Here is a 72,089-nt window from a genome sequence, read left to right on the forward strand (position 1 = left end):
GTTTGAAGTGACAGAGGAAATCTGGATAATTGTATGATTGATTCTCTTGTGTTCTTCCTCCACTTCACCAAGCAGGCTTTATTTAGGAACTGAAGAGGGAGAGAAATCTTGAGATACAAGATGCTTGAGCCTGCAGAGACTCACATGTGAGCTCAACGCACACTTATAAATGCGCGCACGCACACACATAAACCTACCAACTATTCTTGGAGTGTGGCTGCGCATTGTTGTATGTGTGTGCATCAATGAGTCAACTGACTCTTTCTATGCCCTTTGTCTCTCTGCCACTTCCACCTCAGAAAGCCAAGGAAGATCACATTAAGTGGGGCTGCTGTTGCGTAGCTGCATTTGGCTGAGTGCTGAGGGAGATATGGGGCAAGGCATTACTCTAAGTCAGTCCCCACAGGCTTCAGCCGATCCAGAAACAACAAGGCCGGTGTAATTCATGGAGCCAGACATCTTCCCTTCAGTGGTTCAGGGCCTGATATAAGCTCATGTTCTCATTTGGAGCAGGACGTTGTCACATAGGCCTGTTGACCACGATGTGTGACTATATATCAGAGTTTGCAATTAAACTTAACACTCATGCTTTTTGACATGCTTTTCCATTCGTGATTCAACCAATTTGTACGTTTGACATAAATGATATAAAATATAATGTTTGGCATATAAATATCCCAAACTGTTGAGATATATTTCCACAGCTGAAAAAGAAAATGTCTATGTGTTATTGTAAGGAGAGGGAGGAAATGAGTGAATAAAGATACAGGTGAACTGGCACACTGCAGAGTAGTGGAAAACTCCTGTTGTGGAGTGTGATGCAAACTGAAAAACAACCTCTATCCCTAAAGTAATTTGATTTACCTTCTGCCAGCAAGGCTTAGTGTTAATTAATTCCCAAGAAGGTAGCAATACAGTTCTCCAATACTGCTGTACCTGTGTTGTGACAATCCAGGTTTTAAGAAGAAATAAAAAGAAGGAATAAAAAAGAACATGAGTTTTAATAATGCATATGTACTCTGTTAAGGGACAGTGTGTAATGTATCTGTTGTGAAAGAGTCTGATATCTAACAACAATGAGGAACTCCTCATTTCTTACATCTTCAACAATGACTTGAGATCAAATGAGCTTATAGACCAAACAAAGTACAACTAACTTAACCATTTAATGTTCACAAAAAAAGTTTTTCTTTCATTTTCTTGGGAAAAGAATAGTAAAAATCACCGTTTTATTTTTGACATGATTGAGACAGCAGTAAATAATCATGTAGAATAGTTAGATGGTCAAAACTAGAAACAACAATGACATAGAAATATTACATAACCAAACCAAATGGCAGGGATGTAAAAAACATTCAATAGGATTCACGGTAGTCACTAAAAGATTTGCTCCAATAAACCATTAGGTGGGGAGTTAAGGGGTTAAATGTTAGCTTTTGAAGTTTCAATACCAGTAAATTGTGTTTAAAGAGTGGAGATATTTGCTATTCACTTGCATCACTGCAGCAGCTCAGTAGACAAGAAAAGAACAATGCAGTTATAGGATCTATGCTCTGAGAAAGATATTTGTGAAAAGAGAGATCATGTCTTGACAGGAAATTACCAGTACATTTTCCTGTTAACTGTACAGATGCTGCTTTGAATCTAAAAATGGACAACTCTGGACTGCTACAATGTCTGGGCGGCTGTAGCTCAGGAGGAAGAACAGTCGTCTTTCAACTCAGACGTTCCAGGCTTCCCCTGACTGTGTGTCGAAGTGTCCCTGGGCAAAACACTGAACCCTAAGTTGCCCCCCCCGATGTGCCTATCAGGGTATATATGTATGTCGCTTTGGATAAAAGCGTCTGCTAAATTACTGTAGAATAGAATAGAATATGCCCTGTTGCATTCATGGAATGATTCCACATTGAACAAAGAGAATAGGTGAACCAAGTTAAATGAATAGCTTTAAATAGTAACAAGTGATAACAATACTTAATTCATAGTAAGCTTTCTAACCAGTAATAGTCTCTCTCTGTGCTGCCCTCCGCACGTATGGTGCCAACTTTAACATTCAGACACATAAAAACACTCCAACAACACTGTCTTAATGTAAACACAACACAAACAGTAAATCACATCACCCACATTTAGAGGGTAACAAAAAAATGTTCTATTCCTTCTTAATATAAATTTTCCATCAGCATTTGTGGTTTTCGCACAATTGGTAATGTGGGTCTGTGAAACTGGAGAAAGATGTATGCCACAATGAGACTAAAGCTAAGTTAAGCTAAATTTAACTTCGAAGGTAGAATACTAATGTCACATGACAAGCGCCAAAACACACGACTCCAGGTATGTTGAGTTTTGAAAAAAGCCCGACAGAAACATAACATGTGCATTTATCGCTGCTAATCATTAAACAATGCTGAAAAAGTGATAGAAACAACACTTGGTTTAGTGTTAAAACGCTGTTTACACAAAACGAGGAACAACAATTCATCTCTACCAAACTGTTAATTTTTAAGTAACATTGGGTTGAAGGGGGCTGCTTCATCACTGCAAAAATCCAAATGAAATAAAGTCTGGTGTCCAGTGAGCCCTTGAGATTGCATCTGGTCTCTGCAGTTTTTCTACATTTGGCACTGGTTTTTACACGTTTCTTATACCCTGTTGTAATACTCTTTTTTTTCATACAAATAGAAAATATATTCTCAAATTATGCCTTAATCAGTCTTAAGTTGTTGTCTTTTGGTGCCTCAAGGTTTAGACAAACCCAGAACAGGATGTGAAAATGAATTCCACATTTGCCTCTGTGGCTGATGACTTTTAGCAACAGTAAATTAATTCATTCTGTATTCTTGACAGATTAAAACTGTCTTCACTGCCATGAACAAAGAGGTACTTTAGATACGCATTTCTGATTTGTACACACACACACACACACACACACACACACACACACACACACACACAATGTTAATATTAGAATCAGTCTAGAATTGCTGTCAGCATTTGCTGCCTTGAGAGTTGAAAGCTGCTTTTACATATTTCATTTGATATGCAAATGATTTTTTATAAGTTTATGTCTTAAATGTCTGAAATGTTTATTGTTATCTCGCATGGGGGGAAGATTCAAATGCGACTTATTTAGTCTGGTTGAGTTAATGAAAAATGAAAATATGTTTTCACAGATTACATTTAAAACAAGCTTTTTAACTAAATTTAGGGGTGTTTTTGGAGTAATAGTCTCAATGTAGAAAGCTTGACTTAAGATAAATGAAGGTGAACACTACAGAATTATCCCGGTCAAAGGTACTTTGGTATTTGTAGTAGTATTGGACATGAAGAGAAAGATGAAGCATTATATTGTTATGAATAAATGAATGGTGATTTTTAAACTATGTGTGTCTCTGTGTGAAGTTTTCCAGTCCTATTTTAGTGTTCATATTAAGCGCTTCCAGCTGAAAGAAAAACGAGTTACCTTTGTGATATAGCCAATGTTGGCACATGGCCAAGACAGATTTTGTTGCAAAGATTGTTTTAATTGTTGACTCAGATTCCTCACGGTTTTGGAAAGCAGACACATGAATCAAGTGAAAGCGAGTCATGCAGTTTCATTGGGAAGCTTTGGAAGGACTGGATTAAAATTTCTTATAAATAACAAGCAGCATAAAAAGTCAGTAAAAATCATGTGAGCATAACATCAGTTAAACTGTGCAACTGTGAGATTTTTAAGAGTATCACATTATTATGTTACACTAAAAAAAAAAAACACAGTGGGTTTGACAGTGCTCACTGTATTCTGAATCACAACCATTCCCACATTTAGCTGCAAAAGCTCAAAGCATGCACACTGGACCATTATGGGTCAACACAAAGAGATGTTGGGTTGTTGTTCTGGCAGAACAAGTTTGACATGACATCATTAGCCTGCAAACTAGTTAACTGTGAAAGTGAATGTTTAACATGCGTTGGCAGAGTGTGTCCTGGCTGCATTTATTCAAAGGGATCTCTGAACATCTTGGCCTTATGCTGGGCTAATCACAGCATTCAGCTAATATGGGTAGATTTAATGCGATAAGACGCAACAGAGGAACACTCTTGAGAAATGTCACACCACACTATGTCACTGCTTTGCTGCTTTGATAAGTTGTGGGTCTCTCCAGCAAAGTCCGAAGGCAATTGCTCTTTACTTGACAATTGCAATCCCTTGGATAAAAAATGTACTTGGACACACAGACTAGGACACACAGACTGGACCAGATAAGGCTAATGGCCTTGCTCAAAGTGATTTCTTTGATTTTGAGGGGTGGGGGAGACATGGCAGTGACAAGCATGAGACTGATTAGGGTGGCCTCCACCAGAAACTACTGCCTACAGACTTGTTAGTGCTAGATTGTGGGCTCTGCACCAGGGACACTGGTGAGTTAATGTGTGCAAGATTGAACACTCCTACATTCACAAGAGAAGGCTTCCAGTTGTGTGTAAAACTTGTTGAAGATCAGAAATAGTTTGTATCGGACTCTTGGTGCATTGGCGCCAAAATCAGACAGTAACAATGATTTTACTGCCCCTATGTGGAGGATGTGATTTTTAATGACCAGATAGTATGTTTGTTGTATGTTGATATGTCCTGGTGTTGTTATGAAGCCATTGTGACATAACCTCTGTGAACCAAATGAGAACTGCATCCTGCAAACTGTGCTGTTTCAACACTAACATATCAACATGTCAGTTAAGACAAAAAAGCCAAGAATTGTAAAGATGTTCTAAACGTGGCAAATAGCCAAACAAAAGATTGTCTGTTCAGTTATCAAATAGCAGTATAAATACAAATCATGCTATGTTATGGTTTAGTTTCTGAGAGGTCCTATTTCACAAATTTTAAGACGAAACCACGGTGTTGCAGTTTTCTGTTCTGACAAACCACCATGTTGTTATGGTCAGAATCTCTGCAAAGCCGAATGCTGGCTTTGGTTTCCTAAAGACAGTTTTTTTTTACTTTATTGTGCAGGATAGCTGTGCCAGGTATCAGCCCAAATGTCATGTTCTAAGATCAGACAGTGTTTTTTGCATTAGAAGGTCACAAGATCCAGACCCAGTCACAAATATCTTGGTTTATCCTTAGGTGCACTTGTTTCAAACTTAGTACCATGAAGTTAAACTTGGGTTGGACATACAAGAGTTGCTGTTATCTGCAGTGGAAGTAGTACTTAAATATGAATCAGCCTTTCCAAAGACTGTACAGTGAATGAGCCCAATGGGTGATGACTAGCCTCTGGAAATGATGGATTTATTATAAATTCACTTGGCTCCATTTTCATGCTGGGATGCTGTCTTATTTCGTCTTCAAGGTCTGTACCCCAATTAATGGCTGCTGTTTCTTTAGGCTTGCACATCCGCCTCACTGTTCACATAGCTTGTCAGACAGCACTGGTAACCACAGTGGCATTGATATAAAAAGTTTCCTGCTCTTGATATCTAACAGGCAGGGGATTGATGTTTCTGCCACCTGTGTGCTGTCACTGTGTCCACATTACCAACAGCACATGCGTGTGTGGCCCTCAGTGATACTGCTGGAGAGACAACTCACATTCTGTCTTATGGTGGTATGAATGTGAAGTGGAGAAATTACAAAGTCTGCATGGTAATGATCACAACCCTCAGTTACAAAGGGACAAATAGCCTTTCTGTGAATGTGCAAAATCAGAGATAGGGGTGACAAGTCTGAAAGTGTGAACTTGTTTTCACACACTGGTGCACCCAACACGAGTATCTGTGCCTGACATCTGTCTCCGTCCACTGGACTTAAAGAGCAGGTTTATCTTTCCTGTTTGGATCTATTTCTATACTGCTGGACATCACCCAGTTGGCTGGAATATTAGTGACTGTTTGGGTTCCCATATCTAAAATGTTGCTTCAGTTCTGAGCGGGAGATCGAGGCTGCTATGCCATGCATTTGCAGCGTGCATACGTAGCCAAATGGAACTGAGGACCACCCATTGCTTCAGTGAAAGATCACTGAGGCATTAACAGTGCAAAAACAACAACAAATAAAGTATAAAATGAATATTATTAAAGTATTAAAATTCTTCTCAAGTTTACACAAATACTAGTACAAAACTGGTCCAGAATAGTCCAGCAACAACAGCAGCATCAGTATCAAAATGTGGACTCATTGAGGAACTGCAATAGTTGCATGCTGTGCAGTTTGGCCCCTGGACAAGACAGAGCTGTTTGTTTTTTGTTGAAGAGTAGTAATTCAGGATTCTGTGCATTAGTGTAGGTGTGGTGTTTACCTATGTTTATGCGTGAAATGAAAATTCTTCCGGAAATGTTACTTTTGGGATAATTGTTCTTTAAATCAGCTGGATGCTGTACACTCTCAAGGTCTGTTAGTTTCTTTACTTTCTAGAAACATCAGACAGCCGCTATTTAATTTAGCTTTTATTAAACTTTAAAACAAATATCCTGTCTTAACACTGCTCATCTGTCCAGACTGAAGGTTATAATTAGGGACTGTCTAACTGACATGAATTTAGGACATAAACAGTTGCCATATAATGTTTTCGGTGAAACAAGGAAAAGTTAGACTGAAACGATGTTTCTGGCAATCCATCCAAGATGAACAATCATTTGATTATGAATATTTTGAATTATTTAGATCTTTATAATCAAAAAGCTATCTAGTAATTGGTTTAGTGTCTTGCTAACCTCACCAATCCATGTTGTTGTTATTGCTAATTTTTCTTCACAAACACTGTGTGCATAGCATGCTGACATGGTCTAGCACGCTAACAGTTACTCCCTTTACATAATTATTCTGAAGGGTGATTCATGATGAGAGGTATTTCAGGGGATTTCTTGTGTATGATTTTGCCTTTGCCAACCGCCACTATTTCTCTTCTTTCCCCTGTGTCTATCAGGAAAATGCCCCAAGACTCATCCTGCTCTCACTATCACAAATAGGCCATGAGGCTTCATGCTGTTGCTCAGATTACTGTAAAATGAACTGAGCCACAGCCAGTGGGTGGGGATGGTGGGCGTTGGGGGTACTTTAAAGATCTCCTTCAAGGTCTGGACCTCAGGTAACTCTGTAGTTTTACCCTTAAGAAAAAGGGCACACACCCTGAGAGAGAATCCTGTTTAGCCTCCGCCATGACCCGTCCTTGCACCATCAAAGAGGCTCATCCAGCTCTGCTTTCACTCTACTGCAACCAAGAAGCTCAATCAGACAGTGCACTACTGGCTTTTCCTAAGGGTCTTATGCAGTACATCACCAACAAAGCTAAGTAGATGTAAAGGCTGTTTTTACACTGCCAGTCCACAGATGCAACGCTGCAGGCATACACAGACAGACAGCCATAGACAGACTGCAATCATTTACAGCAACTTTGAAGCGAGTACCATTGTATAATGATGTATTATTTAAGAATGACAAGATAATTGGAGAACAGAAATCCCTTGGCATCTCTGAATGGTAGAAGAGTCCAGATAAGGCATAAGAATGAGAATAAATTGCAGGGCTTTGTACTCATTATTTTCTTGGCAGATATACAAATTAGCTTACAATTTTCAATATGATTTTAGGCTATTAGGAGATTATACAATTGAAGATGGATGAACTGTATGAAAAGTATCACATGCACATATTTTAACTATTACAAACCCCAATTGCGAAAAAAAAAAAAAAGTTAGGGTGTCGTGTAAGATGCTAATTAAAACAGAATGTAATGATTTGTGAATCTCTCGAGAGAATGTTTTTTATATTAAAGCAGAGACAATGTCAGTTGTTGAAAATGAGACATTTTACTGTATTTTACTATTTCATGAAAGCCCATATAAAATTTAAGATCCAAAACGTTGGTATGGGAGCAAGAAAAGGCTGGAAAAGTAAGTGGTTATAAAAATAAAAACAACTGGAGTGACATGAAGATTGATTAATTAGTTAACTGGGAACAGGCCAATAATATAATTTTGCTTTTGAGAGTCTTTCAGGAGTAAAAGTAGTTCAACACTTTGAGTAGTTCATAATCTACTACAAATAATACCATCAAGTGACTCCAAAAATCTGGAGTCTGTTTGGTGACTGTTTTTGGACAAATTAAAATTTGAATCAAAATATAAATTATTTTTGGAAATCACTGTCACCACATCCTCTACACCATGAGAGACCATCTGTCTTTCTTTCAAACACCAGCATCTTCTATGTTATGGGGGTGTATCACTGCTTAAGGAACTAGCAAGTTGCACATTTGAAAAGGCACTAGCACTGAAAGGTATCTTTAGAGCAACATTTGCCCCCATCTGGACAACATCTTTTTGAAGGTATGCGTTGCATATTTCACCAAGTCAATGCTAAACTGCTCACTGGATCTGGTACTACAGCAGGGCTTTGGCCTTCATTGGTCATGTTACATGAGCTTTTCAATGAGGATTGTGATATGAGGCGAAAATACGACAAAAGAACATAAAATACACATGGGCAGCTGAGTCCACTGTAACAGAATGTGTGTTTTATTTCAACAAATAACTTTATTCCTGTGACCCAGTGTCCATATAGGCTACTGCTTTGAACAGGGAAGAAAGAGCATTTCCTATGAATGGCGGTCTGATCTTCTGGGGCCATTGTGTTTTACCTACATATAGATTTGGACAAGGACACTGCCTTCCATCAGCAACCTCTTGGGAGGTTGGTGATTTAAGATGAACTATATCTCCACTTTTGGGATTTACAAACTCCTTGAGTTTATAGGACAAAGTGCAGATCGAGCATTGCCTGTACAGTAAGGCTGCTGTTGTGAGAAGTGCTACAACAGTGCTGTGCATCATGTGACACTGGTATAATTGACCCAATTTTTGTTTTTCTCTGGCAAGAAAAACAAAGAAAAATTAAAACCGCAAGCGGTGATATAGGCCCTCGCACCATGGCGCCGCTCGGCATAATGCCACCGCCTCCCCTGCCAACATCCTTCCCATGCCTCTCTCAACCTAAAGTGCAGCCAGACTGCACTTCAGGCCATTTAGGCCTTATGAAGGGTCACTTCCTGTCACCAAGGGGCGGGGCTAACTTATCATCTAATTATTGACATGCAGAAATGTGAAGGATATGACTGGCATCATCTGTAGTAATTTTGGTGCAGGTTGGTCGTTTTTTGTGGGAGTTATGTCAGTTTTCCTTTTCATTGCATCACATCTACTTTGCTGCCCCGCCTCTCCTAAATGATATCCCCTATTAAAAGAAATAGCACAACTTTTAATCACACATGCCTCTTGAGCATCCTGACTCATTTGGGTTAAAGTTGGATAAAATTCTTAGAAGGAATTTCTCAAAATGCATGGCAAAGCAAATGACAGAAATGACCCCAAAAATGGCACCTTTTTCAACATGGCCGACTTCCTGTTTGATTTAGCCCATATGTCCAAGAGACTTTTTTGAAGGGGCTGGGAGGGTCTACAAGTGTCCCGAATCATATCCATGTCAGTCGATGTAGTGGGCGGGGCTGATTAATTAAAATATTGTAGGGGGCGCTATGGAGCCATTTACTATCTTCTCCACTATATTTTAATTTTACTCTATTAAGGGCATAACTTTCATGACTCATGGCAAGTATGGTGAAGATCAACAATTTCATGGCTTTGTTACAGGTACTTCCTGGTTCATGATATCAGACACATGTTGTTGCCAAGGGGTGGGGCTAATTCATAGTCATATCATTGCATTGTAGATTTTGTTCATCATGGGACTGGCATCAAATGTGGCGATTCCTGTGCTGATATGTTGTTTTATGTGGGAGTTTTAGCAATAAGTCTTTGTTAATAAGACATAAAACTTTGAGGGCCCGCCCCTCCTAAACTAAATCTTCTATTAGAAGAAATAACACAACTTTAAATCACACATGCCTCCTGAGCATCCTGTGCAAGTTGGGTGTCAGTTGGACAATATCCCTAGGAGGAGTTGTTTAAAATGCATGGCAAAGAAATGACCCCAAAAATGGCACCTTTTTCAAAATGGCCGACTTCCTGTTGAATTTAGCCCATATGTCCAAGAGACTTTTTTGAAGGTACTGGAAGGTTCTCCAACTGTGCTGAATTTTATCCATGTCGGTCCATGTAGTGGGCGGGGCTGATTGATTGAAATTTTGTAGGGGGCGCTATGGAGACATGCTCCATTTATTCCATAATGTTTCAATGGGGCTTAGTTCAGGGCCTTACTGTCATCAGTCATGGCAAGTTTGGTGGCGGTCCAAGGTTCCATGGCTTGGTCACAGGTACTTCCTGTTTCATGGCGTTGGACCGCCATTCGCCATGTCCCGTTTAGCGTAGCGACTTGAGGTTTTTATTGTGGCATCATGAAAGGGTTTGACATGTTTTGGAGGAGGCTCAAGTGTTTTGGACCATTTGCTTAGAAGCATGACCCTCAAACGTGGAAAAAACCACTTCCTGTTGTAAGTGGGCGGGGCTTAGGTCTAGACCAGCAATGGTCACATTAATCTGTTCAGGACTGATCCCTTATTAATCCCTATAAGTTTTAGGGTGATCAGATCAAAATTGACAATTTTATAGTGATTTATGATGTCACGCCGCCGCATGGAACTTTGCCATGGCGTCACGGGCATGCCGTGCAGCGTAGAGCAACGTCCTTTACCAGATCTCTTCACCAACATGTTTTGTGATGCCTGAGTGAATTTGGGCCACTGCATCTTATAATTATTTCCATAAGTGTAATGAACAACAAAGTTTACAAATGTGTATGAAGTCAGCAGCGAGGCTGCAACACATAAAACATGAACAGGAATTATTGACCTTCTATTGTGGAATCTAAACTTCACATCTTTTGTATATAGTTGTGTCTTCTGTTTGTGGATCATAGACTTTTCTCTGTGGGATTTGTGCTGTGTTTATACACTGTTAGATCTGTATTTATTACAGTCATAAATTGTAATAAACTTTTATCTTGTTCCTGTATGATCACATCCTACTGCAGTTATTTAGATGACTTGAATGTATTGAATAAATGGGGAAAAGCATTTAAATTTCTTTATTTTAAAAACGCTTCAAAGTGTACAAAGTAGCTCAAATTACTTAATTAGTAACACAAAGTTATAAGTAAGAAACAATACAATCAACGAACATGTAAACAATAGATTCCACAGAAATGCTATTAAATTGTGGTTTACTAGAAAAAAAAAAAAAGAATCAAACACCAAAAATAAAACCAATGTTGTGTCTGTGCAGATCAGGAAACTGCTCTTCAGTAGCCATGCAGCAACTGGGAATCAAGCCTTGTTTCCTTCTGAGGAGCTGGGATGTGAGTCTTCTTAGGTCCTTCACATTTATGTCATCAAGACGTCTCTGCAAAATTATACAAAAGATTGGTTAGATAAATAGAGCCACATTTTACTAACTGATGGAAAACAAAGTGAAAAGTGAAAGATCAGATTTTTTAGTGAAGGTCTGTGTCTACCAACTTTGTTCAGAGACTAAGTTAATATATTACTGTAATATCTAAAACTAATGTCTGGATGCCAAAGCAACAAGTAACATATGGAAGACAGAGCAGTAGGTAACAAGCTCAAATATAAAATTACATTTATGTTACAACAACAAATAATACATAAAACAGTTACCATTGACGAGGCTGAAGTTAGCTTCCGATCCGCAGCTTATGGCTGCAATATGTGTAAAGGGCAATTACACTGAATTTTTTGGAAACACCACCACATTAGACCAGGTACTGACAAAAAACTGGTATAGTATGTGGAATATTTTAGCCCACATTTGAAGAGTCTAAGTGTTTTAGTTTTTTGTCAGGACCTGATGTAATGTGGTCCAGATGCCAAAAAAGTCATGAAATGACCCTTATTTGCATTTTCACAAATAGAATAAAGATTTCACAAATCAGACACTATGTTTTATTGAATCTGCATAGTATGTGGAATATTTTAACCCAGGTTTTAAGAGTCCAAGTGTTGTAGTTTTTTGTCAGGACCTGGTCTAATGTGGTGTTTCCGAAAAATTCAGTGGAATTGCCCTTTACACATATTGCGAATCGGAAGCTAACTTCAGCCTCGTTTACCATTGTTGGTTATTGGAATACTGTGGAATTCCTGTAATAAATGTTTTTTATCAGTAATATCTTGAGACAAAACAGTGAACATGAAACTGCATTTTACCTGTACTACAGCTAGCCAGTCACATCTCTGGAAGCTGCAGCTCGTCTTCCTCAGACTGACCCGCTTGTCCTCGGACCGTCCACCAGCCCTGCCTCGGCCTTCCTGGCAACCTTAACATGTCATATTCATCACTGAAAACAAGTGTGTACACGGATCATCGCTGTAACAACATTCAAACATGTAAATTCTGCATTATGTCAGTGTCTGACTGCCTGTGTTAGGCTGATTCAGTCTAACATCAGCTGAATATATGCAGAAATATTAATAAAGTTAGAATTAGCCTAACAACTATAGCTAGCTTAGCACGTAGCTTAGCCTCTTCTTAGTACCACCGTTTATTCCATACGCGATATTGTCATTTTTACGTACTACTTTGCAAAAAAAACACCATAAGAGAGTATCATTTTCAGCATGACGAAGAGCCTGTTGTGTTAACAGTTACTTACCGGTTCATGTGTAGCTGAAATACTGGATGGAAATAAACTTTGAGTCTTGTGGACGGTGACGGTTCCGCTGTATTTAGAGGATGGGAGGGGTGAGGAGCAAGTTTAGCTCACTACTTCCGCCCTGTGGTGGTTTGTAGAGGTAGCAGTTGTGTGGTTTTGCTCACTACATGGCGTTTGCCACCTAGTGTTGGAAAGAATCGCTTTGAAATCTTACATACTCTGGCTTCAATACATTGAAAAAAATAATCTAAAAGTGGATCAAATATGCCACAGTGTTTAATGAAATTGAAAAAAAAAAATCCCACCAGTTTTCCATAAATGGATGTTACATTATTTTTACTTTATTCAAAACAAGAATTAGCTGCTCATTCTCAGAACCAAAGCCTCAGATTTTTTCTTTTTCATGTAATCCCCCACAGTACAGACAAAGACCAACAGGGAGGAATAATACATAAATGCTTCAAGTTTAGTTTTAATTCATTATGCTTATTAACATGCCTGTGACATTTGTTAAAAACTGTTATCATTTACATAAATATAGTTTTCAGTAACTTATTGTTGTAAGTATTAGCCGCACTGGATGTTTTAATCAATCCATCAACAGAGCTGATCCAATACCACTCTATCCAAGAATCTGAACAAATGTCTATAAATCAAAGAGCAATCAGTCTGCTTCTAAACAATAAAACACATATGAAACTGATTCACATAATTAATAATTCCTTCAGATGGACCTGCATGTTCATCTGTACATACATGTCTATAAATATGGTTGGTTGTTTTTTGTGGGAGTTATGTCAGTTTTCCTTTTCATTGCATCACATCTGCTTCGCTGCCCCGCCTCTCCTAAACGATATCCCCTATTAAAAGAAATAACACAACTTTTAATCAGATATGCAGCTTGAGCATCCTGACTCATTTGGGTTACAGTTGGAGAAAATTCTTTGGAGGACCTTCTCAAAATGCATGGCAAAGAAAATGACAGAAATGACCCCAAAAATGGCACCTTTTTCAACATGGCCGACTTCCTGTTTGATTTAGCCCATATGTCCAAGAGACTTTTTTGAAGGTACGGGAAGGGGCTACAAGTGTGCTGAATTTGATCCATGTCGATCAATGTAGTGGGCGGGGCTGATTGATTGAAATATTGGAGGGGGCGCTATGGAGCCATTTACTATCTTTTCCACTATATTGTAATTTTACTCTATTAAGGACATAACTGTCATGACTCTTGGCAAGTATGGTGAAGATCAAAGGTTTCATGGCTTTGTTACAGGTACTTCCTGGTTCACGGTATCAGACACTTGTTGTTGCCAAGGGGTGGAGCTAGTTCAGAGTCATATCATTGCATTGTAGATTTTGTTTATCATGGGACTGGCATTAAATGTGTCGATTCCTGTGCTGATATGTTGTTTTATATGGGAGTTTTGGCAATAAGTCTTTGTTAATGAGACATAAAACTTTGAGGGCCCGCCCCTCCTAAACTAAATCTTCTATTAGAAGAAATAACACAACTTTAAATCACACATGCCTCCTGAGCATCCTGTGCAAGTTGGGTGTCAGTTGGACAATATCCCTAGGAGGAGTTGTTTAAAATGCATGGCAAAGAAATGACCCCAAAAATGGCACCTTTTTCAAAATGGCCGACTTCCTGTTGGATTTAGCCCATATGTCCAAGAGACTTTTTTGAAGGTACTGGCAGGTTCTCCAACTGTGCTGAATTTTATCCATGTCGGTCCATGTAGTGGGCGGGGCTGATTGATTGAAATTTTGTAGGGGGCGCTATGGAGACATGCTCCATTTATTCCATAATGTTTCAATGGGGCTTAGTTCAGGGCCTTACTGTCATCAGTCATGGCAAGTTTGGTGGCGGTCCAAGGTTCCATGGCTTGGTCACAGGTACTTCCTGTTTCATGGCGTTGGACCGCCATTCGCCATGTCCCGTTTAGCGTAGCGACTTGAGGTTTTTATTGTGGCATCATGAAAGGGTTTGACATGTTTTGGAGGAGGCTCAAGTGTTTGGGACCATTTCCTTAGAAGCATGACCCTCAAACGTGGAAAAAACCACTTCCTGTTGTAAGTGGGCGGGGCTTAGGTCTACACCAGCAATGGTCACATTAATCTGTTCAGGACTGATCACTTATTAATCCCTATAAGTTTTAGGGTGATCAGATCAAAATTGACAATTTTATAGTGATTTATGATGTCACGCCGCCGCATGGAACTTCGCCATGGCGTCACGGGCACGCCGTGCAGCGTAGAGCAACGTCCTTTATAAGATCTCTTCACCAACATGTTTTGTGATGCCTGAGTGAATTTGGGCCATGTGGTGTCCACCAAGCCAGAGTTATGGGTGTGTGAGCAAAAAACAACACTTTTGACCTCCAGGGGGCGTGGCTATTTCATAATCAAAATATTGGCATATAGAACTCTGTAGGAGGGGACTGCCATCATATCTAGCAAATTTGGTGCAGAAATGTTGCTTTATGTGGGAGTTATATCCGTTTAATTTTTCATGGCGAGACATCAAACTTTGAGGCCCCGCCCCTCGTAAACTAAGTCTCCTATTAGAAGAAATAACACAACATTTAATCACACATGCCTCCTGAACATCCTGAGCAATTTGTGGCTCAGTGGGATAAAAGCTCTAGGACGAGTTCGTTAAAATGCGAGGCGCTAAAACGCCAAAATATTGACTTTGACCTAAAATGGCCGCCTTCCTGTCGACATTTCACCATGACATTAAGAGGATTTTTTGTTCACCCTAGCATGTAGATCATGCGTATGAATTTTCATAAAGATTAACGACATGCAGTGGCAGGGCACCTAAAATAGGTGGCGCTCTCGTTCAGTTTCGCCCAAACATTCTGGAGCACCTCAAAATATCAAATTTTTCGTATTCCCTTGGGGGGGTACGCAAAATTTGGTGAGTTTTCGAGCACGTTCAGGCCTCCAAAAAAGCACGCGAAGTGTCCGAATAAAAATAATAATAATAATAATAATAATAATAAACACTGCAATTACAATAGGCCTTAATTTTTCATGGCGAGACATCAAACTTTGAGGCCCCGCCCCTCGTAAACTAAGTCTCCTATTAGAAGAAATAACACAACATTTAATCACACATGCCTCCTGAACATCCTGAGCAATTTGTGGCTCAGTGGGATAAAAGCTCTAGGACGAGTTCGTTAAAATGCGAGGCGCTAAAACGCCAAAATATTGACTTTGACCTAAAATGGCCGCCTTCCTGTCGACATTTCACCATGACATTAAGAGGATTTTTTGTTCACCCTAGCATGTAGATCATGCGTATGAATTTTCATAAAGATTAACGACATGCAGTGGCAGGGCACCTAAAATAGGTGGCGCTCTCGTTCAGTTTCGCCCAAACATTCTGGAGCACCTCAAAATATCAAATTTTTCGTATTCCCTTGGGGGGGTACGCAAAATTTGGTGAGTTTTCGAGCACGTTCAGGCCTCCAAAAAAGCACGCGAAGTGTCCGAATAAAAATAATAATAATAATAATAATAATAATAAACACTGCAATTACAATAGGCCTTCGCACCGCCAAGGTGCTCGGGCCTAATAAACAACAAAAAGTCATCTAACTGTAAAACATGGTTTCAGGAACACGGTTTTGATCAAAAGCTGGAAAATATCAATTGTAGAGAATGCTTTCAGTGTGTAAAGTTGCTTCTACATATTCTCCCCAACTTTAACTGTTCCATCTGTCTACAGCTTGTCCTGGTGAGTACAGAGGAGAGGACTGAAAAACTTTTCTTTTATCCCTCCTTTTTTAGCCCCATTATAAATTTTAGACAGCATCTAAGAAGTTTTAAGAATAATAGGCTTTTTATTGTTTTGGTTTGTCAATTTTGACCTGTTTTAAATACTCTTCTTAAACTGCCCCAGAATAAAACAAGAAAAACAATTATCCTGAATATCCAAATAATATATACTGCATATTATTACATTTTATCAAGCTTTTTTTTTTTTTTTTTTTTACAATATTTTACAAAAAGAATAATGTCAAGACATGTAATCTCTGGTTTGGTGCCCATTCATACTTGCGAACACCAAAACAACGAAGAGGAATAGAAGAAGAAAGTCACTGGGTTTTCAAAATGGGTGAATAATGCTCTTATTCAAAGGGCTAAAAGTTCGTATTTGTAGGTCAGAGCATTTTGTGTTACCACATGAATGTCAAGCACACATCTGCCATCCTGATGCAATGTGAGGTTGAGGAATAAAAACAGAAGTGGTTAGGGTTAGGAAAACAGTAGTGCTTACCTTAAAACGCTGAATATAAAAATATCTTGGAAATTACTATACAAAAGTCATAAAATGTGCAGGAAATACAAATCTGACTCCCCATTGGAATAAATAAACGATTTCAAAATTGTGTTGGATGATTAGTGATAGATAATGTCATCATAGTTACAGCTTTATTATGTAGTTTATTTTTATTTTATCTTAAAGAAAAGCTATTAGGATTTAAAATCAAATCTCCTTTGACACCAGCTTTTATGAACTTTACAGATCTTTACTCATGCAGTGATTCAATTAAGTTCTTTTTAAATGTGTTTTGAGTTTTCACATATGGACTACATCCTGACATGTTGACAAAGATTCTGATAGTGCATCATTGTACAATAAAACATGATCTTTGAGTGTACATAGGGCCTTCGCCAGAACTTTTTTAAGAGCAAGGTGTAATTTTAGTTGTTAAAACGTCTAATATTTTATCATCCAATTTCTCTGTCACAATGTTTTAAATGTTACTCATTGTTTGACATTTTTCAGCTCATGAGTTGGAAGGGTAATAAATAGAAATTCAACATTTTTAGTTTGAAAGAATTTAAAAAAAAAAAAAAGAAAAACCCTGTGAACAACTAGAGGTGTAAAGTATAGTGTGGTGTGAGACACTGTCTCCTTGTCCCTGGTCTCTGAAGATGACCAAGATCTGGCATTACGTTAAACTACAACGGTTGCTGGCGAGGAAGTTTTCGGATAAAGAATGTGACAGGAGTGCATGAAGAGTGACCTTGTATTTCCAAAGTGGTGAGTTCTGCAAGAGCTAAAAGAGCTGCCATCTGACTTTGCAGAAAGGTGAGTCTACAGGCAGTACACAGCATCACACCTTGTGGTGTAACACGTTTGCTTTTTGGCCCTTAAATGAATATTTGTAAATGGAAATTGCTTGCATTTTCCCCTCATTCATGGCAGCAAAACATCTCCTCTCTGCTTTTATTTATAAGCAGAAATGAAGCAACATGCAAAATTATTTACACTTTGCTATAGTCAGCTTATACAGTCTGCTAAAGTATTTAAGTTGCTATACTAGAGTATGGCAGCAGAATATTGAATCTCTCCTCATAAACATTGATTATAGTGGAGGCAACGTCAGGCTGGAGCTGGAAACAGTTAAGAATTCTGTTTGATATCATGCAGCTGCAATGCAACATCAGCATAAACGCATTATCACAGGCTTGACATTATATTTATTGGCTTCTAAGGCATTTTATGACCATGTGATATGCCAGTTGATCTTGCTTTAATCGACTCTGTTATCATGTATTACTGGTAATCAATTTAAATTCTTGTGAGCTGGAGTTTTATCAGCTGTTACACATTCACTTGACTTTACTTACATATTCTAATTTCTCTTTAGTTGGGCATCTTTACTGTGGGTCTTCTAAAGATTTTAAAGCTCCAGCTGTCCCCGTCTTAATGGTATACTGACCCAAAGGTTGAAAAAAATCATTAAGTCACTGGAAATGTCACTATGTACTTGTTTTTCCAACACAATGTCTGTGTTTCTCTACAATTAATCTGACAAGCATTTTTGGCAACCCGAACACCTAATCCTTTCACTTCCCGCATTACAGGTGAGTGAAAAATATTCACAGCAGTTTTGCTTTTGAAAACACTTTTCTAAAACAAGACAAACTATTTCTTTTTTGTTTGTGTGTCTTAGGATTAAGCATAGATAAAGACATTTTGCTTTAAACTTTAATGATTGATGGAGTGAACACGCAGGAAGAGGGGAAACTTTCATTTTAGTTTGGTAAAGAGAATTTAATTAAATAAAAAAAGAAGCCGAGAAAATTTCTCTGCCACCCTTATTGGTTTAATGAGGGACTTCAAGAGCGTACATGAAAACTGGCATTAGGCTGGGATAAAGCTGATAAATGCCATCTCTGCTCTTTGATCTGCTTTTCCTCTATAATATTGTGAACAACTAGCACAAAATATGAGTTCCTGTCTTGTGTTGGCGTCAAATGATTAAGTCTCACTCTAACTTAGTTTGCTTTGCGATTGCATTAACATTCAGCTCCCTAATGATTGCCTTAATCTAATAATAATTTATTTTTAAGGTCAGATATTTTACAGTTGCTGTCTTCTATGCACACCATTCTTTGCTGGCTGTTCTTTATAATTCTTAGAGGGCAAACAAACATCCTTACATTTGGTGACTATGTAAAAATAGTTTCAGCATATAATAAACTTGTTATTGATTTGAAGCTGAGGTTTGTCAAAAAAAAACTCAGGCAGAATCATGGCCTTAAATCAATAAATTCAGACTCTCAAAATATTTGTTTTCCTTATTTTATATTCAAATGATTGAAGATGATTTAATGAAACCTTATTTAGGGGCACATTACATATACAAATGCATTGATATCCAAAGAAGGAGTCTCTCGTTATGTGTTTGCCAGCATGTTGCATTGATCGGTTCATGGCGTGGAATCAAATACTCTACAATATTTTGCCAGAGGACATGACTTCTAATGAATAACACATATCCTATAACTGGAGGAAGTGCACAATACTATGATCTAGCAGGAAGCATGGCATTGACTTGCTGCGCAGTGCAACTCAAAAGAAGCAGTGGAAAAGTTTCAGGGCACCTTTGATCAAAGTAGCAACTAATATCTATATTCTGAGTGTCCTCGGTTATAATTTATTACCAGTTTGACCAATTTAAGTAGAACACATGATAATTGTAAAAGCAAGTTTCGTGTTATAATTATTTCGAATTCATTTGCCTTTGTAAATAGTTTGTAAAATATATTAGTCTGTATATGTACAGTTTTGTAATTGACATGTAAGTTTCATATTTTTCCACATATATATATATACATATATATATATATATATATATATACATATATATATATATATATATATATATATATATATATATATATATATATATATATATTATATATATATATATATATATATATGTATATATAACATTGTTAAACTAGGACCAAGCAAGGAAACATCTTAAACCTGCAGGACTGTTGCTGATCTTGCACTAAAGTTGAATACATTGGTCCTCCTCTCCACATTCAGGACTGCTGTATTACTATTAAAAAAAAGAAAAAAAAATGTATGCAATAAAATATTTTGGGTACATTATTTTGACAGATTATTTAGTAGACTGAATACATTCCCATGTTTATTTCTGTTTATTGGTGTTCATTTATGTTCATTCCATAAGTACTGAATCATTATAATTAATTGTGACATGTGACACGACTTGGGCTCGAGCCACAGGGCTTTAGACTTGACTTGGACTTGCCAAAAACTACTTGTGAAAATCTCTGATATCTGTCTGAGTTTTATAGTCTGACAATTCAGACAGTGAGACAGGCAAGCCAAAGATATTTATTAAATGAGCTGACTGTACAATATACACAAGGTTTGTAGTCGTCGCAACTTCAGACACTTTTTTTTCTCTTCTCGCTGTTGAGCGAAGTTCTGCCAAGTAAACTGTGGAACATGGAGTGTGCTCTGATAGAGATCTCTTGTGAGAAAGATCCCCTCAGAAATGTAGGAATAAGGCAACAGAAGGAAGGAAGGTCCTTTGGGAGCTGAGGAAAAATATGGACAAATGAGCATGTTATCCAGCATGATCTTGACTGTCTGCTGTGTTTCAACTCGCACAGACTGTCAGACTTAAGTGTTTCACTGAGTTTCACAACATCTTAAATCTTTATTCCTTCTTCAGTCACACTAAGAAACCTACGGGTTGTGATTAATCTGAAATGTCAAATCTGCATTTTCACTGTAGCTCATGCAGAACTAAAAAAACCACAGCGTTGACTGGAGTATAAACGTTAATGAATTACCAGATAATAAACTGGCCGTCAGAATATTGCTCAAAAACACTGTTCTTAGATATTTAATTTTTTTTTTGTTAATGACACTAACTAGAAGATGTACTTGTGTTCAAGAGACATCTGATGGACTGAAGAGTCAGCAAGCCAAAACAGAGATGGTGCCAAGTGGGTAAGTCTCGTCAGAGATGCTGATGCTTTGCCAGGACATTTGCATCTCTGAATCTATTTGTCATCAGAGAAAGGATGTAAATTTTAATTCAACAAATATCGGATTTGTACTGCTACAAATCCATTAGTAAAGACACACAACTGTATGTTTTTGTTTACCTACTCTCACTGATAAATATGCTTTTTTTTTTTTTTGTAAATTTTGAAATACTGTAACATGGTTTGCTGTGAAACTCTTTCTTTTGTTGGAAAGAACTAAAAAAAAAAAAAAAAACAGAGTGAACACATGCTTAAAATATTTTGGTAATTACTTCTCCAAATATTCTAGGAATGAAGATGATGGCGTGGTATGGTGTGAAGCCAGTTCCATGGATATTCTTAAAAAATAAAAAGCAGAGAGAAACAGTAAAAAAGACACAATAATGCAACTGTGAAATCTTATTCATACAGGAGTAAAATGGAGGAGCAGAAGACAACAAGTGAGATAGGTGAGATGAGTGGGATGTGGCCTTGTTTGACCCTCGCTCCAGTGTACTCACTCAGTTTGTCTTAAAAAAAAAACAAGTGTTTGTTTCATTTTCTAACAAACTGTTGTCTAAGTCTAACCACTACTGTGAACACTCTCCAATAGACACTACACTTTCCAATCATAACGTGTGTTTAATAAAGGTGAAAAAAAAACTGTTTTGAGCAGGATTTATAAGCAAAATCTGACTTTCCTTAATGCCAGACAATGTGATAAAACATAGCTGCAAACACTGCTTGAATGCTGCTCTATATGGATCATCAAACAGACACAGCTGATGACATTAAATAAATAAACTAGAGGATAATAAGAGGAAAACTGAGCTCATGTCCGTTTTCTGCTGCAGCCTTTTCTTTGTTGGAACACAGGCTTTTTTGCTCTGGCTAAAATAAACAGATTAAATACAATATTGGCTCTACATTTTTAAATGTAGTTGTTATTACATTTGAGTTTGTGTGCTTCAGGTTGGTCTCCCGACCTGACCATTGTTTTTTTTTTTTTTTTTGTCTTTTGGCCCATTTTTATGTTTAACTGCAACAAAACACTAAAGAAGCAGCAGCAGCTGCAAAAGAAAGGGAAGTTATATGTAAATCCGGTGTAAAGCAAATCTCATTTTGTGCACTGTCAACGAAGACCAACCAATAAACTTTGTCCTTCAACTCTGACAAAAGGTTGAGATTTAATAAATAAGTGGCAACAATTGCAGTTAAGCATTTATAAACTTATTCAGTCATAGAGAATGCCGGGCTTCTCGGACAATTGAAGACCTTGGAGCAGCAGCATAGGCTCCCGTCACCAACTTGTAAATGGCATTACTTACTCTCTGCAACAGTCTGCAATGCTCTGGTAAATGACTGAGTAAAATAAACCAACATGAATGAATTGCTTTAGTTAGTAACCAGCAAATGTAATAAGTTTATCTGAATTAAAAAAAAAAAAAAATTCTGAAGTTAAATGAGTCATCTAAAGTACATTACCACCACAAAAACAATATTTATATATTTTTCTCTCCTCTAAGCGTTTAACCTTCATACAGTTATGACCAAGAGAAAATATTACAGTTTACAGACCAAAGTACTAATGGACAAACTTTTGGCTATGTATTTCCACATTGTGTGATCTTTTGACTTTAGATTTATTTGCCAACATACTGTACTTTTATTTATTTATTGATTTTCTTTTTCAGCCCTCTAGGTGAATTTGACTTGGCAATCTGGGTCATCTAGGTATTTGGTTATAAGACATGATAAAATCTGCCAGTGTGTTTATTCATAGCATTCAAATATCACCATGGGGCTTGCTTAAGGTGGCTCAAACCATTAAGAGTGAAGGCATGATGTATGAAGCAAGCTTAAGAGAGCAACTTGTGTGTGCTTTGCCTGATCCCAAGACGATCCCAATTTAATTGTGCATTAAAGACCATCCACTGCGTCATTTATTACATTGTTTATTTATGCTCCCCACCCCCACTCCCCCATTCCCTCCCCCATACACAAACCACCCCCCGTTCCCATTTGAGCTCTAATTAATCCTGCAACAAAATCTCAACTTCATTAACTTGGGAAGCTTTAGGCCTCAACTGGGGTTAATTACTAAAATAAAAATGGAAAGATTTTGTTCTGAGCAAACAAACATGGTGTGTAATAGTCTTACAAAAACACTGTAGCAAGCATTTAAGAGGTCACGTTTCACTTTTCTTTCTGTTAAACATGGACATTCTTAAAAACATTATAAGGATGAATTACTCTGTCGACAAAACAAGTGCAGAAAAGTTAATGCTGCCAGCATCATTCAATGTCGGGGTTAGCACAAGACAAAGATTTATTCATGAACCTGCAACAAAGCAAAACTTCTGATATGAATGCCACTGTGTTGGCATTCGGCAAAGTGCATGCTAGTGTTTATAGTCATTTTGTCAAGATACAGCAGATTACTTGGAATGGGTCACACAGGTAAGCTTCTGTTTACTAAAGATCACAAAAACAAACAAAAAAAGATTAAATAAGGAAACGTAGTTTTTTGGCCTTCAGAAAAATACAAATATGCATTTCATACATCTTTCAGCAATCTTTTCCACATGTCTGGAGTGTTGCATAGTGCTCATAGTCAGTAGGGTTGTATGTTCACGTGGCAACATCTGGCTCCCATACACCAGGGCTTCAGGCACTTAATCACGTGTATGCTATGCACATATGCAAACATCTTTCATTGCACACACAATAACACGCATTTACACGTGCATACACATACAGACAGGCTGTACAAGAAAGAGGGGGGATGGGGGGGTTATGGGGATAAATAAAAGAGGGGGAAAAAACCATTGGAATGGCTCAAAAGTTAACAGCTGTATAATAACTGCAATGGGTCTCAGTAGATGCATCCCCACTGCAAAAACTCAACAATTAATTATCCTGCTGCAGATTCCTGGCAGCCCCTCATTTTACTGACGAGTGCACTCCTGCTGCTTCTTCAAAGATTAACATTTAACAATTCATCAGCTGGCTTTTTCAGGGTGCTCAAATGCCTCAACTATTTTCCTATAAGAGTATCTCCATGTGATTATTATCATCACCATCACCGCTTTGAGGCCAAATTATGAGCAAAATGCTTAACTTTCTCAGGCAGTTCATAATAGAAGAGGATCACCAGAAGACATCTTTTGGATGCAGGGCAAAAGATTCAACTGTACACCCTTGAAGTTGTCTGTATGCAGTTTGTAGTAGCAGTATATTACACATACTATGCTAAAATGCATGTTATTGTTTAGATAAGACAACAACAATATTGTCTATTCAAAGGCTTTTTATTTATACATTCGTTGTATTACATGATCATTTAAATGTGCTGCTTTTGGAAACAGAGGCTGTATTCTGTAAGAGCCTGGTCAAAAATGCATCACTGATGTTTGAACATACCCCAGGGGGGAGGTGGAGACAAAAGGATATTTGGATTCTCCCCAACATTTTGCAGAGAGATTGTGCTTGATACAGCATATGGGAAGCTGTGGATTTCACTTTTTATGAGGTCATTGCATACCGAATTTGTAATAATTATAATGCTTTGGTGTGCATAAAATGCAGGTACCATGCATGCACTACATAGGGCAGACAGTAAATGGCATTTAAAACAGGAAGACTAGATAGAAAAAAAGAGTGATTTTTCTGAGGTAAATCGTTAATCGTTGAATGCAACCTGTGATAAACAGGCTTGTTACTTGACATCAGTACTGTGTATCTTTCCTCACAAGGGTTTTATCACTAAAGTGACTGGCAATGCATATAGGATTCATTATGAGGCAGCAATTGTTAATGGCACCAACTAATTGAGCTGAGACCATTTGCTAATTTAGTAATTTACATATGTAGTATAACATTGTTCTTAATAGTTCCTTTGTTTGTTCTCCTAGAATAGCTCAAAAATCTGATTGAAAATGAACCTCTACCTGTCAGTTTGTAGTAAGCAAGGCAGGGTCAGATATTACTCATGAAATGAGTAAAATTGACCTTGTAAATTTACTAATTTATTTGTTCCATGAAAAGAAAAAAAAAAGATAGATATAAAAACAAACATGTCTGTTGTATTAATTTTTGTTTTTCAAAACAAAAGATGCAAAGACAGAATGGCCGTGCATGAATGCACATGCAATAATGGTAAAAGTCAAAATGATTCCACCTAACATGACAGCTGCATGTTCATTTAAATAAAGAACTTTAAAAGCTCTAGTATCACGAGGACACACACAACTTTTAAGGGTTAATAGTAGATGTTTTGATGACTTCACTTACAGAGACTCATCTCTTCCCTCACACCAAAAATGAGCAGACATATTTTAGCTCATGTGGCTCAGTGTGGGATAAATAGCTGAGGTAATATTTTATTTTTTATTACTTTACTACTACCACTACTGTCTGGAATCGAAAGAGGGATTTTTAGAATAACAAATAAGTTCAGACACATACAGATAGAAATCATGTTCATTTTGACAAAATAGTAAAAAAAACACAATTATTTAAACCAAATTATATATATAGATATAGATATATAATATATCTATATCTATAAATAAATATATATAAGCTGTTTTACATGCTGTGGTTAAATGCCTGATGTCTGTCAAATCCTAAATGGCTCCTTACTGGTTGCAGCCGCCCTTAAGGCCACTGAGCAGGGACAAATGCCAATTTAGTTTTGCGATGTGAATAGAAAAACAACTGGGAGATAAGGATGCCTCTGGATGTTATTCTGCCACCTTCTCATTTCACATTAGGCATTAGCCCATCAGTTGGCACTGGCACATGCCTACAAGCAGTCAAAGCAACACAAACAAGCTCACACACCCACATACTGTACACCGCTGGCCAGAGGAATGGGGTGGATAACGATGCTGGTGTTTAACCACTTCAGAAAATGATTTCAGACTCTTTATTTTATTTCTGTTCACAACTTAATAACACATTGCCATGAAGCTTATGTGTTTTATTGTGCGACATATTAATTTATCCCATTTTAATACATGAATATTATTTCATTTTGGATTAGATGTTTACCGGATGTTTAAATCCTATTAGTGTGGCAAATTTCTATGTTTTTTGCACACAGGAAAAAAAAAAATCTTTCATTATGCAGTATTTCCCATAAGTTTTAAACACGTTACTCAAACTTCATGATGTGTAGTAACAAGCATAATCCAGGACATCTACTCTGGGTAACATCCAAGAAATTCAATAACTGTACGTAATAGCTAAAAAAAATATTTTTTTTCATCAAATATTTTTCAACTTATTCACACATGCACATTAAAGTGGCTGAGCAGATGTCCGTTAGCCATGCAGCTCACTGAGACAACAAAAGTACTTGACACGCTCTAAACACAACTATTAGAAATGTTTTTACAGCATTTGGCTGTTTGTCTTTGCTTTCATATGTCCATGAAAAATTTGAACAGAAAAAGTGTTTAATTGGTCATAACTGGATTTAATCGTTTAATTTTTGATTTATGTTTTTACTGTTTTGTAGCATTTTTACACTGCCCTCAAAACAGAAGCGCAAGTTGGCCCTGAGCTGTTAAAATTCACCATGCCATGCAGCATTTGTTGGCTAAATTCATGGGTTACAATTCCAGTCGCCCACAAGCTACTGACATAATGTTTGTTTTGCCCGGTGCATGCTGTTAACATGAGTCCCTGAGGCCAAATTGAAAACACTTGACTATGAAATTCATGTTGTGTGACCTTTATGGCTAAGTGATTTTTTTTTCAAAATACCTTAAAAAAATATAATAATTTGGAGTTAGAAGATGGTCAGACTGTATTTCATACCATGAAATCTCATGAATCTGTGACCTTTGACTTACTTAAGTATCCTTCATGCTACAATTTGCACATCAGTGTGCAATTGAGTCCAGTTCGGCGTGAGCACGGGACTGCAATGCAACAGTTTTGGCCAGTAGGGATTTATTGGTGTTAGAGTTGTGCTTCTTTACAAAACTGGTAGCATTGATATGCCACTGGACAATGTCACAATAGATGACTAGTAGGCAGGCCCAGACTAGCCCACGGGATGACTGGGACAATTCCAGGTGGTCTGGGAGCCCTAATAACTGTTGGTCTGTTTGTGAAAAAAAAAGAAAAGAAAGAAACAAAGAAGCCATGATGCTTTATACTTCTGGCATCCATCCACAGGCTATGCAAATTGTTGTCACTTGTCACTAATGCTGATTGGTCAGTCTGATATTTCTGCAGATACTATCCACATTTGTCCTTCTCCGTCTTAGAAATAGCTGTGAAACTGTGCTAATGAGGAAAATTTTATAACTTCAGGTTAAACACTATTGAGGGAACATTTTCACATAATTTGTCAGAGTGCTCATCTGGTTGTTATTAATTTGATTCCAGCTTTTTATACTTGTAGATTAAAACATTGATGTGTGAGGCTTTAGTGAACAACTTCATGTGGAGTGTGTTTGCGTTTGTGTGTTTAGTTTTATATGGTAATAACATGGCTCATTTTACTGAAATATTTGGCGTGTCCTGCTGGACCAAATACACAGTACCTCCACAAGCTGCATGATAAAATATGGGAACCCCTCTTAAAATGGGACAATTTGTTCATTGCTTGACTTTTTTTCCCCTTAATGTTATATAAATCATACCAGGCGAAGCTGATCACATTTTGTTTTTACTTTAGTAGCAAATGTTGGATTTGGGGTATTATATGTACTATGGTACATGGCATTTAAATGATTTGTTGACTAAATGATAGAATAATGTTTATCTCAACATAACACCATCATTGATAAAAGAGTTGTTTTAACAGTTGTACTGAATCTTGTAATGAGGATAGAGAAGAGAAAAACACTGGACTAGTGGTCTGCAGTTTTGTCTTAATGTTAGTTTAGACTAATGAGCTTTGCTGAATACTTGGTCTATATGTATGCAAACACTTATGAAAGCATAAGTGTATGCATATACTATATGAGTTGGGGTATCCTTAGTGAATGAGCTGACTTTATGTTCCAGTCTTGCCCTGCTCCAGACTAATAAAATAACAAATTAGCACCGGTTGAACTTGACTGAATGAACTGTTTGATTTGCCCAGTGTTTTTAAAATAGTCATTCATTCAGTATGTCGACCATATACAACACTACTTTAGTGCCATTTTCATTCACAGTGATCAGAATCAGAATGGGACATTGTTATACATAAATAAACATCAAATGGGATTTAAATATAAAGTTTAATAGCAGTGGGTGATGGTGTGACAAATGATTATAGGGACTTTTATTGTAGGGAGATGTAAGTTATGAGTATAGTGGGAAGTTTGATGAGTCCAACAGAAAACAAGAGGCAACAGTTTCTGTGGTGTGAGGTTTTGGTACAGATGGAGTGCAGACTCCTTTCATAAGGGGTGAGAGATGGAAAGTTTGTCCCAGAGTGGGAGGATCATCCCTGATCTTACCTCAGGGTCCTGGAGGAGTACAGGTCTAAGAAAGGGGGGAGGATTGCAACCAATCATTCTCTTAACTGACCAGATGATGTGGTGTCTATATCTCTGATGGTGGCATCAAGGTACCAGAGAGGGATGGAGATGGTGAGAATGCACTCAATAATGGAGGTATGGAAGTGCACCAACACTAACCTGGTCATTTTGAATTTCTTCAGCTGGCACAGGAAGTACATCCTCTGCTGAGTTTTTTTTTTTTACTTCATATCCTGGGAGATGCCAGTTCGCAGGAAGTGGCAGGACTCCACATCTGCAGCTGGAAAGCAATGCAAGGCAATGGCAAAGGAAGAGATTGCGTTCTTTCTGCAGTCCAGAACCATCTCAACAGTCATGAAGAAGCACCAAGTTGTTTCTGCCTCTCCGAGTTACCAACTGAATAATCTCCCTCCTTTAGGAGGATTCATCCCTACCAGAGATGAAGCCAGTAAAGTTATGTCACCCGTAAACTTCAGGAGTTTGACAGACTGGAGACTTAAAGTGCGGTTGTTGGTAAACAGGCAGAAGAGTAGAGGGGAGTGAACATAACCCTAGGGGAAACTGCGGCTGATGATGCAGGAGTTGGATGTGTGTTTACCAGGCTTTAAGCGTTGCTTCCTGTCAAACAGGAAGTCTGTGATCCATCTGCAGGTGGAGGCAAACACGCTGAGCTGGGAGAGTTTAACCAGAAGCAAAGCTGGGTGTTAAAAGCAGAACTGAAATCCACAAACAGCATCCTGGCTTTGGCAGGTGTGTATACAGGACTCCAAAGGGAAACGCAGCTATGGGTTCCACTTTTTTATGTTATAAAAAAAAATGCTCAACTAAATAAGCTATAGTAACACCATGAACTTTATAGGATGAGCAGCTATGGGCACTACTCCAGTATCACTTGCATTCACAGAGTTGTGTAACCAATAAATATCAGCATGATACATACACACCAATTCTGAAAGGGTTGGAGGCCACAAGTTATATTAATTCATTTGTCCTTTCCTTTTATTTGTCTGTTTCTTTTATTGCTTCTCACGACTGTGTTCTTGCATTGCAGAATCGTGTTTTTAACCATTTGCCAGCAATTGAAAAAGCAAAACCTGTCTGCGATGTCACGTGGTAGTGCTGTTTGTCAGCCTTGAGAGGCTGCTGGGCTGTGATGGCTCCACAATTGCACATACCTGGGATATATTTCAGTTGCCATCAAATGAGTCTGGAATGCGAAGTTACGAGGTTGGAAAGTTACATAATGCATCTTTAAGGGGTTCCACACAGAACCTTTCGCCACTCCATCTTTGATGCTTCATGTCTCTTCTATTTCCACTCTATTAACATCAAATTTCACACAAAGGCACACTTTGCACCAGAGCCTTGCAATACTGAAACATTCTTCTGTTGTCTTCTTTTCTTTCCCTGTCAGTTAGCAAACTACTTGATAAATTGTGTTAAATGAACTCTATCATTAGAATCCTAGAAAAAAGGAAAAGGAGAGGATTATAATTGCAATTCTTTGTGATACTAAACTTTGGTATAACTGTAAGCTTTGGTCTAGATCAGGGTTATTCAACAGGGTCCCTTGAGGGCCACAGTCCTGCAGGTTTTTAATGTATCCCTGCTTCAATACACCTGACTCGGGTTAATGAGTCATTGTGCAGACCTTAATAGGCTTTTGGATCTATTTAACTTGAGTCGGGTATTTTGAAGGAGGGGGACATTGAAAACCCGCAAGACTGTGGCCTTCGTGGGACCCAGTTGAATAGCCCTGATCTAGATCGCATTGATATGACCTATTCTCACGTTCTGGACCAGCCTTCTCATGATCTTATTGCTAATGTATATTCCAGCTCCTTTTTGTCCACAACTTCACAACGAAGTTCTGTTCAGAAATGTCAGCATGTTTGAGGATTTGCTTTATAAACCCAACTACAAACCAACATGGCTACCAGACACAAGAAACTAGATTGGTCTAAAACTCTGTAAATTATGTAATTTAAGAAGTCATTAAATGCTACTAATCTGTATTTAAGAGATTTGCTGTTCCATTACAGTCTAATAAGCTACACGAATAGGTCTATCAGCAGCACAAAGAGAGAGTTTCAGCAGTCCCAGGTCAGCATAGGCCTCTTTGTGATAAGTATTATCGCATTCTTCCTTCCACATGCCACACACATGCAAATCAGGTGAATTAAACGTGCCAGATTGGTTATAATTGTCTAAGTGACCATTCGGCTTAAATGCAACATGTTAGCTTGCGAATGATGATAAGAGGTTCAAATTAACTTACTAAATGAAGACAATATTGAACCGCAAATGTTTGTTGTTGTTGGTTGTATGTGTGCTGTTGGTAGTTGGCAAGTAATAACTGACTCTCTATGCATGCAAGGTATGGTTAAAAGACAGAACAGAGAGCAAAACTCTGCTGTACTTTTAGAACAGTGAAAATCTGGGTGGAATCTAAAATTGATTTCCATAAGTAGACTTTAAGACTACTTATGAACAATGTAAGGCATTTGCATTGGAACAATTTGATGCAGTTATTGTTTAATGTGTCACAGTAGTTCTGTCTGACCATGGGGCAGCCAAAAGAGTGCCACACACTGCAAATACTACTACTAACTGTTTGTTGAGATCTCAAGGTGCAATATTATTGGAGAACTTCCATGCAAATTACAGAGCACATAACAAGTGTGTGGAGAATTTTAAAAAGCAGATATATGTTTATAAAACTCTCAAAACATTTTTAATGAACCAAATAGCCTTTTGAGCATGAAAGTAAAAAAAAAAGAAAAAAAGTTGGGTTTTCAGCTTTTTTTAAAATTACATTCAGGGGATTGTCATATATACAGGAAAATGCAGCTTTTTGGATTTGAATTTAGTGTCATCAAATCATGCACATAAAAAGGAACGTCAAATGGTGAGAGTTAGGCAAGGGATGTTTTGGCTACATTTTCAGATTTTCTAATTATTGAAAATCAACATCAGCAGCAAAAAAAGAAAAAGCAAACAAACAAACAAACCAAAAAAGAAAAATACTGAAGCGCTCAGCTTTTTTTGGCCATTAATCTGGTTGCTGATGTTTGGAAGGCTTGATGGGTCCCACAGCTGTACATCACATGCTGCCTGCCTTATGAAAAACATGACTGTCTGAAATTCATCTTGCAACCCAAACCACGTGGGCTAATTGACACTCAAACAAAGCTGAGAAAGCTGCAGTCTGCCGCACTGATTGATGGACGAACATGAAAAGTAGTCTGCCTTTTCCCATTGTGTGACTATTCAATCAATCCTGGGCCAGTCTGGCTGGCTGGCATCAATATGTATGGAGATAGCCTGTCACCACTTTTTTTCCACTTCTGTGTGAAGCTACACAGCCTGTCTGTTTTTCTTTGTTTGTCAAGGTGCTATCCATCTGTCCACAAGCTAACGCTGCAAGAGAGTGGCCAACTGCACCTTATTTTCATCAGTTTCACTAAGACTTTGGAGACAAACACTCCAAAAGTGTATGTTGCAAGACTTCCTTCTGCTGCTAGTAAACTTTTTCTTCACATCGTCACATTTCCATTTGTGTTTATGCTCATCTGAAATAAACAGCACATGCTCAGGCATTTTCAAGGATTATGACATTAAGCAGGTGGTACAGGGAAGAAGATGGAAGACAGATCAGGATATGTATAATTTCTCGTTTAACACTTAACATTTTTCACTGCTTTCTCATGGCTAAACAAATATCCAATTATCCAAAAAAATGGTACAGATATACAAAGACAAGAGTTTGTTTGACTTTTATCGCACAAACTCTTCTTGTAAATATCTTTACTGAAAACTGGACTAAAAGGATGTGAGCAGAATATTGTATTAAGAATTTTAAACATCACTGATGGCATTTCAAACAGCATTAAATTAGATGAAAGAGTCCGTAGGTCCCCTGATGCGCCTTCCAGCAGGATATTTGAACAGATGTTCTGGGAGAAGTAAACAGACCCTGTCATTGTGTCTTGCTTGTGTACAGCACCTGTCAGCATTCATAAGACAGGAAGTGGGTCAAGAGAACTTTATGAAAGAGATATATTTCGAGGACAGAGGGGTTAGCAACTAATGGAAAAAGTCTGCTCAGCTGCTGGGTTGCTAAGGAAGACAGTTCAGCAAGATCAGCCATTCTGTCAGTTATGTGAGTTTTGCAGGGTTCTAGTTTTTATTTTATGAAAATGTTAAATAACAGATGTAAATGGATTGAATATATCTGATGCTTTTCTTGTCTAGTTATACAACTGCCCCAGTGGGCAGTGTGAGCTTGATTAGATTATCTTATCTAAGGTTTCTAAGGGAGAATACTGAGAGTTAGCATGTACAGAGACAAGCGCTATTTGCACCACCATGTGAAAGGTATTCATACAAATTTATGCATTTAATTTTTATGACACATATCAACAAACATTTGTAAACACTTTGAAATAATCCTTCAATGAGGCACTTGGACAAATTTAACATATAAATAAGATTTTATGTCCGCGCTTCTGATTTTTTCATAGCAAATTCATAAGATTTGCATCACAGTGATTCACTTTTAGGTGTCGATAACTGGAACATCACACGGTCACGTGTGGTCAGAGAATAGTTTATAAAGCATATCACCAGCGGTGGAACTGGAACCACTGTGTAAAAAAAAAAAAAAAAAAAAAAAAAAAAAGCATTTGTGAGGAAAGAGAAAGTCGGGACACGATTCTCCTCTTTCTTAAGAAATTTTCCACGGCTCTTCAACAATGGACTTAATTCTAGGGCTGTCTTTGTTGTTGAATCTGTGGTGCCATATCAGCTCTGAAATGCAGTGATAGAAATGTTTCCTTTGGGGACACTGTTGTCTCAAGGACTTGCAGCCAATCATTAATTGTGGCTTCTTAATGATATTATAAGGCTGCTGGAAGTTATTGTGAGGCCAACAGTCAGAAAAGTGAACTTAAGTAGGATGAGCATTATATCAAGCTATCTAAGACCAGCAGAGAAGCAAATTTAACATTCAAATGTTGGGAAAACCAAACAATAAATCCCATTTTGAGATGCACAAATCATTGTGTTTTGTTAATTGCAGATTAATATTTTCAGCAAGCTTATGTCAAAAAGTTAGGAGAAAGTTTTTTTTTTTTTTTTTTTTTTTTTTGAATATAAAATCTGAGCATTCATTTTTGCATAAATAATTAATCAAACTAAAATTCTTTGTGGTTGCTGAAAACACCAGCTCTATTTTTGTAATGTTTCAAACGTTTGCTTGTGTATTCATTTTACTCATGAATTATGCAAGAATTTAATCAGGACCATTAAAAACACTTAAACACTATCCATGACTAAAGAAAACGATCAATAATGATGAATAATGAACTATGCTATCATCACATTTCGGTAGCTATAAATTAAATGAGAGGGTTAAATGTCAAATCAGTTTGAAATGATAAGAAAGAGAAACTCATTATGCAATCCAAGTGAAAGGAGGATTGTATTCAGTGATCAAGGCTCAGTGAAATGCCTGAATATGAAGGGCAACTGTTGAACTCAGCACTTTTCATCTGATTTAAGACGGTGAGGAAACTATGGATGCACATGAAGTGTTAAAAAGACACAAAAAGGAGCATGTTGCCATATGTACACAATTTACAGTGGCTTGCTTGCTCTGAATTGTTTCCCCATTTGAACTGTCTGGTGTGACACTTTATGTTGGATTTTCACATAAAATTCCAACAAAATATATTTATGTTTGTTGCATGTTTTATGTCAAAATGTGGAAAGGTTTAAGGGGTATGTATACTTTTGCAAGTCACTGTAATAAAAATGGGAGTTTTAATTATATCTTTAAAAACCCAGGTTTGCCTTGCAGTTTGCAATAAATACACTTAGATATGATTTTTCTATCACTCTGATCATGTACTTGTTTAAAGGGAATTTTTCAGGTTTATTATCAAGTAAATGTGCATAAATAGCACTTGTAACAATGAGTCTGGATATCTCTGTACCCTGCAGGCTGTAATAAACTTCACCCTTCATACATCATTTCCTGTGCACATCCTGATGCATGTGATGATATAGAACCAAAAGAACTGTCCATGTCAGTGGCTCCATTTGGCACAAGGCCAAATGTCCCAGAATTTCATTGAGCAATAGTTATTCTGTTGGACCCAAGCAACGCATTATCCTCTTCCCTTGATGCTATATATTCACAAATTCAGCTTTTCTTTTGTTTCCCAAAAAGACAACAATTTTCCTGGTGTAGTCCACACTTTTACAGCTTTAAAAGTATTGAATTTAGTATGTTTACAGCTATTATATGAAAACAACAATAAAATAAAAGCCTTATCTATTTTCGTCTTCCTGAGTAAAAGCCATAGAAAAATATATGAGCACAACAAAACATATTTCTGTTATTCTGAGAATTCGTCTGAAGGTCTTTGCCTTGAATACTGCAAGTTTTTTTTTCTCATAACTTTAAATTCCCTGAGTAAAATTCAGTGCAAATCATCTTACAACAGCTTTGCTATATATTTTTTTTATTATTGCAGAGAAAATAAAGAACTGTTTGGTTTGGCTCCTTCAATGATACTTTGAGGCATTGCTTATGTCAAGTATTACCTGAAACTGACACTTAATGGAACGAAATGAAAAATACTTTATTAATCCCCAAAGGGAAATTCAATAATGTAGTATATAATAATTAATTTGAGGAGGTCTTGTTCCGGAGGCTGATGGCTGCTGGCAGGAATGATCTTCTGTATCTTTCAGTCTTGCATCGGACCTGAAGAAGCCTCTCACTGAACACACTTTGTTTTTTCATCACTGTGTTGTGGAGAGGGTGTGAAGAATCCTCCATCATCTTCATCAGCTTTTGCAGCATTCTTCTTTGGACAATCAGCTCCAGCGGCTCTAGAGTTACTCCAAGCACAGAACCAGCTTTCTTGATCAGTTTGTTGATTCTCTTCAAGTCTCTGGTTCTGATGCTACTACCCCAGCAGATGGCTGCAAAGCTGACTGCACTCTTCACAACAGACTTATAGAAGATATGCAACATCTTGGTGCAGACGTTAAACAATCTCCTTAAGCGTTAAACAAGCTTCATTAAGAAGTAGAGTCTGCTCTGACCTTTCTTGTAGTCAGTGTTGCATTTCCAGTCCAGTTTGTTGTCCAGCTGAACTCCAAGATACTTGTATTCCTCCACCACCTCCACCTCCTCTCCCAGGATGGAAACAGTGCTTTGTTTATTCTTGTTCCTCCTGAAGTCAACAATCATCTATATTTTATTACAATCATCTATATCTTATATTATACATATATAATCATCTAATATTGAACAATTTAAAATAAATTTACATCATCAACCATTTTAATGTGTCTCACCGTGATCACTGTCAGATTAAGGTCTAAGTCTAATAAATCATTGTGTAAAATAATTAGAACATACAATTTATTACTTCCACCAAGGAAGGTATGTTTTTGTTTGTGTTTACCTGTCTGTCTGTTTGTTAGCTACTATATGCGACAGGGCAGATTTTTGTGATTCTTTTTTTTTTTTTCTTTAAAACTGGATCTTGGTCCAATTTTGATCCAATATTACATATTACTCCCATATTACTCCCAAATTTTGGGAGTAATCTGGAGAGAATTGTGTACACAAGCATTGTTAAAATGGTCCTTCACAATATGGGTGGAAATGCGCTGCTTGGTCGGTGAACTGCACTCTCTGAGGGCTTTTATTAAATGTTTCTAGGTTACAAGTCATATGGTGTTTGTGAAAAGAAATAATACACCCAATAAATCCTGGGGATCAATAAATGTTTGTGAAAGTTACTGTGCTTAACTTCAGAATGCCTGTGACCCAGAAGATGGAAGGAGTAGCTATCTACTTATTACAAGGCCTGTGGTTTAATTCCTATGTCTACATTTTGAAGTGTCCTTGGTCAATACACTGAAACCCACATGGTCTTTGTCGATCTGTTTGTGTGTGTGCACAAAAGGCACTGTGATAAAACTATATATATGAGTTATTCGTCCCTCTATGTCTTCATTCACTAACTGAGTGAGACTCTGCAGATGTAAAAGTGCACTAATACATAATATCTCTTAGGTTAACTGTGCCAGTGCTCTCCTAGCATTGATGTGTGATTGGTTATTGTAGATGTAGATAATGGAGCCTCTCCTGCAAAGTCTGTCCTCCAAACAAGCTTCTACGGTTTTATTCTGTTCATTGACTGAATGGAAATTGTTCATGTTGTTTGAATGTTGGCACCTTCAGTTCATTTTAAAAACAAAAATTTTGGCTGCACAAAATTGGGTGCTCAGAGACCTTCCCGAACTCGTTAAGATGAGGATGTGTGCATCACCCGGGTCTCACAGCTCTAAAAACAAACATCAACAATAAAGAGTCATGTATGAATGTGCGAGAGACTGAGTGAATATGGCCTGGACCAGAAAACTATATATATTACATACCTAAGGCTGCACTGTGGCATGGTGGTTAGCACTGTGGCCTCACAGCGAGAAGGTTGCTATTTTGATCCTTGGCAGTGGTGAGGTTTGGACAATGACCTTTCTGTGTGTAGGCTGCATGGTCTCCCCATGTATGCGTGGGTTCTCCGGCTTCCTCCCACTGTCCAAAGATATGCATGTCAGGTTAATTGGTTACTCTAAATTGTGAGTGTGAGCGTGAATTGTTGTTTGTCTCTGTGTGGCCCTGCAATGGACTGGTGAGCTGTCCAGGGTGTACCCTGCCATTCGCCCAAAGACTGGTGAGAGCTTCCCTGCGACCCTTCATTGGATTAAGTGGTTGAGATAATGAATGAATGAATATATACATCTAAAGAATGCTGTGTGTGTACTGTCATTAACAATAAGTTTCAAATATCCAGTAAACCAACAACTTGTGGCATCCTGCTAATGACTGTTTCACACTTTATTATCATGTCTGTACAGGACAAGTATGCCACCATAGTCTCTTGCACCATGTTGTATCATGTAGATTGAACACAATAAAAAGAGATGCTGCTTTTAAATTTTACACCAGAATTTAATTTCAAAGATTACAGTGACGATAGAGGGTTGAAATCAAAGCTGTTTGAGTGAAAGGATTGGAGAAAATGACACCTGTCTTCTTGGATTGATAGGTTTCTCCCAGCTATGAGGGTCAACTCTTTCCAAAGACGCTGAATTGGATTATGATCAGGACTCCCTGCTCCCACCTTTACAGAATGATCCAATGATTTGTTCTCATCCAGCCTGGAGTGCTTTGAGAGTTGCATATCGGGTCACCATCTTGTTGGAGGAGCAATGAGCTGCGACTGAGACCAAACTGTGACACTGTGCATGATGATGATTTCATTTCGCTCTGCGGTGATTCAAGCCACATTTTCCACAAATGCAGGAAAGAGTTAAACTGAATTTAAATACAAAAGAACAAAGAATCTTATTGATGAAGATCAGCTCAGAATTGAGGTGTTTAATGCATTTAGATTAATCTCAAGTTTTATCGAGCTATTTGCTTTTTATTATTCTAATGTCAAAAGGAAATTTTAGAAGATCTTTCATAGAAGCCACTGTCACTGTTAAATGCATGTGAGGTTCAAATGCATGTTGAATAATGGTGGGTGGCTTCTTTGTAGTGACAATCCAGATTTACTGGCTGGAGCCCGATCTCAAGTTTAATAATAACATTCACAGCTGTAGTCATGGATCAGTGGGCTGCTTGGAAATGGTCGAGCCATCTTTACCTCGGCCTCTTTGGGCAATCTTTTGCTTCCTTATCTCTCCTGATACCTTTTTTTCTTTTCTTCCTCTTGTCCATGTTAAGTGTGGCACAAACAATGATATCAATGAACTCAATGAGGCTGAATGACTGATTATTTATCCTCAAGATACCTGGGATACTAATTGAAGACAATAGTTGTCACTACAGTTCCCGTATTTATTACCATTTCCCTTGGATATTCTTTATCTGGAGTTTTTCAAAACATCTGGGATGATAATATAAAAATTATGCACTTTTAATTGAGACCTTTTTAGTGACCAAAGCAAGTTAGAGACATGCTTTGGTCAGAGAAACAGAGAGACCGTACAGGAACTTATTTTGCTTCCTTTACTTTACGCTTCAATTGAGCAGGTGACTTTAGGTGCATGGGGTGACCCACGACTCCACAACCACACTCTCTTCCAAAATAAAGAGCAAAGAGTTTTTCAGTTGGTGGTGAATAAATATTTGCTCTAAAGTATAGAAAATACACTTTTGGAGTATGCTATTTGTTCTGAGTGTCACATTGTCAGAACTAATGTGATATTGCATGAATAACATACAGATCAACATCTCAGAGATGTTAATGTGCATTGGTGTGTCACTAAATTTCATTTTACACGATTGCTGTGTAGATTCGGTGATGAAAATGTAAGCAAATTCTGCACCCTTTCTCTATTGTAACCAGAGGATTAAATCTAACTACGCACAGGACTCCCTCTCGCTGGAGTCCAAGTTCTGCACTTGGATCTTAAGAAATAACTTTGTTCTGTGTAGTTACCCAGATCATTTTCTGCTCCGAGTGTCCCAGTACTTCTGTATTTTTGAGCTATTTTTATCTTCACTGCAAAACAGGCAGATTGACACAAATGAGTATGTGTTTGTGTGACAGAGCGAAAGATGGGCAGAGAATGGAAGGCGGCGAGTCCCTTGCCTATACAGCAGTCTCTGACCATCTTGAGCTTCTCTGACAGTGATCAAGTGTGTCTTACTGAGACAGCTTAGGTGATCGAGGTGTCCACACTGGCAATTTATCATGCTATCAGGGAGCACAAAGATGACAAGTTGTTTTACTGCTTGAATCAATTTTCTACTATTTTAACTGCATCGTGACTCATGGTTGAAATAGTGCACTTTTCTCCATGATTAGTTCTCTTTTTTTTTTCTGTCTGTCTTTATATTTTTTTTGAAAGCATCAAATCAGTTTAGGTAGCAGCTTAGGCACCACTGTGAGGGGAGTCACTCTATGGAACAACTTATCTGAGGAAATGAAAACTTGTAAAAATCTTTTGTTGTTTAAAAGTATGTTTAAAAGGAAGGTAATGAGTGAGTACCAGGAGGAGATGAGGCAGTGAAAACTTCATGGCCAGGCACATGCACCGAGTGTCAAATTTCTGTCAAATTTCTGTCTATGTATTATGTGTTAGAAGTGTATTACCTGATTATGTTTGCTGTGTAAAACACATGGTTGATAACAACATGTTAAAATGTATTGAAGTCATGTGATCGGGAAGAGCGGGGGGCGGTCGGGAGTGCGTTGGGCCTGTCTTTGTCATTGTCTTGTCTTGTCTTGTCTGTGTTGATTATTGTGTAAATTTTGTAATTTTGTTTTGTGTTATGCTGCGTGGTGTGTGAAGGGGGTGGACTAAAATAAGCATTGCTTCTCCCCCTTTTCAAACCAAAATTGTAAAAAAAAATTTTTTTGTAAAATTGTTTTTGTAAAATTGTTTTTGCAAATTGTGAATTTGGTTTGAAACAAATGACTAAACAAACAAACAAACCAATTATAAACAGGTTTGCACAGATGAACAGGTGACGGCTCTGAGTCATGTGTTCGTCAACTGTCAGATGTCTCACGCAGCTGCCAACCAACCAACCTCCGTGCACAAGCACAATCAGATTCACTCTAAAGTTATCTGTGCAGCTCAGTATCTCTGTGGATGAAAGTGCACCATTATTGTAAACAACAGATCTAATTATGGGGCAATCAAGGCACAACATCAACACATTAATACATCATTGTTGATTATAAACTAATGTGTTTATTGATGGGGAATTTTAGTCCTTAATAAAGAAGCTCATGAAGCTGATGAAGTTGTAAGAAGTAGCAATAGAAAAGAAACCAACTTGCCTGCCTGTTTAGTGCTACACTGTAAGACAGTGATTCTCAGTTCCAGTCCTCAGGCCCCGCTGCCTGCATGTTTTAAACATGTTCCTCACACAAAGCACCTGAGTCAGATTATTGAACTTCCTTATCAAGTTCTTTGCAGCCTGTTAACGAGTCCTTTATTTCATTCAGGTGTGTTAAGGTAGGGTTGCCTATAAAACATGCAGGGCAGGACGGCCTGAGGACCAGATTTGAGAAACACTGCTGTAAGAGAAAAGACACACACTAAAAAAAAAAAAAAAAAAAAAAGAAGGAGAATATCAGAGCAAGACTATCAGTGAGACTTCACGAAAGAATAGCATCTACCATATGCATGTCCCGCAGGACCATCCCTGCCCCGGTTAAAGACACTTTCATAAAAGACAACAGAATCGTTTATTGAACTAACATTAAAATTTAATACTAAAAGGCATTTCCGTGCTATTCTCTATTGTTTCTTTCAAATGACTTGATAGGCTTTTATTGTTCCCATGTTGTCTGTGTTATCTCAGGGGATTGTGTATCTGTTTCATTTTGTGAGTTGAGTTTCCTTTTCCTCCCTCCCTGTTCCCTTATGTTACTTCTAGCTTTTTCTTCCACCTGCTCCTGGCCTCCATCTGTTTCTCCGAGCACTTGACTCTCTCTTGTTTTCCCCTCTTTCTGTGGCTTGACTATCATCCTCAGGAGATTTTGACATGATATTAAGTTATAGTTACAAGGCAATACTGTGATGTGGTTCCTAGGGGAAATCTTTCAGATCTGGAGTATGACATTTTTACTTGAGGAGGCAGGTGTCTGCCTAGCTGAACTAAACAACGATATATTTAATTTTGAAAATGGGATACGTAGTAGCACCTTTGAGCCACCGGGGGAATTTCATTCCGGGATGGGAGAAACTGCCTTTTTTTTACTCTTACCCCAGGAGGATGGTAATTCATTGACAGAATGAGCTATGATGCCAACAGTGACAGGTGTGGGTATAACCAGGTGCTGCCTCACGATACCAACATAAAATTTATGTCTCTCATCTCACAGTCAGGGCCTTGTCTTTACCAGCTGGTGCAACCTTGTGAGGAGAAAGCTAAGAGGTTTTAATTAGGAGTAAGAGCGTCGTTAATTACACATTCATCCACTTTCGTATAACTGTCTTACCGCGAACTTCTTCCTACCACCTGACCCCTCCTCATCTCCTTTCTTGTCAGTCCAATACCGATTTAAGTAGTGAGAATTTACTCCAGTGCCTGCTGGGAAAAGCAAAGCAAATTTGTTAATTTGATATATAGCACTCTCTACTCCCTTCATGCCACCCCTTCACCCCAGTCTCGCAGATTGTTCAGCATGCTTTCATCTTTGATCTAGGACCCCCGTGAGGAGTCGTGTTTAAATAGGCAGACCCCTGGCAGCTCTTTCTGATGGCTCGGATTTAAGTGAGACGAGGGTATGTGTGGTGGATTACTCTCTTAAACAACTTGGGGAACAATGAGTGCAGAAATTTCATATGAAAACCACCTAGGTTCATTACTCTAACTAATTTAATTTTTCCCTTTTGTACAAACGAGATGATGAGGTCATAACTCAGTGCGGAAACCAGAGACAGGGGCTGTTGCCGCTGTCAGTGTGATAAAGACATGTAATATGCTTAAGTTCCTCAGATATATCCTTTAGAGAAAGGAGACTTTAATCTTCTCCTATAATGTGGCCAAGCTTTATTAATATGCAGTCATAGGTAAAACATACCTTGGTATGCTATTAATGTCCATTCAAAGTTGTGCTTGAGGTATTCGAGGCATCTGGTGCGTAGATAAGTTATATTATTCCTCAACTGTAGTTTCAGTGATGCTTTAAAAAAAAAAAAAAGTATGTCTGCAAACTAGCCAGGTGTGTGGGTCCAACTCACAATTGTGAATGGTGGGGTCAGCTGCATGATGAGGAGTCAGTGTGTGTCTGCTTTTCTGTCACTTTTTCTGTCATAAAAACACACACTTTTCTTTGTTTGCTTGGAAATATGCTATAAATGGCATCTATTGGCATATTCAAAATTTGTAAAATTGAACAAGCAAATCAGTGGGAGGTGAAATACATTCTTAGAATATACTTTTTTCCCCTTATTTATGATATACTGGCATAAAAAGTTATCAAAGGTTTTCTTTTGTTTTGTTTTGTTTGTTTTTATTCAGGAGTCCATTGTAGAAAACACCAAAGCAGCACACTATTTTCTCTAAGCATCAAAGTCAGACAAAAACTTTGTCTTCGGATGGATTTTATTGTGAAACTTGTAGAATCTCACATGCTGCTAACCAGTGATGTCACAGTATGTAATTAGATAAGTAATTTTTATTGTTCCAATCCACAATCAACTTTTTTTTCCTCATTTACAGCATGCAGCAAAACAAGAGTCAGATCTTTTTGTCCCTAAAGGGTTAATCTGTACATACCGTATTTTCACGACCATAAGGTGCACCATACTAAAAGGCGCAGTCTCAGTTATATGCGCCGTTTCTGTATTTAACACATACATAAGGCGCACCTGACCATAGGGCGTGGGTTTTATATACCAGTACAATCCACGCCCACACTTCCCCCTTTAACATTCTCAATGCACACAAGCATACAAGTATGCCTTTTTAAAAATAGAGCGGGAGCAAAACCGAGTTTGGTTGTGCTTTATTTAAGTATTGATTACAAAGTACTAACATTTTTTAATCATCAATCAATCAATCATCTGCGCGGGCATGGTAAAATACACGGATAAAACAAGCACACAAGTGTGCGTATTTAAAAATAGAACGGGACCAAAACTGAGTTTGGTACTCACATTTTTTACCGGTAATCGTCATCAGTCAAACCCATCGAAGTTCTCATCCTCTGTTTCTGAATTGTAAATCTCCAGCAAACATGTGAGGTTCACTTCCTTCACTGTCAGAGTCACTTTCCGTTCCGTGCAGCTCCTCTGAAATGATGCCGGCTTTTGCGAAAGCGCGGACAACAGTGCCAGCAGACACGTTAGCCCAAGCGTCTGTCCTCTAACTCGGGCCACCTTGCCTTTTATGTCCACGGAAACTCAGCTGCGTCCACTTTACCTGTCGGAGCTTGTTTTCCATCTTCCTCCACTTGCGAACCATCGATTCATTAATCTTAAATTCTCTCTCGGCTGCTCGATTTCCATGTTGCTCGGCGTAGTTGATGGCCTTCAGCTTAAACTGTGCTTCATAAGCGTGTCTTTTTGCCATTTTCAGGGTTGTTAGAAAAAGGTGTTCTGCATAACGCACATACCTGTTCTTTTATATGCGATCAACACCCATGCTTCACCCTTTAACATTCTCTTGGTGTTCTCTACTACGTCCGATTACAACAACAACAACAATAACAACACGCACACAAAGGGCGCACTGCACTATAGGGCGCGCCACACATTTTGAAGAAAATCTAAGACTTTTATGTGCGCCTTATGGTCGTGAAAATACTGTAATCGTAACAATTCAGGTGTTGTGAGTAAATAAGATGTCATGACAATTCAGTAAATAACTCCATTGGTTCTGGTGCAAAACATTATAATTTTACAGTAAATGCTCAAAACAAATTATACAATTTTTACATTTATCTTTGTCTGGTTTCCACATAGACACAGTATGGGTTATAGATTTGTTAGTACGATAAATTTCTGCATCCCTGCATCTCCAAACCTTTTCCAATATAAAGAGGTCTAATTTACACACCACTCTACTAGATTATTTGTGTTCTCTTTTTTGACCACAAATGCTTATGATCAGGGTGATCATATGATTACTATTATTACCATTAGCGATTTGGTGCAAGACAAATCCTTCACGATGTTTTCAACAATCATCATCTATGTTGCTGTTCTTTCCAACCAATCCCTGCGCTTTCAGCGGTGAAAGGTTTGGTTAGATGTGAAAATGACAAAGTTTAGTGAAAAGACAAGGCTAGACAGAAAATATCTAGAAGGTTATGTTACAAGATGTAGAACAACATTGGGATGTTTTAGTTTTCTAATAATTTGTGGCCTTAAATAGCAAAACTACTACATGTGGGATAAGTGGCCAAATGTTTTTATTTTACAGTTTCTATTGAGAACTGTCTTAAGCAAAGTCAAAGCATTCATTCAAGACTATATTTTTTATGGTAGTTCGGGGAAACAATATGTGGATTCTTATTCTCTCTTCATTACCTAAAACGTTTCTATCAGATGGTACATCTCAGTATGTGCTCCTTCATTTATTTTCTGTACCACATAAACTAGGTTAACACCAGTGAGAAATCTTTAAAAATAGTGTTTTCTGAATTTTTAAATACATTTAGCTGACAATCTAAAATTGTCAGTATTTAGTCTAAGATTTGTAGGTAGTTTCATGGTTGTTTTGTTAACTTATCACAACAGCATGCAAGGTATACCCATGTGCCAGTGACACTTGTATTGAATGACAATATAGTATATCTGTAGTATATCATACTACAGTTCCTCTTTATTGTCACTTATTTTTCTAACATGTCAGAATTCGACACACACATGCCATCTACTCATACTCAGGTTGTTGTAAAAAATGAGCTGACATCTCTATCTGCCTGTAATCTCGGTCATTAAGTAAAGATTTTCAGGCCTGGTTATTGGAGTCTCCTCCTCCACGTCTCTTTCGGCATTTTTTGTCCTCACCACATGTCAATCTTATTGGGCATACTTGACGGCAACATCGTCGTAAGCACAAGACAGGTTCAGTGACAAATTATGGGACTTGAATCCGGACATGATGCTTATGTCACATTTTGGTAACCAATCTTTTTATGACTTTAATTTGTGTCCTGTCATCTTTAAGTCAACCAGCGTTACAAATTTGAGCATCAGACTATATACATAACATTAAGCAAGTCATTGGATCTATGTATGTTGTCAGCACAGCTGTAAGATCAACCTGCCCCAAAGTCATCAGTAAGCAAACCGAGGCCCTTTGATCACGTTAGATAAATGTTTTATGGACTCAACTTTTGTTTGTTGCCTCAGTGTCTTCACTCATCCTACTTTGACACTTCCTTAGTAACAGGACAAGTGAAGGTAGAATGCAAAGATAACTTTAAAGGTGAGCTTTACATTTAGGATGCACTGAAGGCTCATTTGTTTAAATTTTGACCTCAGACTAGTCACAAAGGACTTCATTTGTTGTGACATCAAATGCATATTTAGGGAGTGCTGTTTGATTTCTCAACTTTAAAATGCAGCTATTAACATCTGATTTTTTGCAGCTAAAAGTCGCTTGGAAGGAATGAAAGAATCTGAGCAGGTATCTTCTGAGGATTGTAGTAACGTCATAATTAAGCAATGCTTATTAACAGGTGCACCAGATAGTTTATCAATGTTAGAGTTGCAATAGCGAAAGGAAGTTAAGTGCACACATTGCTATCTGATTTAAATGAATTCCATAATAATTTACTGTAATTGCAGATGTAAAAGTGGGTGTTTGTCAATACTGGATTTAGAATAACTTTCCTCGGGATCCCTTTCAGAAACTTCTGTTAGAAAGTAATGCCGCCTTATAAACTAGACATCAAATGGGCCCTTTCTTTTTCTGAATAAGGTAAAGATGTCCAAAAATTGAACAAATCACATTTAAAGTAGAACTATTGTGTCATGCTACACAGAACTGGAACAATCGTTTCCTATGTTCATACAAGAGCTTATTGTATTTATCAGTAATGTACTATTGGACTATATATAAACTAAAATTCAATGTTTTTTTTTTTTTTTTTTTTTTGTTTTTTTTTTATACACAGCTACACACACCTGTATTGTGAATTTACAGTATACTTAACACCACTCTGTGTGTATGTGCTTACATGGTTTGATTGTGTACATAATATTGGCCAAACTAAGAAAAGTAAAAATAAATGAGGGAAGAGAAAAGTAAAAATAGAAGCAGTTTCTTAATATAATAGAAATGATTTGGAAGTTTATGCTGATTGGATGAGATGTTTAGTAAAAGAGCTATAAATGTTGTAGTGTAATGACTCAGGAACATCAAGCCAAAATATAGTGGACGGTACCATTTAGAGGATCAACATATCTAAAATGCCACAAAAAAGCTTTTGAAAAGGTTTCTAAATTAATTTAGAACCCACACAAGCAGCCAGATAAGGTCAGCATAACAATGGATTCTTGTGGAATCAAAAACATAAAATTAATAAATAAATAAAAAACCTGCAGTGGCATTTGCTTTAGTTGAAGTGTGGCTCATGTCTTCTCCTGGAAGTGAATATAGCCACTGCTGCAGGAGATCGACAGACAAGACGCAAGCATGGACTACTATTTCGGGAATCTTTGTAATAGGTACATTTCAGAGCTGGTAGAAGAGGGATCCCTCCTGTGTCCTGCTTATCATTGCTGAGGTGGGAATCATACTGAAAGCATGAGGAAGTGTTGCTTGCTTCCGCACTGAGTGAATGTTGTTGGAAGGGACCGGTAGGGTGGCTGAATAAAGGTGCATTAGTAACCCACTATAAAAAGTTTCTGCTGCATTTAACACACTTTGAGTTCTGCCTGTCAAAGTTTGATACATGAAAAACCAAACACCAGATGCACTAAGTGAGTCACCAGTCTGATGACAGGCAGTGAAACCTTTATAGCAGTGAATAACCTTTTGTGCTGCTGAAATACTGCATGCGGCTTAGAAGCAGCAAGTCATGGACATGTACATAAAATAGCTCAAAAGGCAAGTCTCAGTCCACACGGCACAAGTTCATATGCAGGATTTTGTGGATATTAGGAAAAATTTTTGCATAATGTCTTTATTGTGTCTTATATTTATCTTATATTCAACTGAGAACCAGTTGTTTATCAATACAGCCAGGTTAGAGTCACTGTGACCATTTTATCTCCTTTTGTTTGGAATTATTGGAGAAAAAATGGATCTAACTGAAGTCGACATGGGACTCAGTCAGACTCATTTTAGCTGCGCTTGACTTGACCTGCCATTTTTTATTTGCCTACTTCAGTTCACTGTCAGCTCACATTAACACCTTACCTAAAGTTTTCTCTATATTTTTATTTCTCTTTTACCAGAAGTTGCCATGTTTTGCAACACTTTCTCAGTCTTCTTTGACCTTATCCAATGATCCAAAAAAAAAAAAAAAAAAACATAACTGGAGGAATTGCAAAGATAAATTCCAAACCCAACTTTTGAAATAGTGTGAAATGTAAATAAAACAAATAAAAAAAAGTATGAATAAAAATTTTTGTAAATACATTAATGAACATTTTGGATATAATTAAACAGAAAACATCTCAAATACAAGCTTTTTTTTTTATTGGTCAACGGATGTCACAATTGGATGTTAACCAGAAACCAAGATGATTAGCTGTATCAGCAACACAACATCCTTGTCCGACACTAAATTATTGTTTGGAAAAATATGGTGACTTAGGAAAACATGAGTCTGAGGGACATTGCTTGCCCACATATCTGCTAGTGTAGCCATTGACAATCCGATCAACTCAAACCTGAGAAATCAACATGTTGGGGGTAGCAGACCAACTGTGAGACGTGCAAACCCCTTGTCAACTTGAGCTCTTCATTTCAGGTTATAGTCTTGAATCAGACCTTTCTTTTGGGCACATTCACATCAGCCTTTTTGATTCGAATCTGAGTCCATTTGCTTGGAAAGTCCCCTTTGTTTGGGGAAATGTGAATGTGCAAAACAAATTCTGATTCGGACCAAAGAAGTGAACTCGGTCCACCTACAAATGCAGGTCTCAGCCTGTTTTAAGTGGACCAAATACAGGAAACGGACTAGAGAAAAAAAGTCACTTCCTGCATTTGATGTAGCATTGCATTGCGGGTAAATACATAGGGATCGCATTAAGAGTCCTCTGCCTCGTTTGTTACTTCATCCATTGTTGCAGTGTGTTTCTGCAGTATATTTGCATAAGAAAAAATAAAAAACCCAAAACAGCAATAGTTTCGTGTTCTATGTTCACAACGGAGTTTTCTTCTTTACGCAGGTCTTGTCCTCTCTTTTGCGAGATACTAGTGCAGCGTCACCTTTGGTGGGAATGTGGATATATTATTGTAAAGGTTTGGTGCGTTTGACCAAAGTGCGGTGTAAACGTGATCTTTGTCTGAATGGATGCACCCACCTACAACCAATCTAACCGAATCTAGTCTCTAACTATCCTGATGTAAATGCACCCTTAGATATAACCCATGAGATCCTCAGAACTATAAAGATGAGATTAGAAAAGGAAAAGATTCCTCCCTAAACTTACATTGCAGGCTATTGATTAAATCTGATGAGGATTTGCAGATTAGATATAGCGAAAGACAGATTTCTTTGTTTGACCTGCAGTGAATAATATAATCATGGATACAGAGAAGGTAGGAGCTCAAAACAAAACCGAAACAATGTGTAACACGGGTAAAAGTGGGTAAAAGTAACTGACCGTAATGCTTGAGCTATCAGGTGGCACTGCACTGAAAACAGCATCACTCTGACAGTAACATTTAGAGTATACATTATTAGCATGTACTTATATCGTGAATGTACAGTATCTGTATTTAAAAACCCTTTGACTATATTAAACCTATTCCGATGTTGACTTTCAGGTCACACAAATGACTCACAATTAGGCTTTGATCTGGTCTGGCAAATGTATAAATAATAACACGTAAACTTGGATGACATTGCTGAGCAACAATAGCAGATTAAATCCATTCAGTCAGCAGAAGACTAACAACCTGATCAATGTGTAAATGTTAGTCACTGAAGCTGCCATAAAGCAGATGAACTACATTTAGTCCTTGAAGCAACAGCATGCAATGTTTGTTTACTTTCGTTGCAGGTTAAGGTTCCCACACGCATGTAAGAAATGGCAATGTTTTTAGTTTTTTTTTAAATGAATTACATATGTTCAATAAAAAACACTTAACTGAGACTATCGGTATAATTGCTATGAGCAATTTAGATCGCAGGTGCTTTCATTGTGACCATATGTGAATAATTTTCTCATTTCCAGTCTCATGTTTGTTCTGCTTCTAATTATTGGCTGAGAGCTTTCCAAGATTTTGCACCAACGAACGACATGAAAATGAGTTGACTTTGACGTCGACATTTGTGAAAGACACAGGGACATTAATTTAATGATGAAAACACGAACTCAAAAGATGTAGATTTTGCACTTGAAATATGTGTCTTTTTATGATGCATTTGATGAACTGCCTTTTGCTGATGTTTAAAAGATTCCAATACAAATTGTGATCACGAGTGTAATGCAGAGCTTCTAGTAATAAGGTCAACAAGTTGCAATTCTTTAAATTGAGATAATTAATTACCTGTCAGTCATTTAAAACTGACAAGAATATCAACACAATATTATTTGATGTGTTGAAAAAAAACCACACACTTAGGTATCAATTAGCATGCAATAACCACGATTGTCAAAAGATGGTAATGCCAAGGACAAAAGGGAAGTTTCACTTTGTCATTGTAGGACTTTGTTTGTGCTCGAGCCTAATTAATCATAGTTTAAAATAAGGATGTTTTAAAGTATGCAAGGTCTAGTAGTATTACAGGGTAGTGTTGCAACTTTGAATCAAAGTAAAAAAAATAAAAATAAACTGAAATAAAAAAACAGCAACAGTAGAAACTTGTTCCCCTCTTTAGTTCCAAACATACAAAGTTACAAAGTTAGTCTTATATTTGCAATTAATATTTTTATTTCTTTTTTTTTTTTTTAACTCCAAACAAACAAATGCAATTGTGTTGCCAAGACAACATTGAAAGTTTCAGTTTCCAATGCTGTGTCAATACTGTATCCAACTGAGCCTCTATTTTGATTACACACCGGTTTTTCAATATGCATTTTTTTTTGGTCATTGCTCCACATTTCACCAAGGCTGAGAAAATATCCTTAATGGCTATGAAAGCTTTTTTTTCCCAGACTAAGGCATCATGTGACAGCTGCTTGGAAATCATCACACTGGCCATTTTGACTGTATATCGTGACTGTTTTAGCAGTGAAATACACGAGGGCACTATTGGAGGAAGCAAGAAAAAGAAAGAAATTTCACTCATTTATCCTCTAAATTATCCACAATTTTATGTCATTTATTCACATCTTTCCTGGTGTGCAAAGGCTTTAACATGCCAAATTCTAAAAAGATTGTAAAACTCAGCTGAAAGACCGTACCAAGCACTGCCATTCAAACAATACAAATCAAACCCTAAGGTATTATAAGGGCACAAAAACATGAGAACAACACCATCCACTTTAATGCCTTTGCTAATCTCTCTACATCAAGCAAACCACACAAACAAGATGTCATATGGAAGCAGAGACTCTGATTACAAAGATAGCTGTCTAATTAACGGGACAAAGCACCATGTGAGATAAAAAAAAGAGCCAAAGAGAAAAAAGAAAAAAAATCACTAAGTTAAAAATCACATCTTACTGTCTTGTGGTCAAATGTTTTGTTTGGAAGGAATCATGTAAGTTCTGGTACATGAGGGTGAAGCAGGTTCATTAATAAAGCTTTCATTTGTTATATGATACACTGCCTTCAGGTTCATTTCTTTCTAGATCCCGGTTATGTTTCTAAATTGCATTGGGGGCTATTCCTTGATTCTCTTGACAATGGATACAAGTGTCGATAATAAACCTCTGCATATGAGTTCCTGAGATATTTACCAGTGTAACACATTTATTGGGACATCTGTGAGGTTCACTCTGTTATCACTTTAGCAGTTCCTGGGTGAATTGAGCTGTTTACCTTTACTTTTCACTCAAACTAATGTGATTTTCTTTTCAGACAGCCATTGAAATTTGCTGCTTCTTTCCTCTGAAACAGTAAAAATTTATTCACAGAGTTTTAAAATTATGACATGTCTGTCTTTTTTTTTTTTTTTTTCCTTTTTTTGAGAGTAAGATGATGAATATAACCTCTGAAGTTATGACAATACCTTAATTTATTTGGGGTATGTTATTTTGAACAGCAGGAAAAGAATCGTGTTCGTCAAGAAATAGTTGATCATGGAAATCCTGTCAGCATTAATGAACACACATGTGTGCATAGGCTTCATATACCATAATTCTCTTGAAATCTAAGACAAATGCCTGTACCAAATAAAAGAAATGATTTTAGGGGATCACTGTAACAAACTCCCATGAGAACACAATTTCTCAGTTTAAACTATACTGAATAAGAAATCAAAGATAAATAATAAAAGAATAAAGTTGTAATCCATAGTTCTGTTCTTTCCCCTTTACTCTTCATGCTCCAACAAAACTCACTTCTTCCTCACATCTCTGACTCTATATTCTTTCTTTCAGCCCCCTCCACTTCTTTTTTTCACAGTTTCTCCAATATGCTGCAAACACCTGCATAATAGCAGCTCTCAGCAGGACACATTCGTTAATCAGTGGGATACACAGTTATGTGTGTCCTCCATTTATTTCTCTCCCTGATTGTGCCGCTTACTGAAGGCCTGTTAATAAAAGTTCTTGATTTCTCAGAGGGAGCACTAAAAATAAAGACAATGCAATAGTCTCAATTCTGATGTGCAGTTGTGTGAAACATTATAATTGTTTCGTTAGTTATTCTTCTCAGCAATTTGGAAAATGTAGGCTACCTTCATGTTTTTGTATTTTTAACTGCACTCACTTATTCATTTACATAGAAAATTAGATTATTTCAAAGTAAATGAGCAACCCTTGATTTTTTAGCAGCGACACATATGATGGCACCTATTATGCAAAGGAATTCATAGCCGTTTCACATATGTGTGTGCACATCAGCTCTCAGACCACTGAGGATCCCTTTGCTTTATGTTCCCAGTACCAAAAGTCAACACAGTTGTTGAAGTGTCATGGAAGGCCATTTCCATTGAAAAATATGAGTCTGGGTTTCCAAGAAAGCAGTAACAATTGTGCATGGTATCACTGGTGTCAGCACATGTAAACAGATCTGTTTGGCTGGATGACTCTGTTATGGTACTGCTCACAATTTTTCTTACAAGCTGTGGAGAAATAAATTTCAACACAGAAAAACCAGGGTTAGATCTGGAAAGACAGCTGTTGAAAAGAAACCCAAAGGAAATTAGTAGTATATACTTTAGGTCAATATTTTCTTTTTCTTTCATTGAGACAACATTTGCACAAAACATAATGGTTAAAGATGAATCAGAATGTCAAATGGCTATCACAACTGCTGCTCCTAAACAACACGACTCTAGATGCTTCTAAACATCATTAAAAAAAAGTAATATCAGTTGATTTTAAGTATATATTTGGCCTTGTAATCAAAGGTGATTCCACAAGTTCTATTGAATGAGAAACAAAGGTATAAAAAAACGTAAGACTGGGCAAAAAACAAAACAACGCCCCCCCCCCCGAAAAAAAAAAAAAAAAAAACAGTATACAAGGAGGTAGAGCATGATCATTTTAAGGATGTGGGGAAATTTCTACCTCGATACTGGGTGCAAGAAATTACTGTAATCAAAGAATATGATTGAACTGAATGTGGACTTTAGTGTTATATGTTTGGGTAATATAGACAATTTGACAAGAAGAAAATGACGCTTACTACAAATACTGGTGATCAGTATAAAAAGCAGTAACCCAGAAATGGCGGTGTGAAGAGATCCCCACTGTCCTGTTGGAAACTAACTCAACAAAAATGCATTATGAAAAAAACGAGTCCTTTATTCGACATACGGGTGATAAATGAAAAAGATACTGGAATGACTGGACTAGTTATGTGGGGTGAGCAAAGAATTGCAGGTACTAGTGTAGAGTTAACATGTTGTCTCATGTGAAAAGTACATTTCTTGAACTGGAATCTGGAGTTTAACCAGTGGGAGAGACTGAGAATCAAGGTCTTTTATGGAAATGGACCGTGTTGTCTCCTAAGTAATAACGCATTTATGTGTATTGTAGTGTTTTCCTTTGTTTCTCACTGGTTTTGTTGTTGTTTTCCTTGTCATTTTATATTAATAGGAGAGATAAATGAAAAAAGTAATAAATTAATGCAAAAAGGAAATGATATTCAACGTCTATTTCTTCCTGTAGAATTCCAGATACCCTTTTTAACACATCAGATTCTGTGGCATTGCAACAGTTTGTAGTGTGTCTTTTCAAGGGTCAGCTTCATGTGGTTCATATTGAATCCTAAAAGCTCACCGGCAGCAATTAGCTGTTTTCTTTTTTTTTTCACCTCCCTTTTCTAAATTATTGATTTAAAAAACAAAATAAACTGCACTTGCTGCAAAAAAAGAGACAGTAATGGAAATAATATAGTAATAATCTTGATATATGTAACACATCATAATAGGCTTTGGGACAAGTAATGTTTTGGCTGATTAATGGCAGCCGATTAATTCATTGGCCACAAGCAATCTTTTCAGCACTTTGTTGTGGCCAATTTTGATGGAGCTGAACATTAAAAAGGAGTGGATATTGATTATAAAGAAAACTAAGTGTGGAGCTGAAATCTAACGTTCCATGCCATTAGGAATGTCCAAATCAACTTCTTCTTTCAGCATCCACTCTTGGCTTTTTAAGACAGTTTTGAAATGTACTTTAGATGTTAAAGAGTACTGACAAATATTTACGGATTGGTACTCTTTATTGTTGATCTCCATCGATATTAGATTGTTTATAAAATGTATAAATCTTCAGAAACACAGACACACAATGTAACAGGAACCTAACTGTATACATGGTAGCATAAAGTTTACAACATGTTACGTAGGACTATATGTTAACTTGAACTGAATCTGTTCTTGGAAGACATTAAAATTAAGTAAACCACAGTTTTACTGATGTCCTTGTAGGTGTTGTTTGCAGTAAAGTGCATTAAGATACTGGATAATTCATACAGATATAAAAGGAAGTACCGTTGTAAAATGTTTGCAGGTTATACTTAGCCCTTTAGGAGTGACATGGTCACTGGTGCACTTGGCATTAAGAGCCATTTTAAAACCAGCTGCATAAAGGGTTAACCACACCGTACGTATCCCTGTAACGTGTCTGTGTAGAATTCCAAGCAATACAACTTCTGCCATGTTTTTCACGTTTTATCAGCCAGAACACAAGCTTACAGTTGAAGAATGAGTTACTGCGACTAAACATTTATCCAGGAAAACCAAATGGAAGTCAGATGGGATCACTGTTTTTCCATTTACGTTCACCTTAAATAGTGTTGTCCCAGTTTTGTTTAAAATCTCAAATTGTGATGGGGTAGCGCTTACACTTTGCTCTTTCTGTAGAAACATTCAGCATGTCAACTCTAACCACTCGGCTGTTAGTCAATACTGACAGAAGTTGACCAACAGAAAATCCATAGATTCTATTGAGAGTAGAATTTCTTTAACTGGGTCATTAATAGTAGTTTTATTGAGCAACATTTTTTTTTTTCTCTTCATTTACTTTCCATTGACTGAATTTACCATGGCACATTGTGATCTCTCCCAGAGGGATCTGTTTTATGTGACTGGAAAAATTCTGTCATAGTCCATAATGACCAGTAAGCCAAATGCCGTCAACAGCTGTCAGCCCTGCTGAACTGAGGCAAGCATCCCACATTGACTGGCTGACTGCCACTGGCCTAAATACTAATCAGTCCCTGTGTCTGTCTGAGTCATAACACACATTTCATATAGCATTGCCTTTACCTGTCCAGTAGTTCATTGTAGTTTGTGGTTTAGATGTGACTGCAATGACTTATTTTCATCACTGAAATTAGATGCAACACATTCAAATGAATAATCTGCATGAGATTGTTTTGATCATTTTTACAACAGCTAGAAGCTACATTTTAAATTTTGTGATATGAGGACATATCAGATGAAAAAAAAAATGTTGAGAAACTGGCCAGCAGCAATACTGATAACATGCTAAATGACTTCTCCTCACAAAACAGTTGGCAATATTCATAGATCATCGATTGCACCATTCTACATTTAGACTAATTTCATTCTGGTCCTTAAATTCTTGAATTGTAAATCTTAATTGCCTGATTATAGAGTGATCATTTTAAGCTGCTTTATTTCCTTCTAAATTGTCAGAATGATGTGCTCCATGATAAACCTCTTGAAACAAATTCACCGTCTAAACACAATCTTTGTCTCTGCCATTCCACTTCAGCTTCACCTTTGATTTTGAAAAAAAAAAGTGTAAGTCAATCACAACGGTCTTATTTATATAAGACCATATCATAGATCATGTTTTTTACTTGCTAAGCCATAGTAGCGGCTGCTTTATATAGCTCGACCTCCATTTAATCAAGTAAGTTGCTGCTCATATTTGTTTGCTCACGTTATTTATCATGTCTTTTACTAATTAAATGAACTTCTCTTTTCCTCTGAAAGGTAACAATATTTGCTCAGCTGTGCTTCTGAATTAACACCCAGGCTCGTGCATCATGAATCTGCGCCAGTATCTTTCTAACAACTCTTGCCTGCAGTATTCTATGTGAAAGTACAGACATGGAGCCATATCACCAGCTAGAAAAAGCCAGATCAAATAATGCATTGTGATTTCCCAAAGCCGATCATTTCACATGCTGGCAGTGGAAAACCTGTTGTCTACTGAATGAGAAATGTTTTTAAAGATTTAATTTCTTTTTAATAGCAACTGTGACTTGGAAGAAGTCACAGAAACAGAAGGATGTGGATTTTGTTGATTAAAAAGTAATAAAAAAAAGATAAGAACCTTTAAGCATTTATTGTGATGTTATTTAAAAAAAAACAAAAAAACACTGACAATCTCACTTTGACATCACACTGAATATGAGAAAAACTTTAAATGAATAACAAGTATACATATTCAAATTCAAATAAAATAACTTGACTAAATTGAATACAGTACACTAAATCACACCAAAACAAACATTTAAAAATGGCATGCAAGAAAAACAATGCATAAAATGCTGCTCTTACAAAGAGAAAAAATTGTATTTATATAAATATGGAACATCTGGGTTATTGTCAGAAAAAGTAAAAAAAAAAAAACTGTTACAGATGATCACTATTGTGTTCATAGTTGTGTGTGTATGTATATACATATATATATATATATATATATATATATATATATATATATATATATATATATATATATATATATATATATATATAATTTATATTTGTGTGTCTGTGTGGAGATGCATAGACAGTATTTGGGTGTAAACACTGTGGGGGTGGGGTCCTGAATAATGGAGGCAGCCATCCTTTAGTCTGTGTCAACAGGATGTCTGCAGAGAGGGCAATGGAGTCCCTGTGATCTTGGACGCAGTTTTCACCATGCATGTTTCTGGTCCATGATGATGGTGCTGCTGCTACCACACAGTGAATTTATCCAGTCAGGATGGATTCAACAACACAGCTGTAGAGGTTGCTGAGCATGACTGGTGACATGCCAAACCTCCCCTGGACGTACAGCCACTGCTGAGCTTTCTTTACCAGCTACATGGTAAAGCGTTAAAAGAAAAAAAAAAAAAAATTAAGTGTTTTCATTTGAATTGATTAGCACTTTTTAGGTAGCTTAATGCTAACATTACAATAACAGCTATTTATAACATTAGCAGTTGTACTTGCAGGGACAAAATCTCTTCTAGAAATATGCAGCCAAATGTCAACATTTATAAAAGATGAGTCATTTGGTAACTACTTAAAAATTTATTTTAAACTGGCGTACAGACATTGGTGATCCATATATTTCCGTACTCCTGCAGTGCAGTTTCAGTCATTTGAGGTGATGTAACATATGATCACAAGTTACTGGCCACTTCTCCAGTGCTGCTCTTGCCTCAACCACTCAACAGCTTGTGTTTAGTCTTTGATTATAGCCTAAAAACCTGGTTCAGAGCTGTTGCATTTCAAATTTAAAACAGAAATCCAGCATGCTTTGAAGAGATGCTAATAATTAGTAAAGTCACTGTAACTAAACCATTACATTTTGTGAGGATGAGAATGGAACCTTCAACACTGACAGGCAGTACCACTGTTATTAAAAGAATATCATGCAGTCAGTACGTAAAGTTATGTGATAGTTTTCTCCTCTGGTTTTAGGTTAATTTCTTTCCATTCAGTGAATCAGAGGATTGATTAGAAGCGTTGATAGCTCTCCCCATTTTCTTCTGTGTCAAAGAACATCATCTGTATCAGCTTCCTGATTAATGAGGAGGTTGAGAAGAAACCGGTTTCCTCATGGTGCACGTTGCAGTGGGAAAAACTTACTCTTCTGAAAATCCAAGGGTTCACCTTTGGATTTTTTTATACAGTTCCAACACGTTATTTCATTGTCTGAAAGTGTTAAAAGTCTCGTCTGTGTTATGAATATATGCTTATGTAATATTCTGCAATCAGAAGTTTAATTTCTTTTACGAAGTGATGCATGTTCGTGCAGGGCATTAACTTATTCAAAGATGGACTGCCTGCTGTGTGTGGATCAACACAGCAAGAGCATTCAAAGTCAGTCAAATTATATTTACTCCTTCTGCTTCATATCTTATATTAATAGACGGTAAAACCTGGACTTGTCTTTACCTTGCAAGTCTGAATGTGGAAATGTTGATGTAGGAAGTATAGCAAATGAACTTTTGGACATTTTGAAATATTTTCATCTTTCTGCAGTTAACAGGTTTTTCTTTTTCTTTCAGAATAATGTCACAACCAAACCAAACATTGTTGGACATGTCAAAGGGCCAGATGCATTAAACTCTGCGTAGTTTCCTGACTAGAACTATGTGTGCAGTGTCTACTACAGTAGAAAGGAGAATGCATAAAAATGCAATTGTTATTACTTTATTCTTAAATCCATGAGTATTTTGTTATTGTTCGTTTTCTTTTAGCCTAATTTAGACTCCCATCTTTTGTCATAAATAGATTGCAAATACCCCCTTAAGCAATCATGTCTATATGAAAACATAATTTGTAACTCAAATGCACAGACATGGCAGTGACAGTGGCAGCAATAAAGATGCACAATTTTCTAAATATGAAACTCAGACAGTCATCAGTGCAGTTAGGAAAAGATTTTTTTTTTTAATTTTTATTATTTTTGGTCATTTCAGTATGAGATTAAAAACAATACAGAAACTTCTGAATAAAAAAGTTTAGAAAATCTCACAATGAATGCATGGGGGCTACAGAGAAAAATGATGAAGAAGCAAAATCTGTTAAATAGTCTGAGAGGTGTTCACATTATTCATTTAGAGCTACTGGACTGTGTGGAAAAAAAAAGGTGAATGTTTTTATTTTTTAATTTTATTCATTATCTGTTTTTCAGCTCACAGGGAATGGCAAATTAAAAATACACCTGAATAGTCTTCGAATCCTGTGTGTAAAATGTGGATAGGAGTCATGGCTGATCTTGTCCTGTCAACAAATGATCTACTGTATATTACATATCAGTCCCAGAACGTGGCAACAAGTCGAGCAATTGATTGATGTAGGCATGCCCTCTCTTACAGATTAACTTTGAATTTTTTTTTTTTTTTTTGTTTTGTTTTGTAAGAGAACAAATTCCTCTTTAATTGTTAAATAGTTGAGATATATCAACACAATAATAAATAATTTTCCTCCACAAAAATAGGACAAAATAACTAAAAACAAACAAACAAAAAACACCTATACCAGCACTTAAAACTGCAGCTTTTGTTAGTTTTGACCTGATAGATTCAATAGAAAGCATTTCATTTATAAAAAGCAGTCATTAATCTCAATCAGTTATTACTCTTTACAAAATACAAGAGAGATGTGTGAGGTTAAGTCTTAGTTCACTAAAATGCAGAAAAAAAATGTCATGTTCAGCATCATGGATCACACTTCACACAAATAACACACTCAGTGGAAATGCTTTCTTTATGCCGAGCCACTCAATACACCTCTACATTTCAGTTGAAGGCGAACTACGGAGTAACTAAACTTAAGTATTTTAGATAACTGAGTTTGAATCGTAGTTGCCTTTTGAGAAGGGCAACTACCACTCAATCAAATGTATTTAATTATGTGCAACTTACTTCAGCCATGTAAAATATCAAGAAAACATACGTGGGGGAGATTCATGCAGCAGTGATCGCTGGGGTTGCTGCCTTGGTAGGTCTTATCACATAACTGGAATCATACAAGCTGCTAAAAGTAGTTCATTCTCACAGTGTGACACACTTGTCTTTCTTAATATTGTTTTACCCCTTTCTTGTGTCCATTATCGAATGGTTTCAGTCTATATTAATACTTCAGTGAAGCTAGCCAAATACTGAGTCATTCATTCTTTCAAGGGTCAATTAAGAGTTGCGGGGGAAGCTGGAGCCTATCCCAGCAATCACTGGGCAAGAAGCCGGGTACACCATGGACAGGTCGCCAGTCATTCACAGAATACTGAATACTTTTACAATAATGTAAAGACTGCATACTCACACCCACAAACAACTGGTAAATATCCGGAGAGATGACTTCTCTCACAGATGTACACACAGAAACTTACTAATAATCACCATTTAGTACCAGTACATAAATAACTTTTAGATAATTAAACATGAACATGATATTTATGAGTGAATTAAATTTAAAAAGACTAATTCAGTAAGACTGATATGCGATGGGGGCAGCATTTTGCATTATTTTGACATTACAACGTTGACTTCTACAGACTTTCATGAAGAAAAGCTTCAAAACAGTTGCCCAAACACTCTGAAGTGCCTTTTGCAGTGAAAACACCACCAGCTTGGCCTATGCAGCTGGCAAATATGACTACAGTGTGATCATTTTGTTTGTGTTTGTAAGAAGAGACAACACACATTCATTAACATGGGTTTATCAGTCTGTCATGTAAATGTGCCAGAGTAGCCATGCAGGCTGATTTTCATCTGCAGCCCCTGGCAGGTTGATGGCAATGAAAATGTCACGCTTCAGTTGCCAGTGAATCAGGATAATGTTCACGGTAACACTCTGCATTTGGAATGACCATGTGCTGATAGTTTTTTTTTCTTTTTCTTTTTTAAAAAGGTGAGCAGATAAGTATCAGCATCAGTAGATGCACATAAATACATGTAGCATGCCTCAAGTGCAATCAACCACCCATGGTGTTTATGGAACAGGACTTCTGAGAAATCACTGCAATGTGGAATACAAATAATGCTCAAGGCAAACCAGCAGGATTAATGCCTGAGTGGAGTAGATGCGGGTTGGTCCCTTAAAAGATATTTGTAAAAACATTGTTCTAAACTTGAACGTAAAGGCCACACACCTAGAATTTTGAGGGTTAGATGTATAAAGTTCTTTCCAGACTAAATAAGTCACTGCAATAGATGCACACAGTTAATATTACACAGAAAAAAAAAAATGTTGCTAATTGGTACAATATAAGTGTTTGTTAGTGAGAAAGGCTTCACGCAATAAGTTAGGGGCTTGGTTTTTAATTACCTCAGGGATTTTCTCATTTACATTCTGCCCCTGAAAGTCTCTAGCTGATACTCTGACATGTGTGAATATGTGTGTGTCAGTGGATGCCTGTGTGTACTTGTATATGCTGCAAAGTAGTTTGATGAGGGAATCAATAGAAATTTAATGGGGAACAGGATGTCCTCGGGTAAAATTCAGGTCAAAATACTGCATGAAATTCCATCTAAGGAATTACTTTTTGCAGGTTGGATGAAAGAAGGGAAAAAGTATGAGAAAGGTATTCGATCTTGGACCCCATATACAGTACACCTCTATTCTTGAAGGTCAGAAAGCTTGTTATAGTGGACAAACATTATTCGTCCGGGTGCTGCTTTCTCATTAATCTCTTCTCTCATCTAAGGCAAGAACTGTAAAAGGGTCCACAGGTGCTGGCATATATCAACTTTTCACTTTTAAAAGGATGCTAGAATATACAAAGTGATGAGTTTGAAACTCGCAGTTGCTCATGCTTCATTTAAGGGAAAGATTCATTTGACTGAATTATTAAGAATAATTTTGCATAACATTTTATTTCCATACCCTATTGGATAAAGGTTTAAAAGTTAGAAGAAATATTTATTCTAAATATTTAGTTATAGTAATGAAGGCACTGCAACTGAAGTTAGTTGCTTTGTTACCAACTAGCACTTTCAGAAAAATCATAGTTCTTACTATCTAAACAAATGTGCAGTTACTGGTCTATATAAACTACCTGTCTTAAATGCTTTTTTATAAAACAAGTTCTTAACCAGAGTAAGAATATTGAAAAATAAACTGTGGAAACTTCATGCAGCCCACTGGGTTCTTTGGCATCTTTGACAAGGACAAAAGTTTTTTTTTAAAAATTCCCACTTTTTTCACTTAAGACAAGTTATTGCTAAAAACAACAATGTGACAATGAAGGTAAATACACTTGACAGCTTTTCTTTAAAAATTCTTACAGTGTGTTGGCCATCATATTTGACTGCAGAGTTATCACCTTTTTCAAAGTGTTCTTATTTAAGTAGTCATGCCCCACTATGGGATTCAGACCTCTGCAACCATAAAAAAAAAAGAACTAAACAATGAGTTCAGTTTGTGTAAACCAATAATTCCTCTGGGAAAGTTGCAGTCGTTGTGTATTCAAAGAGGATTTTTAAAATGTTGAATTTTAAAGCTGTTATTTTCCTAGAGTGCTCAATTAACATGCAGTTCCTCACACATATCATTCCATGGTCACATTTTAATTGCTCTCCATCAATTACATATTCTGACTGAGTAGTTGCATTTGCATAGATTTCACATGCTAGTGTGACCTGCTGCTATGTTGTGTGTGTGGAAAGGTTTCAGCTAAGTGATAACAGTATGAATACAGTATGCAGCTCCAAATGGCTGTGCCAGACTACACTGTTGTAGAACTGAACAGTATTTCCATCAGACTGTGGTTGATGAGCTCTGGGAATATTGGCGGTGTGCATTGGAAGATTTTGAAATGATACATAATGTTTATATGAACTCACATCAGTTTAATTTTCCTATATTTAAATGTAAAGCGTGTGTGGCTAATGTGTAAATTTATGTGTCAGGATGACTGTCTGCATCTTGTGTCATTTTGTTTTTGTTTTGAGACCATTGTTGGAGAAGATAATATGAACTTCAGATGAATTTGGAGAATGATTTTTCTGTCATGTTTGGGTAGACCATTCATTTGTTTACTTTGTGTAAACTGTAGGTTATCTTGTAGTAGTGTCTGGCTCTGCACATTAGAAAAGTAATCAATTACGGATAATAACTGCAATACAACTTGCAAAAAGAGACTGAGTTAGTATAGTGCAAATAAATGCAAAACTTATGTTCAGCCAAAACATAAATAAATCCCATCTTATGATAAGGCTGCATGGTGGTTTGGTGGGCCTGACATTGCAGCTTCACAGCAAGAAGGTTGCTAGTGCTAGTTTGAGCCTAGGCATACTATTGCATAAAAATGTCAATAATCCGTTCAATATTTAGGAAAACAATTCCTTGGTAAAAAGCTGAATGTTACTGATTTGGCAACGTAGCAGGATGTGTAACGTGGGAACGCTTTTTTTGGGGGGTGGGGGCTCTCCTCTTGTCTTAAGTCTGTTACATACGCCACATACGGCTCTTGTTGAATTAACAGTGAGGATCACTGCTCTAACTTCTCCCAAGGCGTGAGTGTGAATTTGAATGGTTACTTGTCTCTCTGCTTGCAATGGATTGGCAACCTGTCTAGGGTGTACCCTTCCTCTTGCCCGCTAATTGCCGGGACAGGCTCTGGCTTCTCCGTGACCCTGGACTGGACTATGCAGTTTAGAAAATGAATGGATCTTAGAATAGTAATGCACTGTCAGTAAGGTTTGGATCATTACGATGGAAAGAATATTTTGGTAAAATCACAATCAGGATAACAGCATTATTTTGAGTGCTGTTGGTGAGACTGTCGTGGTGGACCAGAAGATTTCTGTCATGGATGTACAGCCAATTTATCTGCAGCAACTGTGCAATGTTATCACATCAGTATGAACTGAATACTTCTTCTGCGCCTTGGTTAACTTGTTTCCCCTGCAGACGTTGCCTTGTGCATGCTGATGGGTTGAGCCCCTTGTCTTTGTCTTGCAACTACATTACTCTTATTTCCTCCCTCTGTGTCAATAATGATCTTTTTCCCCATTTTTTGTTCGTTCTTTGGCAGATCATTAACTCTCTAGTCATTTTTTCTGGCCCTGATCAGCTCCTGAGTTTCTCTTGTGCCCTCATGTTTTAGTTTCTTTTATAATGTGAAATGTTTGCATTGAGTTTCCCTCTCGTTTTATGAGTCATAATATTCTTTGTCTAGCTTCATTCTGGCTTGTTATGTATTAATTATTGTTATGTATTAATTATTTTTTTCATAGTGGAAGTAGTTTTTTGTGAGGAGAGAAAAACATTGAAAACATTTAGTCAGTGAAACATTGTATATATAACAATTATCATATTGTACAGATGCACAATGAGGCCTCGTTGTTAGCTGTCTGTCTGTTTTTGTTTTGCTGTCAGCTCTCCCAAGTGGAACATTATTTTTTGTGAAGTAACTTTTCAATGTCATTGTGACTTAAACGCGAAAAAGTAGAAGAAAAGAATAGAATAAACTGCAAAAGCCACAATGAGGAAAAAGAATCTGCTTTCAAAGAAAGCTCTTGAGGTAGATTATGGCTGCATTTTATTTTTACCATATATTTGGTAAGTGCCGATATTCAATTCTTTCACAGAAAGCTCTTTCAGTCCAGACACCATCATTGCCTCGTTCTGAAATGTACTGCATGCTTTCTCTTCTTTTTTTATATTCGTTGGGCAATGAAGAGCATTGTACTGTCCACAACACATTCCCCTGAAAATACCTTTGGGGATCCTTTTCTCAGTCGCAGGGCCATCAATCCTATGACCGGTCCCTTGAGTGCCACTGAGCTGCAACTCTATCCTGTCATGCAGGGAGGGACTGTAGATGCACTGGCATCCCATCACTTGCGACAACAGACAGCCATTGCAAATGTATCAACCCAATATGTTTAGAAACAACAACAAAAAACAGCATTTTGATAATGTTTAGAAGCATATTTAGAACAGCAATAGTTTTAGCTTCTAGAAGGGAAAGGACAGAGAATCATAATGATGTGTAAAAACACTCATGATTTTGGCCAAAGGCTGATACTTTCTCATGAAATTAAACCTACCCAGAATATTTTTTCCAAGAGGACTTAATAATTTCTAACATTATAGCTGGTGCAATCAAATGATGTTTCTCTGCTAATGTTAACATATTTTCACTCATGTATGCAAAGAGGTCTGGAGGATGTGCACCAATACAAGGGAATCCCACTACTCAGTAAACCCTAAATCATTGGGGCTTACTGCAGGGTGCTGGTAAACAAACACTAACTGATCATCAACCTGTGGATTCAGATTGGTTTTTACCAACTTTATCAGAGATCTGTTCAAAGGGATCAGGATACTTTAACCACGGAGTATATTTTTTCTTTCCTTTTTCCTTTTTCTGTTTTGGAGCAGGCTGACCTGCACGTCCTGATGGATTGTGTTGAATACGATCAAGTGGCAGGATAAAAGGCGCTTTTTGCTTTTTATTATATTAGATCCTTTAATAACTGAAAGAGAGCTACGTCTACATTCTTGGCACAAAGTCACACTTGTTTTCTGAAAGGACTGTTTCACTGGTGCTAAGGTGAGTAAGGGAGCAGAAGTCTGGTTTGGGAACCTCAGGGTTGCGTCTGTAGAATTTTTGGATGATTTACTTTTTTAGCCTCTTCAAGCCATGTCCTTCACTGTGCTCAGAAGTAGTTCGATTTCAAGTGCTAAGCAACAATGATGAAAGTGTGGTAGTAACAAAGACAATGAAATTGTGTAAAAAAAAATAGTCTGAAATGTGTTTCCGACAGGACAGATGGACTTTGCACTTGAGCAACTTGAACATCAGGTGGAAATGGAAATAGAACTGCTTCTTCGCATTGAAAGAAATCAATACAGAGAATCTTTTGGAACATATGTATGTTATTCTTGCTTGGGAGCATCTTGGATCTAACATGAAGAGGTGAAGTTTTCCTTCTGACCAGTTGTTTTAACCTGTTGCCAACCTCTAATAGGAAGTATATGGACAGAGGAAATTGTAAAGAAAAAGTAACTAATTACATATACTCATGGCACTGTAATTGTACAGGTTTTGTGAGTAATGGATCATTTTTGGGTAGTTTTTTAAATGGGTACATATATATATATATATATATATATATATATATATATATATATATATATATATATATATATATATATATATTTTTTTTTTTTTTTTTTTTTTTTTTTTACTCAAGTATGTTTTAACCCAAGTATTTAAATTCACTAAATTGGAAAGCTGCCCTTTTACTGAGGAAAAAAAAATAAAGGGAAAAAATATCAGCCTGAACAGGCATTATGCTGGACACCACGAATTGTCCACCTCGCCTGCTAATCCACTTCGGTCACTTTTGATGCACACTAAAAGAAAAATGCAGGGTCATGAACGAGCACGTGCGTGGACATACATGTGAATGCAGAGTTCTTATCGACGGACTGATTTAAAATTCATTTAAAAACAGTGTTGGATTGGATTTATAACTCGTCTTTGTTTACATAAGATAATTCAAAGTAACTTACTGAAAGTACATTTTAAATATTTTACTTTTTCACTTGAGTAGATTTTTAGATGGGTACTTTAAATTTTAGCTAAGTAAAAATGCAGTTACTTAAAACAATTATTCAGTACTTTTCCACCCCTGATGGACAAATGGATTAATGTCGCTCAGTTTTTTGTTAACATACCAAAGTGCAAAATGTGTCCATGAATGGCTTTTCTTGCTTATATTGTGAATGTAGAAAGAGTGTGTTCTCTTATCTTAAGTTAGCTTAACAATGTGCTTGAACCCACACAGTCTTGCAGAGGTCCAAACTCCTAATCTTCTATTCTCAATTCACTGACATCATATCTGTCACTTTGTTAGCCTGTCTATTACATCATTCATTGTCAGCTGTTTGTATTTCATTAATAATGTCTCACTATGAATGATGTTAAACCATTATCCTAAAAAGAAACACCTAAAGCAACACATCCTTCATTGTAACTCATAGCGGGGTATGACTACTACTGTTCTTATGTTGATGTTAGACTCTATGACACACTTAAAACTACATGTCATGACTTAGGATCAATACGTTCATTTGTCTGTACTCCATTAGTTACAGCGATAGAATACCATTTTGTGGCAGCAGTTCGCTTTGTGGATCAATACATTTTTTTGCCAATAGTAGAAGAGGTACAATTGAGGCTGAAGGTTGTTATTAAGTAAAAGCAGTGAAGCGGCAATCTTTACAGCAGTCAACTGTCAGAGCAGTAGGACAGAAAATGTGTTAAAGGCAAAAAATAACAACTGGATGACTTCTTCTTTTTTTTTTTTTTTTTTTAAAGAAAAATGTTTAAAGAGGTTTTTAACTGTTAAATAGGATGAAGTTGATGAACATAGACATTAATTGTTTGATTAATTAGATTGTTTTCACAGAAACTGCTTCACAATGGACTGAGACAGTAACTGGGAATTTTACATATATTGCAGCTGATTTAGCAATTTATATCTATTATGATTCGAAAAATGATAAATGCAATATATCCTTTACAGTTAAGAACCTCAATAAAACAATACAGCAGAAAAAAACTGCAGCAGTATCCTTGAAGTTCTTCTTGTGTGATCGTAAAGAAAGAGAGATTGTGTTTGTGTACTATGTGACATTGTGCAAGCAATTTTAATCAGGGTTACTTTTGTTTGTGTCATTTTCAAGCACTTCATTTAGTGTTAAAATACTCTCCCTTGACCCCCACCGTGACAAATAGTTTTCATAAAGAAAAACTGAAGTGATACTAAAAAAAGAACAAAACGTGCAGGTAGAAGCCATTCCTCCCATAAATGGATGCATCTGTAGACAGATGTAGAAAGCAAACGTCAACAGTTATAGAATAAAAGCTGAGGTGCTAAGAAAAGAACAAAATATGTCCAGTCATTTAATATTTTAGTTGCATAGACTGCTGCAAACTGAAAAGCCACCAAGAGGTTTGTCTTTTACACACTGTTTTTGCATCTTTCATTACTAATCATCTCTCACATAAAAATAGATGCAATTCTATAAAAATAGAAGATGTGCAATATTTCAACGCTGCACTGACATTATTAATCAGCTGCCTGTTTGAAAAAAAACAAATAAAGTCTTTGTGACTTCACTCAGCTTTCAAATGTCACCTTCCTCTCAAAGAACTTCCTATTTATTTATTTTTAAAGAGATTTTTGGTTTCTGTGTTGCAGGTTATTTATTCCAAGTTAAAAGACATTGAGTAAGTGCAGATTTGCGTTATGTTACTTGACAAATAGCTTAACACATGGGCTGATCAGATAATTGGAGCTATCTAAACAGCTTTGCTGCATATTTTCTCCTATGAACATAATTGGTACAGAGTCATAATTCACGTTTGTTTACTAAAGCATTTAAACTGAAATGTACAAGTGTGAAAATGTGATATGCATATATGGCTTTTGTTTAATGTTTGTTACTTGATGTTAAAGGCAGGGTAGGAGATGTTTTCCTGGAGCATTTTTAACTATTTTGCTTAAAATTCCCTTCACAGCCGATAGCAGACAATTAATTAAATGCTTTAACTCAAAAATAAACATAGCCATCTTTGGAAAAGACAGGACTGAAGAAACCTCATCCAAATGTTTTAACGGCCCGTTCTGTCACAGAGCCTGGACCCAAATGCAGAGTTGGGAGGCAGAGATATAGAATCACATTTTAATCCCAAAAGGTTAAACTGAAGGCAAACTAACACATGAAGTAAAAACACAATGGACCAGCAACAAAAACTTAAACCAAGGGATAAAATTACAGACAGACACAGAACAAAACACAGCTGGAATGACTCAACTAATGAGTCCAAGTGAACTACTGTTCCCGTTGCTAAGGTGAACCCAAGGAACGGGAAAGCAAAACAGGAAACAGGACACAAGGGAACTAAACAAGGAAAACTACAAAATAAAACATGAAACAAGAACTTTATAAATACATGAAACATCACATCATGACAGGGCACACCCTTATCAGTTCACCAGTCCACCACAGGGCCAACACAATAATATAGATTTTATTTAAATTTTTTTTATAAATGTAGGGTATATTTATTTTACAGTGATGAATGAAAATGAATGAAAAATGAAAAATACTTTATTAATCCCCAAAGGGAAATGCAATTGATCTGCCCCCCCTGAAGTATTTACGGACCACAGTAGGGATCAGGACCCCCTAGTTTGGATAAAGCTGGTTCAGCCTGACCTCCAGTAACTTCCGTGCTGACCACACCCACCTCCATCCAGCAGCATAGCTTCTGTTATAAACCAGTAAGAGAATGTGGTTGATGAAAAGCAGCAAAGCAGAGCAACTGAAGGAAAAAGAACCAGGTAACTTATTTAGTTTCTTATGATATCCATTCATTCATTATCATAACCGCTTAGTCCAATGAGGGTCGCGGGGAAGCTGGAGCCTATCCCAGTAGTCTTTGGGCGAAAGGCAGGGTACATCCTGAACAGCTCACCAGTCCATCGCAGGGCATTTCTTATGTTGTCAGAAACTTAAACAAGTGATTGGAATTAAAGACATTATGAATTATGAACAGTGACAGGTTACAGTTGTTTTGCGTCCTCGTGGCTGAAATCAAAACATTTGGGGCTAAAGCTCTGAAAAAAATCGGAAACTATGACTGGTAAGAAATAAATAAGTTTCCTTGTGTGGCTGGTAGATTAATTGCACTTTCAAATCTTGACCAGTAAAGCGGACTGAAGGAAAAATATTTTATTTGGCAACCCACAAAAAATCCCCCTAGACCTATATAAGAGCCGAACCTCATCTTTGGGAATGAATGGCATAATACGTTAGAAAATAGTGAACACATGCGGCAACCCTCGGGGAACAAGCATTGCATGTTTCTGTGCTTGTGGGCGTGGCTTCAGGGGAAAGTCTGAGGAAACTGGTTTGGTCTTAAACTGCATTTTCAAGATGTAACTTTCTCAAACCATTTTATCCAAGATTTCAAACTTTCTATCATGCAAAACTTACTTCCTAAATTTAAATACAAATAAGCACATATAAACTTTGCTTTTAGTCTGTGTAAACTTTGAGCCCTAGCCCAACATCAATCTTAGGTCTTGTTTGGGGAATAAGCCGTGACCACTGACTGTCTTGTCACTGTGCTGTGTTCGGCCACAAATGACAATGTCCCACCATACCTGAGCGCCCTTTCCCAAAGCAGAAGTAGGTCAATAACAACATATGTTTAGACTTGTCCTTCATCTGAAGTGTTGGAATGTGGCACACCCCCACTGCGGGCTACTGATTGCCCAATTCTTGTGTCATTTATTAAGTATTTTTTGTTTCATCCTGTCAATAAAGGTTGTTGTTTTCTGTATTTCTATGTCTCAAGGTGCAGTTTGCTGCAGTAAAATAGGCTTTTCATTCATTCATTTCCAACATCTGCTTCCTTTCAGTACAACCATTTTTAGCTCTTAATTTAGTTATTTGTATTTATCATTCTTCAGTGTGGCATCTACCTTTGCTGCTATGTATTTTCAGATTTTCTTAAAATTTCAATACGGGGACATATTACTAAAACTGTAACTGAGCCACTTTGGTAAATATCAGTGTCATGGGTCTGAGCTCATGGAATCAAAATACAATTAAATAAAAAGTAACTGTTCAATAAAATTTTTTGAGTTCTGTTTGCCAGAAAACCATTCTTGACAATTTTATCTCATGTGGGAGCATAAATCAGTGTTAACAGTACTGATGTATATTTATAATTACTTTCTGCAGTAGTAGTACAGGGGAAATATAAAAGTCCCCTTTGGAGACTTCCAAAGGTTCTTTCAAGTCATTAAGACTTCTTTGTTTTTGCTTTGCACAGTGACATCTGTAGCTGGGACTATCTGGGATGAGACTAATATGAAGTATACAGATAGTGCTGTGATTGGGCATGCTGCTGTGCAATTCCAGGGACATTTTGACGATGGGAGGCAAATATGCGCTAAAACAAGACATGTTGCCACTGTTTTCAACTATTTTCAACAGAGAGCAGCAAAAACATGCTCAATAAATTATTACATGACACTAATGATGTGGTGTTATAATTTTCATATTACTGACATAATAATGTCATAAAGACTATTTAACATAATATTAATATCAAAACCAAACACCAAAAAGAGAAAAAGAAAAACTTAAGTGAATTAATCATAAATAATTCTAATTGGTTTTAAAGTTAGCAATTGCTCTTCAGCTGAACACTGACAGAGTTGTTCAAAGCATTTCACTCAAATGACTGTAGAACAGAATAGGCGTCTCTGGACTAAGTTGGCTCAAACTACTCCGTGTCCATATCATATGTATATATGTATATATATATATATATATATATATATATATATATATATATATATATATATATATATATATATGTATATATATGTATATATATATATATATATGTATATATATATATATATATATATATATATATATATATATATATATATATATATATGTATATATGTATATATATATATGCATATATGTATATATATATATATATATATATATATATATATATATATGATATATATATATATATATATATATGATATATATATATATATATATATATGTATTTATATATATATATATATATGATATTCAAGCAGTACATTTTTATTTAAATATTATTTGATTACTGAAACAAATAATAGAAATACAATGATATTGTAAACACAAACTCTAGTTAGTTAGTAATATTTTTATGTATACAATTTCATATGTTATATTATTTATATGATTTTTTTAAGGGTTTTCAATGTGAATTTATTCTCCTTTTTCCGTTCTTGTTTTTTCTGCATCAGCATTTTATTCAAACTTCCTCCGTAAGGAATAAGTGCTTGCAGCTACATATGGCTGCCTCGAGCAACAGCAGCTTTTGTGCACCTGTTCCAAGCAATGATTTTAAATCTCTGAACCTTTCAGGAAGGTCCCATAGCTTCCATGGTCATTTCAGGGAACCAATTATATGAGTAAACAAAAAAAAAAAAAAAGGACCACACTTGTCTGCCTCAAGTTAAACTTGAAGGATATGTCAGACAGAAATGATCACAATAAAAACAGTCCATTTCAGAAAGCAGATACAATATTGTTCAGAAGTTTTCTTTCTTTTTTTTTTTTTTTTTTTTTTTTTTAAACACAGAATATGTTGCAAGGTTGTTGTCAGTTTGTTCCCTGGCAAGTGGACAGTTCCCTTTAAATGTTTTACTTTATCCACAATGGGGTTGTATTTATATTATGGATTGGATAAAAGAATATTATTCAAATGACAGAAAATCATATATCAGTCAAATTCGCTTTTTTGTGAGAGTAGCATGTCGGCAGAGCAATGGTTGCTCCATCTGTGTCTGCATGCTACCTGTCAAGTTCGCAGAACACAACTTCTGTAGTCAGGTGTGTAAAACACAGGAAAATAGACTTGAGGGTGAGAAATATGCGTGGGGCTACATTTACAGGCTTGTAGCACATGTAAAACACCAGCTGATCTTATGCTTGTGCAGACAGTTGGACTGATCAGACATGCGTGAAATTGACCACTGAAACGTACAGCTGAGATGCTTTCTTTGCACAAGCTCTAAGATTGAAACATCCAGTATATGTGTGTATAAAGTCAACCTCCTAAATTGCTTTTCT

Source organism: Telmatherina bonti (genome assembly GCF_933228915.1).
Source record: "Telmatherina bonti genome assembly, chromosome: 1".
NCBI lineage: Eukaryota > Metazoa > Chordata > Actinopteri > Atheriniformes > Telmatherinidae > Telmatherina > Telmatherina bonti.